Consider the following 70,052-nt stretch of genomic DNA (forward strand, 5'->3'; position numbering starts at 1 on the left):
CAAAGTACTTTGATGGAAGAATCGAGTATTTCGATCCCCTTTTAATTTCCAATTGAGACAGGCCTTTTGTTGCCATTTGTCTACTTGTTGACGAAGGACCAGCTTTAATTTTGCTATCATAAAGCTTTCTTCAGAAAACCACTCTTCTGATCTTAGCACCGGGGGTAGGGTTTCATGCTGGAATAACTCCTGCCGTAGCTTAGCCTCTTTTTCCTCTAGATTTTTTTTCCAAGTCTTGAGTTTCTTGGAAAAGACTTCCAATTTCTTTGCTAAACTGAAAGATGGTGAGCCCTTGATTGAAGATAGCCAGGAATGATGAAGTAGTTGACCATACGAACTCTCTTGAATCCAAAAGCTCTCACAACGAAATGGACGATTAATAATAGAATGCCAACGATCCAAACTTAACAGAAGAGCTTTATGATCCGAGTGTACCATTGTGAGATGTGTAACATTAGCTTCTAGAAATTGATGAAACCCTTCCATATTGCAAAAAAAATGTGTCCAGTACTCCTTCAATTCTGTGAATACCTTTCTATTTATTGGTCTAGGTGAATTTGGGACCAATAATAGGAGGACTTATAAAATTATTCATCGTTGTGAATTGTTGCATAGGAGTAAGTAGAGCATTAGGAATAGGTCTTCCACCCGATCTGTCAGTAGATGAGAGGTAAGAACTCCAATCGCCCCCAATGATCCAGGGTTTATCAACAAAGGAAGCTAAATTTTCTAAAGTGAGCCATTGATATTTCTGAATAGAAGGATTAGAGCTGAGGTACACTCCAGTAAAGTACTAAATATTAGAAACATCTTCACACATGATATGAACACACCAAGAAGAAGACCAAATAACATCTACTTTGAGGGAATCACACCAACAAAAGATCAAACCTCCCGCTCTTCCCTCTGATGGGACAAACACATACTGGCTACAACCCCATACAAAACACAATCTACGAATATCAACAAAGACTGATTTCACTTCGGAAAGAAAAACAAAGTTGGGTCTATGCTTGTTGAATAAGAGTTTCAGTTCTTTTTGTATAGAGGATCGACCCAATCCTCTACAATTGAGAAAGATAGCCTTCATTTCTCCCTTGATGGTTCTTTAAGGCTGACCATCAAAACCTCAGAACATAACAGATTTGTTCCATATTGATCAAGTTTTAGTTTCTTTTGTTGATCCAGTTTAGATACTGCCGAGATGTCCTCGTTGACTTCTTGAATCACTAGCTTTCTTTTGCACAGAAGGATGTTAGAATTCTCATTGACAGGCTTCTTTCCTTTGTTGTTGGCATATGATAGTTGCTGGAGATTGGCTGTCCAGAATGCAATAAGATCAAGATCAACATTTATTGAACCCGAAGGGATACTTGAGCTGACCGGTGTGTTTGGAGGAGCTGTTGGAGGAGAGTATGCAGAAATGATATCCAGAGAGGAGTTCGGTGAGGTGTTGTGTACATGTTCCAAGAGGGTGTTGGGTTGGTTCAAATGATGAATAACAAAATGCATTTCTTCATCACAAACTCCTGAAGGTACAGTTGTAGAAGAAGATTGATGAGAGGCATATGCTACCTGCTGACTGGGATGTTGCTGCATGAGAGGTGGGCTGACATCATAGATGATTGCTAGTTTTGAGAAACTATGTTTGATTGCCTCCTCAAATGCTTGCGGAACAGGGCTTTCATAAATAGACATGTCATTTGAATTAATGGTGGGAAAAGCTGCATCATAAAGCTCAATGATTCGATTCAAGTGGTTGTTTCTCTTTGCTGGTATTGTTGCAAGTGGAAGACGATGTTGTACTTTTGCCACCGATTTTGTAATGTTTGCTGTAGATGAACTCTGATGTCGATACCTACAATCAATGTTCTTATGTCCTATCCTAAGACAATAAGAACACATAAGATTAGGTCGCATTTCGTAAGCAAATTTGACTACGATTTCTTCATTTTCAGCCACTTGAACAAGAACTGACAGAACCAAGTCTTGGCAAAGAGGAATTACAACTCTAGCAACAGGAACGTAAGGGTGAGATCCATCACCTTTCGGGACTTCGATGTCCAACACATAACCTACTTTGCTGAAAATCATATTGAGGATATCATGATCGTAGTATCTCCAGTGAAGCTTGATAATTTCCACTCCCATGATTGCATATCGCATAGGTAAGATAGTGGCGGGGATATAGTGATCCCATGGCTGAAATATGAGGAGATGATTCTTGTACGCCCAAGGTTGAGCGAATAGAATCAGATTCCTTGTTAGCTCGTTGCGACACTTGAGGGTGAATCGATCTGGGCCCCATCTACTAAGTGCTTGCCATCTATCTCAAAGATATTAGGGTTCAACGCCTTGGTGGTGAAGTTAAGGAGATCATACATTGTAACTACAATGCCATCTGCTACCCAGCCAAGAAGGGTGTATTTGCTATTTTCATGGATATCTTGCAGCTTACGAGTGGGAAGTGATACTTTCTCCATAGGACGAACAAGTAATTCTAACTTCGCAAACTCAGAAGCCAAACGATCTGATGAGAGGGGGGTGGAAGATGAAGAAGGACAGCATGAAGAGTACATCGCCTGAGTTGAATCACAAAACTTGGTGAGAATCTTCAGTTTTAGGTGAGGTACTGAAATACAGAACTCACGAACTTTGGAGTCACTTATAGTAAGTGAAACAGTGGCTTGTACCTGAAGGTAAAAGAGAAGATAGATAGACGAGTCTCATAGAAAGCCCAGCTGACGGTATTTGCAATTGCATGCAGGATGTCATGCGTCTGTGCTATAGAGAAGCCACGTATGAACGACGGAGAAGCAGTTGCCGTGTGATGTAAGTGTATGAAAAATTGAAAAACTCTTGGGCGCACAGGAAGAGTAATAATGCCATGGGTAAGTCCGTTTGTTGTGTTCGGCCAATCTGTGCACGAGGTGGGTAGACAAAGAGATAGTGCTGGAGATAGCCTGAGTTGATTGAGAGATTTGAAAAGCCATATCTGTTGCTTCTGATGTGAATACCTCAAGCACTTCATGTGGCAGATAAGGATTATAACAAGAAAATGAAGTCTGATGAGATGCTTTCCATCATAAACATAGAGTAAGAGATGTTAATGAGCGACGATCCGATACTGATATGAAGATAAACAGTAGGTTTGACCGACAGATGTGAGGAGAATAAGCGATTGAGACCACTTTGCATCCATGCAGCGATTAAAATGGAAGCAGGATGAGATCTGTTAAGAGATCGTTTCTCTTAGCACATGATTTCATGACATGCAGAAGGATTGTAGCACCATCCACGCTGAGAGGCCTTACTGATGTGATGCGAACTCAGATTAACTTGATGTTGAAAGACCGAACTCAGATATGTGTTCGCCACTTACTGCATGAGTACTGCATGGGTCTGATCTGACTTATATTAAAAAACGGATAGCATCACTGAAAATAATGATGAGTACCAGCATGCAATAGAAGAAAGAAGAGGAAATTGATCGGTTATGCAGTACGATATCGGTTATGCAGTACGATAGCCCAGCTTGAGAGTTATGGAGAAATAAAGATAGTTTGCATGGTGAGCATGTCCCGATGAACCTGTGAAGATAGAGAGTCCAGAAGAAACATATGAAAGTTAGCAGTAGATCTACTGATGAAAACACTAAGCCTCACCGCAAATAGGGATCTATAACTGCGAAAATGGACTGATTGTAAGATGAAACCTATCTGAGAAAGAACGTGCAGAATAGGCTAACAGATAGATGAACCAGAAGCACCGGAGTTAAGCTATTGTCGCTGGAGCTCCGTTCTCATTCAAATCTTTCTCACTTTCAAATTCTTACTCACTTCTCTAAAGCTTAATTGGCGTTCTATGTATTCTCTATATATTGGAGTTACATCTCTTCCACTATTCAATAATTCGATCAACAAAAATAACTTTAGAGAAAGCTCACTCTATATAGGAATACTTCACGTTTCAAAATGTCTTTAGTCACCTCTAACAACTTGCAACAAAGGTCACTCTATAGACTATAGGAATACTTCACGTTACATAATGTCTGTAATCACTTCTAACACCTTGCAACATCATACCTTGTGAAAGACCTCTCCCATACAATTTATGGAAATATAGTCGAAACTCCACTTTCTTAGAGGCTCTATTACTAGACTTTCCCTTTTTCACCTTCCTATCTAGACAGACCATTGAACCAAACTTCAACCAACTCCTACACCCCCGCCCCCCCTTCCAAAAAAAAAAAAAAAGAACCCAATACAACAAGTTGAACGTCTACTCCTAAAAAATCCTTGATTCATTGGACCATAGATGAGAAAGTTCTCCGAAACTCTCTGTTATTGCAAGTGAGTTTTACAAGAGTAGATTTAGATGTGTTAGACGGGTGTTAATTCAATATGAGGATCGATATTTGGTACAATATTATTATAGTCCTAAATGAATTCACCTCATACCATTATCATACCAGTTACAAACGGAAACCATTAACGTACCATATTTATTTAGTACAAAACGGTTTTAATATTTGATGTGGTACAAGTGTAGTATGTTCATGTATATCATGTTGTCAGTATAACATTTATCAGACGATACAAGCTACAATGCACGGTATGAATTGACACCCTTGATTAGGAGGAGGATTTGCATTAGAAATAAAAAAAACTGCAACAAGCGGTGGAGCATTTGGTTTAATTCCATGCAAAGTAAAGAACCTTACCAAGGCTTGACATGCCACAAGTCGTCTTGAAAGGGAGGAGTGCCTTCATGAAAGCACACACAAGGGGCACATGGCTGTCGTCAGCTCCTGTTGTAAGGTGTTGGGTAAAGTCTCGCAACGAGCACAATCCCTCGTGTACAAAATTGGAGATTTATCTATCCTATTTCCAGTATCAAAACCCAAACTTTAAGTTCCACTAAATTTCTGTTTGAAGCCTTATCTACCTGTCTTGTAGCTTTCTTTACAAAAATCTGTAACTCATAATTAGAGCTCTACTTTGTTTATTGTGATGAAAGCCAAAGCCAATTACTTATTCTAAAACTTGGGGGTTGTTTGGAATCCATCCCAAAGGGGAGATTTTGCGCTTATTTCCGTTTTGGGCACAGTAATGGGTGAAATCTCTTTTGATAATCCGGATCAAAAAAAGGTGTGTTGCCTTACCAAAAGAACCAGGTGTTTTGGAACACATTTGCGCGAATGGAAGCTTCTTAGGCATGGGCACAATTCTAAGAAAAATTTCAGGGGAAGCTGGCACAGGCAATGAAGGGTTGGGGGGCCTGCAATCGGGTCATTTGACTCGAAAATTTAACATTGCCTTCTTTTAACCCTAAAACCTTCATCACTGTTTGAACGAACGAGAAAGCAAGAAGAAGACTTCAACGCAGGTAGGATCTCCAATCTGCGCGAAGTTAATCTTGAGAACGAAGAAAAAGAAGGCAATCTGTCTCTATAAAAAACGAAGAAGACAAACCTTGCTCTGGTTAATCTCTCTGTCGCGCGACGAAACAGAGAAGACAAACTTGATCTGGTTAATCACCGCTGATGGGTACGTTTCCTTTGCAGATGATGCAAACTTGCTCAAAGGCACTTGTGGCAAATCTCTTATCTTTCCCTCAGGGTAATGGAATTCATTAATTTCACTGATCCTTCTTTTATCACTGCTTCCCTTACTGGAAACTACAGTCCTTACCAACTTTACTCTGTTTTTACTCTGTTTTTTATCATTACAAGTTGCTATTTCTCCACCGCAACTAGTGGACTGAGAAGCTACGAGCACCCTAAGAACAAGCTCAACTGCAGTTCCCGCAGCCAACGAGGAGATTTGGGGAGCCAAATACATGGTATCTAACAGTTTAAATTCTGGGGGAAAATACGTTCACTTATTGAAGGCTTTTTGGCGATCGGCCTGTTTTGTATATCATGTATATCTCAGGTGGAAGGTCCAACACCTATTGCGGGCGGCCATGAATAGAGTCATTTTCTCTTAAGCTTGTGATTCAAGCAGTAGAGGTGTTAGATTATAAATATGAAGTGATAGTTACCTGCTGATGCACTGCAACTGCTCTGTTTCTACAATGAACTGGGTATATCATGTGTAGATGGTCAGCCGTTGCTTGTTCTTATCTTAGGGCCCTCTTCATGTAAATTTCTTGCTTTGAAATAACCTTTGTCAATAAAATATTAATAAAGTCCTTACTCTTCCTCCAATGGAATCTACAAATTACACTTCACCATTAATTAAAGAAACTTTAGCTTCACATTACAATTACTGAGGCAAGACTCAAGAGATTGGAGTTTTATTAAAAAAATAATAAAATGTGCCTATTTTATGTAATACCATACAAGATTTTGTGCCCATTCTGCCACAAGGTACGGTGTTTGCATTCTATTATAATCATACAAGATTTCAAAAGCTAGAAATGAGAAATAGGCACAGGCACAAAAAAATAGTGATTCTCGCTCATTTTACCCGTCTGGGCACAGAATGGATTCCAAACAACCCCTTATCCTGCAAAACAAGAATGAAATGCCAACCCTATAGAATCCTGAGCCCTCTTGAGCCTCACTGCACAAACTCCCCTTCAGAAAATAATTTATTTTTCTTCTCCTATTTAACCCAGTATACCATGTGACTCATCCTAGAACTGATTTCAGCAACAAGGAAAACTGCTCAGGTTCCCGACAATCTTTTCTATGACTACATTCTTCAATATTCCAGATCCCAGAAGCTCTGTTACATTTTCAACATTTAGCAAAGTAATTGCCTGGTACAAATCAAAACAATCAACAGCACAATTGTTGCTGCTGCAATGGCTAGAGAACATCAGCTAAGAGAATGGCAACTATTGGTGGTGGTGGCATGTTGTAGAGGTGATTGAGTTGTGCAGGCCAGAAGAAGATGAAAGAACATGAGGAAAGGGCATCTGTAGCATTCTGGGAATGATCATAAAAGTACAAAGGTTTGCAGCTAATCTACCTTTCACTATTACTCTAGCGGTCCAGATAAAAAATAAATGAATAAATAAAAACTTGATTGAGTTGGGAAGCCTATTGAGATCTTGTTGCAAGTCAACAACCGACTCCTAGTTTGGTTGGAGATTGATTAGTCCAAACGAGTTCAGAATAGAGAACAAGCAAAATCTGAATAGAAAAGTTATAATCATCCTAATTAAGCTAAAGTGCAAAAATAATTACATAATTATCTACTAGCAAATCTCACAAAACTCCATGTATAATATATATATATATATATATATATACAAGACTAATCCACATTCCAAAAATCACAATATGAAACTTTATGTAAAACACTATGCCAACCCCTTGTTTCCATTTTCATGAACTTCACAAACCATTTAAAATAATGTTGGATCACGATTTTGATTTAATTTGGCTATCCTGGTTGATGCCTTCTGCTCTGGGTAATGGATACTACAGCAATCAATACACTAACTCACATATAGGTTCGCTTGAACTTCAATTATAAAACCAAAAAAAAAAGTTCGTACTTCATAGTGATCATTAATGTCTTCTCAAGAATGGGGTCAAGGCAACATCAATCTATCATATACAATTGCCAATAACATGTGTAAAAATAGACTCAGAAAAAACTAACACAATTTATATTCATATTGGAATGTTAATCCCAGAAAAAATATTGGGGAAAGCAATGAGAATCCTAAACCCAAACAAGAAGTACAAAATTCCCCATTCTTTTCATGCCTAAAAATTTACAGAAAAGGTTAATGGTTTCAGGTGCTGGCTTTTGTGGTCCCTCCCTTTGGCATGCTATGAAACAATTTCCTACGGAAAGAATCTCTTTTTTTTTTTTAAATGGAAAGATATCATAATGAATTCAACAGCCGGCAAAAAGAAGAAAAAAATCCTCACTTGAATTAGACTTCAGCAATCATTCGCAGAATGCTACAGAAGTACCTGCAAAAAGTACACAATTCTCAGTGGGACGGTTTTAAGAACTTCAAGTGCAGGAAGTACTGGAATATCAGTTCAAGTTCCAATGCAAAAGCTAAATTTGGCCACCAATTGAACTAGTAACCCCGAAGTGCTGACTGACATGGAACAATATAACTAAGATGGAGTTGAAGAATCACAGCTAGGAATCCATTGAACATATTAAAAGCATGATTAATCACAAACTAAAATCTTTCAGAGTAGAGACTAAATGGATTTCCAACCCATGCAATGCTCGTCTGATGGTACTTTGAACACAATAAATAGGGAACATAAGGATTGTAATTGATTTAGCATCAAAGATATACCTGTACATATATCCAGCAGAAAGATTGATATCCATCAACCGCCCTGAGGAACCTTTGGAGAAGGATGAGAAGGATCCAGTGGCCCGCTGTTATAACTAGAATGTACAAGAGAAAGCTCGTGCCTTCCCGTCCACTCTTGCCCAGGTTTCAGGGTGATGGGCCTCTCCACGACTGCAGCCCCCAAACATAGCAGACGCTTGTAATCATCATTCCGAAGATCAGGGATGGCCTTACACTTCCTATCCCAAGGATTCCACACTACTGAAGGATGAGGGGGTTAGTCTCAACCTCTGCTATTAATGACCAAACCAAGGAGATCTCTGTAAAGTTTAACACTATGCTAGCAGTGACATCATTACTGAAGCAGGGAACAATCATACATCAATCAGAAAACTGGCAAAGACCTTAAGGAAAAAAGATGTGGAAGAAATGGAAAAAGAAAAAAAGTTGTTCCTTGTTACCAACTTCCATCTCTACATTTTGCCATGTATTACCTTTCTGTATTCATTATATGCAAGAAAGTGTAATTTCCCTTGGTCTTCTATGAGTTTCTAATCTGTTAAGCTCGGTCTTTGGGCACAAGGTTACAGAAATATAAACCTTTTGCATGCACTGCATACAATAGGTGGTTATAGGTTACCAGATGAACCTGTCTACGCCAAAACGCTGCTTGCTATTATCATCATATGAATGGAAAGCCATTCACAAAAGACAACTAACACTTCACAAAAACAGATCACGTGGTTGAACTAACCAGCATCTGGAAGACCCTCTTTCTGCAGAACATAAGTTCTCCTCCTTTCATGGTCCAGAATTGCAATCTTTGTTGGTGTACTGACATAAATTTTGTCCACCTTTCCCACAAGAAAACATGAATCACGATGTAGCCAACTGAAACAAGCTATCAAAGTGACAACCATAACATCCAAAAACACAGATGCTCACTTCTTCTTCAAATGTTAGAGCATCTCCTTGTTCAGTGAATCGCTCCCTCTCTCGCAGGTTATCCAGATAATCATATGTCTCCAACCCTTCTACCCGAATTTCACTGAATATAAACAATTCAAAGTTAATGTCCAGAAGAGTCCAAATGTCATTTTGTGAAATCAACAGGTCAGTTTCTTTGTCCATTAGCTACTGTAATAACAACCATGAAATAAAACCTATCAAATAGATAGACGGGGGGAAGAAAACAAACAAACCATTACATCACAATAATGGAGTAGGCCTAAGCTTCATATGGAAAGATGAAAAAATAAAGCATAAAGCCAACGATTAAAGCATTGATCCATCCCAATCCTCCTTATTCGTGCACAAAGTTAGAAAAAGCAAAGAATTTCCTTTTGCATGCCTGTGGCACATGAGCTACTTGTCCATTAAAAGAACTCATTATACAGGGTGATTATCCAATGCTGGCCCTGCATATGCAGACTTTGGGAGAAGTGAATTGGAGGTGATCCCAAGACTTGAGCTGATTATTGACCATGGAAGCTCAAAATTTTGACCTCAAAGAGAATGTATGATAAATTAGGCTCTTTGTTAGAAACCAATTTTCCTGGCATCTCTGAACTACGTTCAACAGAATGATTCCACAAATTCAGAAATTCCATATAATATACACCAAGTTATTTGTTTGATGATGAACTTTTGGTTTATCCAAACCATCAAATGAATTTTGATTTCTCTGCCAAGCCAAGTTTACTTATCCCAAAGGTTAATATTCTAAAAGTCAAATTCCTAGACCCTGAAAACCCAGTATTTAACCTTTAGCTTTCCATTGAGCAAAGTACATGGCTTCCAAGCATAGTTCAGATCTTGAAGAATAGTAGAAATCTCAAAAAATTTGGACGACTAGCTTTAAAATTATAAAAAAAATAAAAAAAAAAAAAAATAAAAAAAAATCAGTCTAAAATTGTTGTTTTGTCAAAATTTCAGTTATTTAGGTTTTTATTATTATTGGTTAGGGTTTTTTTTTTACTGTTTTTGTTCAAAAAATTTCAGTTATTTAGGTCATTTTGGCATTTTGTGCCCAAAATATCCAAGCAAAACTTATAGAAAAGAAAAAGTAAACCGTCTGGCCAAATAGCCTTACATAACACTAATACTTCACCTGCAAGGCAAGTTTTGTTTGGTCAAGGATAATGGTTCAACTGTTTCATGTTGCTCCATGCTCAATTCCATCAGTTATCCTCTTCTTTTATCTTTTTTAATGAATATACAGAACCCCTTAATCTCCAAATAACAACTAATGGCACCTCACTACCTTAAATTTCTAAGTGGGTGGAAAAACCATCTATTTCAAATTTCTGAAAAATGTGAAAGTAATCCAATAAAGCAAAAAACGTAATGCTCTCAAAGCCATCAGAATGAAAAAAACTATAGAAGTTGAACTAATATCCCAATTACTAATGGCACCTCACGACAACCATTGCACCCTGATGCTTGACCAAATCCGCAAGAAGCTCTAACTCTAGAAAGGCAAGCTTCTCTCCTTTGTGAGTAGGGCAGTGCTAATCCAATACAATCCAACCATCAATCCTTCTATCTCTATCGGTGTTGCATTTTCTCTATCCCCAAAGCTTTGTGCCTGCCTCCGGAAAGGACAAGAATCCTCCCATTTCCTCCACCACACTAGTTGGGCCTTTTTTGGCCTTCCCAAATCTGAAGGTGGCATTGGTTTTTGCAGGAGATGAAGCTACAACATCGCTAAAACTCATTTGGAAAATGCCCAACAACCATGACTCCATTTGGGTCAAGTGGGTGCACTTTTACCTACTGAGATCTAATTTCATTTGGATTGTGTTGCCTCTCCCTAACCCATCCTGGGTTTGGAGGAAACTTATCCTAATGCCTCTGACCTCTTTGCCATTACCACCTAGGTTGCGATGGCACCTCCATATCATTCTGGCTTGAGCCATGGCACCCATCAAGTATCCTCTTCAACCTCCTTGGTCAGTGCCAAGTTTATGCGACTCGCCAAATCCACTATGCTTTGATTTCATCTCTGGGAAATCTTGGAACCCCCTCCTCCCCCTTCAGCCAACCTTTCCCTCCCCACTCTACCCCTCTTCTCAAGACAGAACCATCTGGCTCCCCTCCCCTACTGGTTCCTTCTGCACATCCTTTACCTAGAACCTACCCGTTCTCCTAGTCCTCAGGTCATCTGGTACTGTCTGGTTTGGTTCAAGGGCCACATTCCCTGGCATTCCTTCACTATCTGGAGAACCTTCAACCATTGCCTTCCAGCCAAATCTTTCTCATCAACAAACACCTTCCAATTAACCCCAACTGCATCCTTTAGTGGAATGGCCCCCGAAGACGTTAACCATCTCTTCTTTTCTTTCCTCTTCTCTTGTCCCATCTGGCTGGCCCCACTCTCGGTGTTCCTTTGGGTTTCATAAGGATTAGTCTCGGTTTTTGAGATGCTTCTCTAGCTCATCTACCTGTGACTCACTGACTTGGTAAGTTGATGTTTCGTGCTACGATTTCCCCCTTGTGATGGGAATGAATCCTTAGGAGATGGACATCCACTCTAGATCCCTAGACTCAATTTGGAAGCCATCTCTCTGATGCCTCTGCTAGACTCCAGATGCTCCCCCACCCCCTAGTTTTGGAGATGCCAAGGAACATATAGATTGCTGTTACTTGAGGTCTTGGTTAGCTTTATTGCTAACGAGTCAGTTGTGGCTTTCGCCTCCCCAATTGTATAGCTGTTTTGGTCGTAATAGGATTTGGCTGTTTTTTCCCTAGGGCCTAGGCGCTCTCTCTGTACATTCTGCCTCCACTTTGGGAGTTTTTTGATAATGATATTCTTTTTCATCCAGAAAAAACAAGAAGCACGATAGAACATAATTAACTTAAAAAATGCTTCAGTACACAATATTTAAGGTTTCATAGAACATATGAGAACCTCAAATTCACTCCTTCAATTTTCACCCTCAAATTGTTACAAGTCTAGAATCAAAATACCCTTGATGGTTTAATTTTACATGGCATGCCATCAACCTATTCACTTACCTGTCCTAGAGTTGAGTATTTTGCTGTGTCACCTGCAATGAGTTACTGCTCTCCACCGAAATAATCATCTCTTAATCTTATGGATGGCTATTGGAGAATAATTTATCTTATTGCCACCAGTTATTTCAAAGGAAACGTCTGAACAATACAACGTGGAGGTATCTGCTTCTCTTATATGTGGGTACCTATACAAATGAAACAGCTGCCAGATATCATTTACCTTCAACACTAGAACTCTCGTGGAGTTGGTCATTATGCTTTTATTGGCTGATTGATGTAAATTGGTGCAGCATCTATTTTTAACAGAGATGGAACAACTCATATCCAGAAAGCAGGATTCTGACATCACCATATTTAGGTGAAGCTGTGTGAAGCTTCTGTTCTTTTATTATTATAACCTGGACTCACTGAATCCAAAATACTAGACTTCCTACTGAGTACCCAGATAGATAAGCAAAATCTCCCTTTATCCTTCTTTTTATTTCAGCACTCTACAGACTTTGAGATTCTCATTTCAGCCAGTAACAATGAGGAGACTAGCAAAGATGGGTGGGTTTTATGATAGGACCCTGCAAATGCCAAGTTAAGACCCTACAGATGCTGGCGCCTTCTACTGCAACTATCTGATTTCCAGACCCCTCATTCGATGTTAACTAAAGGAATTAACATGGAAGATGAGTTAAAATTAAAAAGGGTAATGGGAAACTGAGGTTGCAACATAAATGATTCAGAATTAATATATGGAAACTTTCTCATTACCTGGCAAACTCCATTACTGATTTACAAAGTGATTACAAAGACTGCAAGTGTGCTTATACCTAAACTAGTGAACTCATCCCAGTTCACTCACCTGAGAGTCATAAAAGAAAAAGAAAATAAATAAAAATAAACAATGTTCAATCTCCCTTCTCTCTACAACCCCCCCCCCCCAAAAAAATATAACCCAAGGCAAATCCTAACAAATTAAAAATAAAAAATAAAAAATAAAAAATAAAAATAAAAAAACCCTGCTTTCCATGTAGGACAGCATGGTGGATTTGATCATCTACTACCCCTCTACCTTACACCTCTATATTGGTGTCCTAACAATACTTCCCCCCTTCAGTTTCACCTAGCCCTCAAGGTGAAATCGTCCTCAAGGTAAGCCATAACAACTAAGACGGTCACCCAAAATTGGCAACACCACCAAAACCAGTCGTCTGTTTCTCAGCTATGAGATGTTCATGGTGACTTGGCAAGCCTGGATATGGACACATGCTACCTTGGGCTGTGCCACTAAAATCTCAGCCATCCTTGGTGTTGTCGAATTTTGTTGCTAATGTGCATCCTGATTGTAACAGAGATTGCCTCCTTCGTATGCCAAACTAACCCAATATTCTCCTATTGATAGTTCTATGTATTCCTTCTATCCACCTGTGAAGCTTCTTACAAAGTCAAGATGCTGCCCATCAAAACCAGCCTCATTGTGAAGCCAGTTTAACCACTCCTTGATCTCTCTGCCCACAAAATCCGGGGAATTATCAACGTTTGGTGCCACATGAAGGATATCATCACCCTTTGAATTTTGGATCATCATAGACAATTGCTTCAAGGTCCCACATGCAAGCTCTCCACCAAAAACATTCCCAACTCCATTCTGATTCTGTGCACATCCATGATTCAATAAAACGTGTTCTACGGACTTGGGGAAGTCGCTATCGCCAACAAAACCTCCGGGGTTGTTTCCAACAACGAGATGCAGCGCCACTGCCTTCAACACCATCACAACCTACCTTGACCATTAAGAATAGCTCCTAGTGGTACTGGTTCACAGGTTGAAGGAAGAAGATAAGAAACAGGGGATTTACAAACATACCCCTGTTCATAATGTTTAAAAAATGGGCCGTATTGATGTTAAGAACAATTTCTGGGCCAAAGCTTGCGTGGGAGCTAAACTGAATGCTGGGCTAGGCCTGGCCTTCTACTTCAGAGCCAGTTACAATACTTTATTGAGTGGGCCAAGTCCTTCACTTGATGGGCCTTTGAAATAACCCACCCGCAACAACCCACTTGGTCACACCAGTACCTAGGCTTTGAGTCCAAAGCGAGGTGGGTCTGATTTGGGCCCATACAACTTAGTCTCTGGCCTCTAGGGTTTGAACCAAACCCAATAAATAACCTTAAGTGGAGGATGCGAACACTTGAGCCCCTTTTTGCTTTCTTCTCAAGGTATGGCAAGAGGCGAACCTCACAGCAGGTTGATCTCTTCTGGAAACCAATCCATGCCTTCTTCCATGCAGCAGCACAGCTTGACCTTGCAATTCCTTCTCACTAACATTGGTCACAGTTCTAATACTGTAACTATACAAACTAAAATTCAGTTCCGTCTCCTTTCCATCACCTAATATGATTTGGCATCTCCATCCAGCTGTTGGTGAGCCACTCCCAACCAATGTTCGTGCTCAATCTGGTGTTCCCTACAGGAAAGCAAGACCTCTATCTGCCATCCCTGTGCAATCCCTTACCAGAAAACAGAGAATCTGGTAGCCATATCATGACCCTTGGACCATCATGGCTCTAGTACCAGTTGATAGGACACTATAATGCCGATGTTAAGACCCTATAGATGCGAGATGCCTTCTACTGCAACTACCTCACCTCCAGGCCAAATTCAATCTTAACGAAAGGAATTAACGTGGAAGATGAGTGAAATAATAAAGGGCAATGGGAAGCTGAGATTGCAACACAAATGATTCAGAATTAATGTATGAAAACTTGTTCATTAACTTGACTCTATTACTGATTTCTGAGTGATTGCAAAGGACTGCAAGTGCTAATACCTAAACCAGTGAACTCACCCCAGTTCACTCACCCAACAGTCCTCTCACCACAAGCAAGCTTGCCCCCCTCCCCCCCTCCCAAAAAAAAAAAGACACTGTTCAATCCCCCCCTTCTCTGTACCCCCTTTCCCCCTAATATAGCCCAAGGCAAATCCTACCAAACTAACAAAAGCCCCCTTTCCACATAGGACAGGATGGTGGATTTGATCCCCTGCAACCTCTCTAGTCTACTCCTACAGTGTACTCATCAATATTGGTGACTTGACACTTTACTGCAAACTAACTTCCTCAAAAATGAATCCTAGCATTGCAGGGAATCAACAGGAAACAGAGATCAGAGGCATCAAGGAAAGAATTGATGAAGCATTTGCCTGGAATACCAAGCAGAAAGTATCTGGACCAACTCACATCAAATCGTTTGTTGGCTCAATGATGCTGATACTTTCCCCAGCCTTCAGCCCTTTTGCATTTGCTTTTCAATGTTAAATTTACTCAATCTTTTTGCAGCTTATATGATCTTAGAACAGCCTAGACCCTTGGTTCAGCCGGCCCCGTAAACTGGCCAAGCATGAAAGATTTTTTTATTCTTGTTATGTACATAAACTGGCCAATTTTTTTCTTCTAAATTAATATTAATTTCCTTCATTAACAAGTATAAAATAAAAAAATAAGGAAAAAGAATCAGTTAGGCCATTGTTGTGGATCTTAATTATGTACAGAACAGAAAGGGTTTTTGTGGATCAAGCAGACCTGGTAACTATCAACATCTGCCAGACTCAAAAGTAACAAGAATCACAGATCAAGTTTCAGATTATACCTTATATCAGAAATAGAGAAATAGTTGTGAAATGCAAATGCGAATGAAAATGGTTTTCCATCAGTATTAATGTTTCTGATACGGGATGTCAACAGCAGTTCTCCTGCAGGTCCCAAGGCAACTCTTAGACGGAATTCATATCTGCACACAAAAACAACACATTTGAATTCAGCCAAATAATGTAGTAAAAAAGAATTACAAAAAACATCTACTAACATAGTAACATGTAACTTTTACAGCTTAAAAACAGTAGAAGACTACTGATTTGGTGGTTCCCTTACCTGTGAGGCCAAAACCTAAAATCCTCATCGGTTACTGGCTTAAGGATCAAATCAATAAAAGCTCTACTGGAGCTAGCAGTGGAAAGTGGAGGTGGATCGGTGTCAATGCTCCACAACCTTTTTCTAGCAAATCCAAGTTGCTCAAAATTTCCATGATTCCCAAACTGTGAATGTAGAGATCCCTTCATTTACAACGTAATAAAACAAAACTTTAAGGCATAAGATATAAATAACAGAGAGGCACACCTGAGGAAAGCATATCAGAATACCTCCACGTATTGTGCTTGAAGGCTTGAAAATAGCCTGCATAAAATTTGAACTATTTCATTTGGGAAGGGAAAAAGGTACAGAATAATCAGATAAAGAACAGAAGACGCTGCAACACCTCTTCTTTGTTAAGCAACAGCTCAAAAACCATTAAGCTCTCTTCTATGTTTTCTTTTCTTTCCTTTTTCTTTCTTCTTTGCTTCTGATGTTGAGTACGAATTCACATCCAGGTTAGACAGGGTTACTGAGATGACATAGTCCTAGATTGATGGGAGTTCAACTTGGAGGCAATAACTGAGATCATAGATAGACTAGTAAAATTGTGTAGCTCAAAACTAGGGTGTTTCCAGTTGAGGGTCAAGGTTAAGCCAAGTTAAAATTTAATTGTTAAATTTAGTCAAGTTGTTGTAGTGCTTTGGAAGTTACAACCAAATCAGGTTGTTACAGCTGGATCAATGGACTCCTAGTAGAAGTATGACTGAAGAGTGTGACACGTAATTTCAGGCAATTGGCTAAGTGCATGGGAATCAAATTTGAATCGAGTCTCCATTAACTTCATAGAAGATTCAAAAAAAAATTCAACAGCTTTAGTGGTTAAATGTGGCTGGGCAAAATTCTCATGCAAAACATCTGGTATGCGACCTTCTAAAAGCAAAAAGGAAGATCTGCAAGTCTTTTACAGAAGCAGCCTAATTTGTATGTGAAACTTAAGGATGCATAAGGAGGTCAGGCTTTTTTTTTCTTCTTTTTAATGTTTGGATGGGGCAACCAAGGCAATCTAGTGCAGGGTTGTTTGGGGAGGCCGTGGAATGAATCTAATGCTTTCTAATGATGAAACAAAAAGGCTGTGGAGGGCTTTTACCGGGCAGAGTTTGTAGAAAACAAAAATTCAAAAAGGAGTTAGGGTTTGGAAATTAGAAGACTCAGGAAATCAGAAGTGGTATTGGGATGATTCAAACTTAATGCTGACGAAGGTTTTCTTGACCAGCAGCTTGAATTATTGAAGATCTTGGGAGGAAGAAGAGAACAGATTAGGAAAAAAAATGTAATGCTTGGGATATCAATTCCGTGTGCATCGTTCAAAAACTCTTGTAAGACGGTCATATTATTTATTCAAATCATCTCTAAATGATGGGGGGGGGGGTATTACATATATATGTATAGACCCTCTTAAATTCCTAATGGGGGATGTATTATATATATAGACCCTTTTAAATTCCTAATTTGACTGATAGAAGTATCCCTAGTCAGTCTACAAGACCCAAAACAGAACTAGATTTCAAACAAAATTAGGTTCACAAACTAGTGGCTCATGTTATCCTCACTTTATCGGCTTATAGGTAGCCCTAATACATTAATAAACCGACAAATAAGAAGCCTAAGGTCTATAGAACCCACCAATGGGACAAAATAGAGTGAAACTAGTAAAGGTTGCCCGTATCAGGCTTTCCAGGGGATGCTGACACGGTTGTTAATTCATAAAGGATTTTTCTGATAAATATCTAGCTAGAAGCCCACTGATGAGAAACTCATTCACTAAAATGCCAACACAACCCGTGTCCTAGCCTACAGTAAAAAATGCTAGATTACAACAATAACCCAATAAAGTTTGTACAGGCTGCTGATGTGATCAACATGCCCAAGGAAAAGGAGGGAAAGAAAATGCTACTGGGTACCTTACTACTCAGGAAAAGCAATTCTTCTCCACGGTTACTCTTCCAAGATGTCACATGACCTCCATACAAATACACCTGTACAAATAGGAGGAGAAAGTCGTGCCAATTTTATTAATATCAAAGAAATGAACGAAACCAGAAAGAAATATAGGAAGAAAAATGTCAATATGATAATCTCTAGCCCAAAGAATGCTCCGTAATGTACTAACCAACTCTTTTTGTTGTCAAAAGCACATCTTAACCCAAAGTAATTGGCACTTGCTGCACTATTTTTCATAGAAAATTAAAAGAAAAAAAAAGGGTAGGCAGAGAGTGTGTGGAAGAAGAGAAGGGAGCGGAGAATGTAAAAATCAATAAAGTAAAGATTATTCGGAGATACTGTAGAATTCGTCTTGAAAGTTAAATGAAGAGAATATTTCTTGCATTGATCAACTGAGTACTGAGTTGAAGAGAATATTTCATACTGTATAGTGCAACTTGTTAAAACTAACAATCACAAAATGAAACTCGCATCTTAAAAAGGAGACTTGCATCCCGGTAAACCAATTTGTGTTATGTCAAGTGAATCCAAATGGTCTTTCACTGACTCAGGAAAAGGCTATAACTAAATCCTGGAGATAATCCAAAATGTTCGAGTGAATAGAGGTGTATAGAGTAAATATGTGGATGCAAAGATATGTGAAATGGTATGATGACTGGTGTGACATTTGTCAAAGTCAGCAAAAAGGATTCTGAAATATGACAAGGCTACAGTGTAGATCAGCATTAAGCCTTTAGACGTGCACTTATCATGGATGACCTAGCAAGAGCATTCAGAGCAAAAATCTCATGGTTATCCTCTTTGGTAGTGATTTTTTTTTTTTTATAAAAAAAAAAAAAAAAAAAAAACCACAAACAGGCGATAAAAAACAACACCAAAACAAAAAAAAATAAAAAAAAAAAAAACACCAACAACAAATTTTTTTTTTCACAAAACAAAACACAAAAAAAAAAACAAACAAAAGCTCAAAAAAAAAATAATATTTATAAAGAGAGGGCCTTAAATTCCCACAACCAAAGCCAAGTAAAAAAAAAAGGGGGGGCCTAGAGTATAATGGTACATAGCTGTTGGATTCTATTAGGAGTCTAATAAGAGTTTGTATAGGAGTTAAGTTAGAGTTTGTATTCATATAGAATTCTATTCCTTGTAATATTCTACTTTCCACTTAATTATAAATAAAGGGCTTGAGATCATGGATCAATAAGCCATTCTACTACAATCGTTTCTTTCAACATGGCATCAGAGCCTAAGTTCGATTAGTATGTTCTTCTATTTTTTTCTGTGTCTTCAAACCTATAAACCCACAGCAGATTTTTTTCTCCAAAACCCTTCGCAGTTTTTTCTTGGTCTTCAACAACCTAATTCTGCAACCATCGTTTGGCAGAAATTTTTTCCCTTTTCAAACCCATCGCACCGCACCGCTGCACTATTTTTCAGTTCCACCTAGAAGACCAGAGAAGAAAAAAAGGGAAAGAAGAAGAGAAGAAGAACCACAACCTGCTGCTGCTTCTTGCGATTAGAAAAACAGAATCGCAGGCCACAACCTGCTGCTGCTTCTTGCGATTAGGTAAACTGAATCACAGTGGGCTAGGCCAAGAAGAAAAGGAAAGAAGAAGAGAAGCCACCATCGCCATCGCCTTCACCTGACTACTGCTGCTGCATCATCTTCCCAATCGTGCGCAACATAAATCTTTGATTTTTCAGGTGTGTGGAAGAAGATATCGATTGTTATTTGGTTGGTTTTTTGGGTTCAACTTCTGATTTGGTTCTTTAGTTCATTGTTTGGTTCAATTCTTGGTTCATTGTCCAAAATAGACTAGACCAGAACCATATTTTTCGTTTTTTTTTTCTCTGGTTCTATTAGACCAGACCAGAATTTTTCTTTGGTTCAAAAAAAAAAAAAAGAAGAAGAGGGAAAAGGGAGATTTGATCATATCATTGTTTGGCTATTGCATTGTGCGACGTTTTAGTTTTTTTCACAAGGTGACTGAAGAACTGCAGACAATTTTTTCAACATGGCAACTATCGATGGTACTACTGCTCCCACCGGACCTGAACATTACCCAAATTTTCATCCTCTTTCGGTAAGATTTGATGGGACAAATTATTTGATTTGGTCACGATCTGCTTACTTAACTATTGCTGGAAGAGGACTTGTTGGATACATTACGGGCACCACTATCAAACCTTCTACCACAAGCGTTTCCCAGGAAAAATGGATCTCGAATGACTCTCTTATTATGTCATTTCTCTTGAATTCCATGATTCCAAATATTGCCCGTGGATATCTATTACTTGATACTGCTGCCCAAATCTGGAAGGCTACTACTGAAACATATGGACAGTTGGGAAATGATGCACAGGTTTATGAGCTACGAAAGAAGCTTCATGAGACTACCCAAAAGGAACTGACTGTGGCCCACTATTATGCTGAGTTGCGATCTCTTTGGCAAGAGTTGGATCATTATGGGGATTATCACCCCACTAATCCAGATGATGTGGCGACTTATAAGAAGCACATTGATAAGATTCGAGTATATGACTTCTTGGCAGGTTTGAACGTGGAGTACGATCAGATCAGAGTACAAGTCTTAAGCCGTTCTCCCTTTCCTACACTAGAACAGTCTTATGCTCTTGTTCAGTGTGAGGAAAGTCGTCGATTAGCCATGCTTCATACTCCTATTTTGGAGAAATCAGCTTTACAGTCTGTTCGCACTAAATCTAATCCGGCTAAGGAGATTGTCAAGTGTGAGCACTGTCACAAACCCTATCATACTAAGGAAAATTGTTGGAAACTCCATGGGAAGCCTGCTGATTTTGAGAAAAAAAGAGCACAAAAAAAAGGAAAATCGAAAGCTCATATCTCTGAGACAGTTTCCACAGCACCCTCTCTGCAGATGTTGGTCTCTCACAGGAGGAGTTAACTTCTTTGCGACGTATTCTGCAATCTTCTACTGCCGGTACAGCCTCTACCACTGCTTCCTCTACTAATCAAACCAACTCCTACCTTGCTACTTCAGGTAAAACTTTTACAAGCTTCCAAGTTTCTTCAGTTTCTACTCCTTGGATTATTGATACCGGAGCCACAGATCATATGACAGGTTTATCCTCTTTTTTCTTACAATATTCTCCAACTTCTGGAAAGGATAAAGTTCGAATTGCTGATGGCTCCTATTCTTCCATTGCTGGAAAAGGGACCATTCAACATTCTCCATCCCTGTCTTTGTCTAAAGTTTTACATGTTCCCTCTTTCTCTACTAACTTGCTCTCTATCAGCAGTCTTACACATGACTTAAATTGTAAAGCGACATTTTTCCCATCTTATTGTGTCTTTCAGGATCTGGTAACGGGGAAGGAGATTGGACGTGGTAAACTAGACAATGGACTTTATTTGCTCGAGCCGATTGAAGGATCTACTTCTACTCTGACTACATCTTCTAATCAGGTCCATTCGGTAATATCAGACCTTCATCAGTGGCACCGTAGGCTAGGTCACCCCCCTCTAGGAACTCTTAAGAAAATATTTCCTGATTTAGTTTCTTCTTGTAATGAGGATGATTTTTTTTGTGAAGCCTGCATTTTTGCGAAGCAAACTCGTTCTACTTATTTACCTTCTCTTCATAATAGAAAAAATATTCCTTTTATGTTAATTCATACTGATGTGTGGGGTCCCTGCCGACGTGTGTCTATCACTGGCCATAGGTACTTTGTTACTTTTATTGATTGTCACTCTCGTTCTACATGGATTTATCTTTTAAAACAAAAAAATGAAGTTTTCCGATGTTTTCGTGATTTTCATAATATGATTAAAACTCAGTTCAATGCCACCTCGTGAAGATCCTTCGCAGTGACAATGGCACAGAGTATATTGATGGTGAATTTCAAAGATATCTCTCTGACTCTGGCATAATACATCAGACTAGTTGCGTTGATACGGCTGCCCAAAATGGGGTGGCCGAAAGGAAGAATCGGCATCTCTTAGAGATAGCTCGTTCTATTATGATTGCTATGAATGTGCACGACCAAGATCTTGGAGTGATGCTATTCTCACTTGCTTCTTACCTTATGAATAGGATGCCCGTAGGATAATTGGTTTTAAATGTCCTAATGAGATTCTTCAAGGAGCCTCTTCTTTTGTTATTTCCCCAAAGGTTTTTGGATGCGTGTGTTATGCCAGAATCACAGCCCACCAGAGTAAGTTGGCTCCCCGCAGCCTACGCTGCATATTTTTGGGGTATTCTGCTACTCAGAAAGGGTACAAATGTTATCATCCTCCCTCCAAGAAAACCATTGTATCCATGGATGTACTTTTTCATGAGTTTTGCCCTTACTATACACCTCTCCAGGGGGAGAGTCCTAGAGGAGAGGTGTTCTTTCCGACTCTAGATCTTCCTTTCACACACCAACACAACTTAAGAGTCCCAGAAGAGTTTCCCGACCGGGGGAGACTTCGACGGTATACTCGAGGACTCTAATCCTCCCCCTTCAATTTCTGAACCATGTGAAGAACCTAGCCAAGGGGAGACCACTCCTTTGAGACACACTGTTGGGGTCTTTCAAAACCAGATTGACCAAAATAAAGAGGTGCAGACTTATCAGAGGAAGAAATACAACCGGCTAAAGCAGGTGGAGAAAGGGGATACGTTACCACTTCAGTCTCCTGCTCCAGAATCAGATTCTACTGAGGTATCTTCTTCTGATCTTCCTATTGCTGTTAGAAAAGGGGTCAGATCTTGTACTCAACATCCCATAGCTAAATATGTTTCTTATAACTCTTTGTCTGACTCCTACCGTGCTTTTATATCCTCTCTATCATCCGTATCTGTTCCTAAAAGTTGGCGGGAAGCCTATCTTGATAAGAGATGGAAGGAAGCTATGGTAGAGGAAATGCGAGCAATGAAGAAAAATGACACTTGGGAGCTGGTTACACTTCCTCCGGAAAAAAAAACCAGTGGGCTGCAAATGGGTATTTGTGGTTAAACAAAATATGGATGGATCAGTCAACAAGTTGAAAGCTAGACTAGTTGCAAAGGGGTTTACCCAGACCTATGGGATTGATTATCAGGAGACCTTTGCCCCAGTTGCGAAACTAAATACTGTCAGAGTTCTGTTGTCTGTAGCTGTGAACAAACACTGGAACTTGCACCAACTAGACGTAAAGAATGCCTTCTTACATGGGGAGTTAGCAGAAGAGGTCTATATGGAAATCCCACATGGTTTTTCCGATGACAATACTGCAGGGAAAGTCCGTCGGTTGAAGAGGTCAATATATGGGTTAAAACAGTCTCCTAGATGCTGGTTTGGACGCCTTCAGAAGGCAATGACTTCTATTGGGTACAAGCAAAGCAATGCTGATCATACACTATTTGTCAAGAAGTCAAGTACTAACATCACACTTCTCATTGTCTATGTAGACGATATTGTCATCACAGGGAATGATGGTGAAGAAATTCAAAAGTTGAAGGACTATCTTGGCAAAGAGTTTGAAATTAAAGATCTAGGGAAGTTACAGTATTTCTTAGGGATTGAGGTGGCTCGATCAAATAAAGGTATATTCCTATCCCAAAGAAAGTATGTCCTAGATCTATTATCAGAAGTGGGAATGTTGGGGTGTAAAGTAGTTGATACCCCTATTGAAGCTGGAGCTAAACTTAAAGAAAAAGAGGGAGAACCAGGTGGACAAAGGAAGATACCAAAGGCTGGTAGGGAAGCTTATCTACTTGTCTCACACCAGGCCAGACATTGCTTATGCTGTAGGTATAGTGAGTCAATTCATGCATGACCCATATTTAGCTCATATGAAGGCTGTTATCAGAATACTACAGTATTTGAAGGGAACTCCTGGAAAAGGAATACTTTTGTCACCCACTGATAATCTAAAAGTAGAAGCATACACTGATGCAGACTGGGCTGGATCTCCAGACAGGAAGTCAATTTCAGGTTACTGTACCTTTATTGGAGGTAATCTAGTTACTTGGAGAAGTAAGAAACAGAATGTGGTAGCTTTATCTAGTACTGAAGCTGAATATAGGGCTATGGTTCGTGGAGTTTGTGAGCTACTATGGTTGAAAGGCTTGCTGCAAGATATTGGAGTCCAAGTTCCAAACCCCATGATGTTATATTGTGACAACAAGGCTGCTATTAGTATTGCTAATAATCCAGTGCAACATGATCGAACTAAGCACATTGAAATTGACAGGTTTTTTGTCAAAGGAAAGTTGGAACAAGGGCTTATCTGCATGCCTTTTGTAAGATCTGAAGACCAATTAGCAGATGTTTTCACTAAGGGATTGAAAGAAAGAGATTTCCTTCCTATTGTAGGCAAGTTAGGCATGAGTAATATCTATGCCTCAACTTGAGGGGGAGTGTTGGATTCTATTAGGAGTCTAATAAGAGTTTGTATAGGAGTTAAGTTAGAGTTTGTATTCATATAGAATTCTATTCCTTGTAATATTCTACTTTCCACTTAATTATAAATAAAGGGCTTGAGATCATGGATCAATAAGCCATTCTACTACAATCGTTTCTTAAAAATTTAACTATTTTATTCACCTGGACCAGGGGCGCCCCTCCTGTTTCTTGTTCCCCCTCCTTTCCCTTTCTCCATTATACCATGCACAAAATTTTAAAAAAAAAAAATTTTACTCCTTTGGCGGTCACGGGTGCGACAGGGGGACGTTAATTTGGAGATACAAAAAAAAAAAAAAAAAAAAAAAAAAAATATTTTTTTTTTATCCAACCCACCCCCCCCCAAAAAAACCCAACCAAAAAAATTTTTTTTGGGGTTTTTTTTTTTCCCCTTGCCCCTACCACCCCCCCCCGGAGGAGTGTCACAATCTAGTAACAACCTTGGTGGAGATAGACATAAAATCTGCCATTACAGGCATTGATAGAAATCACCTTTCACATTTGCATAAACAACTACTTAGATACAACTCATACTTCCACAACGGAAAACTTAACACTACAAGTGGGACAAGACTACGATGTTTCATATATAACTAATGGCAACAGAGTATTACCAACCTTTGTAAATTTAAGCTTTATTGCAACATGTTCTATGTCATATCATAACTCTTCTCACAAACATTTCCATCAAACCTGTTCCCTAGGTTGTTATACCATCTACATTCACAACCCAAAGGGTCTGGAACTGTAAATACCTCTCTTTTGAACTCATCATCGGAGAAGAATGTTTATCGCAGGGCTAAGCGAGTGAGGACAACATATTATCAAGGAATTATTGTTTCTACTTAATCAATATTGTGAATAGATGTTGCCTGGCTCATATCATATATTCGTCGTCCCAATACCACAATCTGGGGACTTTTCTTGGATAGACCACATTGACTGTGAGGAGATGCTCTTATCATTAATTTTTCAAACTAGACCACATGTCTGTGAGGAACATGCTCTAGAATTATTTGGTCTGTACAAGACCACATGTTCAAAAGGGTCATGACTCATGAGTTGGAATTAGTACCACAAAATAATATGTGCTAGACCAAATGTTCCAAGATAAACATGCTGAGGCATTATCATTGTATAGTGGTCTACACAAGACCACATGTCCATCAGGAATACACTCTTGAGTTGCCACTGAATAACACCTCACCAACCGTAACCCTTATCTGAAAGTAATGGTAGACAAAGCTTACTATTAATGCATTAATTTTCTTTTCATACATTTCATTTTCTCTTTCAATTTCTTTAGACGTCATCATCATCATCTCTTTCATGTTATAAATCATCATCATGTCATTACATACATATACATTGTTATCATCTCTTCATTCCATACAATGCATAACATGTCATTTTCATATTAGAAAGTCAACATCTGGCATTATCTACAAGTTCATGAATCCGTTACATACAAGGAACATATGATACACATCATAACAACACTCACATGTATCATCAACAACTAAGATACACAAATACTTTACATAAGCATTACTAGAGAGTACATCAATCACCTCTCTACAACATCAATGAAGTGAGTGCCTGAACAGTTCTTGGTACGTAGTACAATAATGAATTTGAAAAATAAAGTCATAAAGAACTCACCATAACAACAATAACCACAACTTAATCCTAAATCAATGGGGTTGACTATATGGATCAAGAAGAGGCTTAGATGAATATAGAAACGAGAGATATACCAAAGCAGCAAAAAAGAAATCAAAGAAACAGTCAAAGGAGTATCGCAGGTACATCCCTCTACAAGGTGTCAGCATCACAGGTGTTTGTCCTCCAAACAACTCGATTTGCACTTGCACAAGGAACCCTACAACATTCATACACTTTCTTACTACTTATCCCAGTAGTCATTTTAGGTCTGCCTCTACCTTTTTTATTAATAGAGCAAATTGCACTGGCATCCCAAAATGGAGGGCTTTAAAACACTGACACCCCACTTTATGTTTGAAAAACACAAACACCCCAATTCATTGAACACATTAGTCCATTCTGTTAGTGAAACCATTAACCCATTGTTTATTTTTCTTTAATTCCAAAAGTACCCTTACCAAAATCTGAGGAGAAAAAAAAAGTCAAATCATTGTTTAAATTATTTTAATTCCAAAATTACCGATAATTGTATAAGAGATTATATTATTTTCCCTACCCTACCTGCGATGTCTTTCTACCTCTCTGTTCATCTTCTAAAAATCTGAACTGCAATTGAAAATCAAAACCATAGCTCTTTGAAAATCCAAACCAGGTTGTAAGAAAAAAAATATTGTATTACAAATCCATTTGATACGACTGAATAAGACCAAATTTGTTGAACTTCTGATTCTGATCATTCGCACTTTCCTGTTTCTTCTTCTTCTTCCTCCTCCTTTAGTTTAGGAACTTCTTTTGTGCGATGGAAAGATTGTTAGTTACAGCTTCTTCTCTGTGTGCATGAAAGGGAGAGATGCTCTTGTCACTTTTTTTCTTTTCTTTCTTTGGTTTCAGGTTTATTTTTGTGCACGAAGGAAAAAGATGCCCTCTTCTATTTCTTCTTTTTTTGTTTTTCTCCCCTCTAGTTTCAGTTCTTTGTTGGTGCATGAAGGGGAGTGAGAGAGGAGAAAAAGGATTTCCGTCAACGCAGAGAAGATCGTTAATGTGGTGGAAAGCGGCGGTAGTGGTGGTGCTGTTGGCTGTTGCTGAATGCAACGGGTATTTTGCAGTACTCTTATGACTGAATTTTATTTGTACAAAGTCACTATTGGTTGGAACCACTTTCCGTCTAAATCTGAATTAGTTTGGAGTTGACCTTGCATATGAAATTTTTGACATTGTAGTACTTAGAGTGTGGTGTGTGGAATGCATAAATGTGGCATGCTTCCTACAATCTGAGACAAAAGGGGTGCTGCTGCCCCCGCTGCTGACCCTGCAGTTGAGAACCCGAGAAAGAGATCGATGAGTAATGGGATTCAGCTTGTTTGACAAGGAGCTCTTTAGTTGTGCCGTCGGTTTTTTTTTTTTTTTAAGGATGGTATAACATGTTTAACAGAAATCTTTCCCAGCTTCGAATAGAAGAGAGGACGATTTCAGACTATAATCTGATGAGTTTAATTGCAGTCTTCTTAGCATGGAAGAAAATTCGATCGAAATGGTCGAAATTTCGACCGAAATGCCTGCAAAAATCCAAATCGAAACGAAATGTAGTAGTAGGCACGAAATGTATCCATATCGTTTCGTATCGACCGAAATTTCGACCATTTCGACCAAAATTTCGACATATCAGCATTCCAACTTGTTTTTCCTTAGCTTTTGTTGATTTCCATCCCATTTTCACCTAATTTTCACTACTCCTTTGCCTTCAAACACCACTTTTGCTCATTTTTTGCCTCCAAACACCTCCTAAGCCACAACAGCTACAAAGGAAACTCCAGCAACAATAGAATATGAAGCATGAGCCACACCCAACAGTTCCAAACTTCCCCTTTTTTTATTTTTGTTTTGTTCATGCCTTAAATGATTTTGTATTGCCTTGAAATTAATATATGTTTAGCCTAGGACTATGATCTATAATTGTGTTTTGTTAAACTTACCTTTTTATTATTTGCTACCATTTTTTCATTTTTTTATTTTAATAATTATTTTCTAAAATTATGTATTTTTATTTTATGTATATATGATATATAGGCTTTAGCTTAATATATTTGAGACACCATCACTTGATCTAGTCGGTCATTTTATTTTGTTGACTTGTTGTATATGTAACCATTCTACCAAACAATCCATGTATGTTGTTGATTTTATGCATGTATGCAATACAGTTTGCACTTGTCGGAACCAGTCATTTGTTAGTACACTTGAATGATAAATTTTCAATAGTTTTGGTTTTTACAAAATACTAGTTCCATTGTGTTTATTATGCTTAAAATAGGTAGTATACAAGAATCCAAATCATTTTGAGTCCATATGAGGCCCGAAATTGAAGTACCAATTTTCAGAAAAAGTGTCCAGTTTCGATCGAAATTTCGACCCAAATGTCAAAATTTCGGCCTTTTGCAAGGTCGAAATTCCTGTTTCGGCCTTTTGCAAGGTCGAAATTCCTGTTTCGGTCGAATTTTCTTCCTTGCTTCTTAGGAGGGAAGATATGAGTGGGTATAACGGACTTTTTCATTTAGTTGTGAAAGGGTATAATGGTACTTTCGTTTCTAACACTAACTATTTTAACAGAAAAGGGGATAGATGCTTTTCAAACTTAAAATGGGGTGCCAGTTCATTAGATTCTCTATTTTGGGGTGTTAATGCAATTTGCTCTTATTATTATTATTCTTTTTTCTTTTTTTTTTGGGTTTGGGCGAAGGCCTTGACCTCTTTTAGTTCTACTAAAGTGAATCCAGTCACTCTTCCTTACAGGTGAACCCATAGTTCTTCATTAAATATGCCCGTACCACCTCAAGCAGCTCTCAAGGAACATGTCCTGAATTACTGCAACTTTCAGTTCAGTTCTAATAAAACCATTCCTTACTCTATCTCTCCTTGTCTTCTTGCACATCCTCCTCAACATCCTTGTCTACGCTATGCTCATCTTAGTTGCCCAACATTCCAATATATATGTCATAGCCGGTCTTATTAAATACTATACTAATTCCTCACTTTCCCTTCAAATTTCAATCACAGACTTTCAACTACAAAATTCTCGGTCCCATTGAATTTGAACTCCTACAGTCCTGGCTGATTCAATCTAGTGTTATCTCTGTCCTCTTGTCTTCTTTTCCTCCGTTCTTGCAATCCCTCCTTTCAGATCAAAACTCCAGCAACATAAAACCCGTTTCTCTTTCCAGTTCAAGAGTCAGCAAGACAGACCCTTTAGAGTCCGTATTCTAGCTGCTCAGTTCAGCTTGTTATCTTGGTATTTCTCTTTCCTTCTTTCTTTCCCTTGCTCTTTCTTTTGCTTCCTTATGTAGTACTAATGAGGGACAGGAATAGAGAAGAAAGAAGGATAAAAAAGATAGGGGGAAGAAGGCGATATTGGAGAAAAATTATACTTGAATAAGGGGAAGAAGGAGAACACTCATAAGAAGAAGAAGAGAAAGGAGAATGGGGAGGAGGGCTGCAAATGCACAAAGCTAACGCTTCAATTCATTTTTCTATTCTCCAAAAGTACTTTTTTTATTGCAATGTGAGGGCCTATTTATAGCTTGGCTAAAGCTTTACAAAAAATAAAAACATAGTAGACTGAAATACAAACTAATACCTCGGAACTAGTGACAATAGAATCTTATGGAAGTAAAAACTAATTAAATTAAAAACTACTAGGCAGTATATTTCAGCCACATAGAAAAAATAAAAAATAATAATAATAATAATAGTAATAACTAAATTAAGCTTCTAAATCTCCCAAGAATAAAATCTTCATGTAATCTGATCTTGGGCCCTACAAATCCTCTATGTAACATTCCTGATAGCCAAATAATGGGCCGTGACACTATTCAAATGAACAGTGGTTTGGCCTCTTTTGGCCTTCTAAAAGACCATCTGAACTGAAAGGGCAGGCCTGGTCCATTGCTGGTTCACTTGGTCTTGGTGATGTGAACACTAGCCCCCCCCCCGGCCAAACCCCAACGGGTGCCCCAAGACCCCCCTAAACATGCTGTCGAACCCCACTCCAGGGGTATTTTGGTCATTTTCCAACCCTTTTAGCACTCAAGAAGGGTCTGGTTGGAACTCCCTCAATCCAAGGGTTATGGATCTCTCTTTTTTTTTTTTAATTATTTGGGTTAGCATTTTGTGAGTTATGAAAGAGTCCAAGTCCGTTTTAAATTCTTTCCAATAGTTAAGTTGGTCTAAGTCTTAGTTGAGTTTGAGTCAAGTTCTTCTTTCTTTGTAAAGGTTATAAATAAGCCTTCATTGCTCATTGTAATTGGTAAGTTGGATTGAATAAAATTAAGAGTTTTGTGAGACACAGGGTCATGGTTCTCTTCAGGAGGGTCATGGCAGATTTTGAAGAGTTCTACTACTACAATCAGCAATTCACCTGCTTCAACAACAGCCACTAACCTACACAGCAAGTTCTAAGTTTCAGCCAATCCCCCTGCTCCCCTAGACCAGCACACCCCCTCCCCATCTTCCTTGCGCAAACCCTAGAAACCCTTCACACCCCATCGCAGCCCCTCCCTGCTCATTCCCCACCCTCAAGAGTCCCTTAGTTCCCCTACCCTACCCCCTACAACCGCCCCAGCCCTTCCCCCATCTCTCCCTTAGCCCCATGACTCCCCTGCCCCCATTTTCTCCCCTGTGGCAACATCAAATCCCACCCTCTGTAGTTCCCTATCCCCGGCCCACAGCCCCCATCACATCTGCTCTTCTTCCCCTAGGATCACACCCCCCCTTCTGGGTTATTGAGCTACTGCCAGTTTTCCCAAATAACCCTATCGTCTTAAATCTGAAAACTTTACTGCACTTCATCTTCTTCAACAGAAATTCCTGTATATTTTGAACTTCTGAAATCTGAATCTATTTAAACTTCTGACCATCACCTACATTCCAGAACAGTGAAAAACAAGTTCTGAAATTACAGAACAGCGAGTGCAGGTCCTCTCCCACCCTTGCAAACCCCCCACCCCCAAAACCCTAGATTTCTGATTTTGTTAAAATTTCAGTTCTGAGTTCACATCATAGCAGGGATTAGAATCATAAAATACCCTAGAAACCCTAGCATAACCATTCTCTTTTTCCGGAAATCCCTGGGCAGCCCTTAGTAAGGAAAATTTCAATACTGTCCTTAACACTAAATTTGGGTTTACGTCACCTGGATCCATGCTGGTTGTCTTGCATCGATTGCTCCCTCTCTTAAAAAACCTTATCCTTGAGTTCAAGTGAAATAAGAACTAATATTATATCAATGATGGTTTTTTTTCAGGTGTGCAGAATGAAAAGAGGCAAGTTTTGCAATGTTAATTTAAATCACTGTGATAGTGAATTGGTGGAAAACAGAATGCGGAGGAAGATCACAGAAAGAAAAAGAAATTGAGAAGACAAATCAGAGAGAGAAGAACAATCAGTAGGGAACACAAATCACAAGGAAATTAAAAAGGAAGAAAAATCAAGAGCAAGCTCGATAGAGTGAAACATCCAATAGACTGAGAGCATGGAATGAATTTCGACCGAAACCGTTGAAATTTCAGTCAAAATGCCTGCATTTTCAGAAAACAAGATGAAATTGCATTTATTTCATCGAAGAACAAAGTTTCGACCGATACAAGACGAAATTTTGGTACTGAGCAAAACGCCACATTCACAGTTATAAAAGTGGTTCTTTTCAAGCGGAACGTGCAAAATTTCGCAAGTTCCACTCGTTCCGCTCTTTTTGTTTTGAGCCCTTCCCACCTTTTTCTCTAGTTTCTTTTGGATGCTACCCTCATTTGAGCTGATTTTAACAACTCTTTTGCATTTCATCTCCACTATTGCTCCTCCAATATTGGGTTTTTGAGAATCAAACAAGGTGAGTTAACAAAGTTCCTCTTTTTTTTTTGTTTATGCCTCAAATCAACTTAGATAGCTTTTAAATTAAAGTATGTTTAGTCTAGAGTGTTGATCTATGATAATGTGAAGTTAAAATTAATTTTTGGATATTGCTACAATTTTTTTATTTTTCTGTTTTTAAAAATTATTTTTTAAAATAAGTATATTTCTTAATACACATGTATACACTTATTTATGAGCTTCAAATTGATGAATGTGAGACACCATCCCTTGATCTATGCTGTGATGGTGTTGAACAGATTTTTTGTTATTAATTATTAATTATTAATTTTAATTGTTTGAAAAATATTAAAATATTTTCAAAATTTATTTAAATATCAAAAAATACTAATTAATTTTTGTTATATATTTAAAAAAGGAGATTATTTACAGAAGCATGTATGTAATTTTTTGAGCTTATTGTAATGGTTTTTAAGATACTTAGTGTGTATTTCTTATATCAAGCACTCTCTTTGAAAGATATCAGACAAAGCTTAACAATGCAAGGGGGCCACTGACACCGATAAGAAGAAGAATGAGTGCAATTATTACAAGAAACAGATTGAAGGAAGTGGGCCACTAGATTGAAGATGCATCTAGCTGGAGGAAGTAGGGATGTAACAGGATGTGAAAAGATGCCCTCATTCCCCTCAAAGATCAAGAAGGCAATGGCCTCATACTTGGTTGGGGGAAAGCAAAATAGGAAAGAGAAGAGAACACAAAGGGAGGGTTTGAGGATGTATGTCTCTATAACCTTCTAGAGCTAGGAGAGAATGATTTTGATCCAGAGCCAAGAAAGTATGGATGTGAGCCTAACTCAGATTCCGCACAGATGAGGAAGGCGATGATGATGAGTAGGGAGTAGGCGAGGATTGATGAGATGAGGAGGCAGTAGAGGGCTATGGGTTGTGGGTCCTCTAGAGAGCCAATAGGTAAGGGAGGCACAGGCAGCTCCCAAGTCCATATAAGGAGTCAAAGTGTAAAGGAGATTCCTATCCCACAAGCCTTAACACAGGGCCGAGCTTCATTAGTACATGCTACAGAATCGTATCTTAAGATTCTTTCTAATGATTTGACCCTATTTGGGAGGCCAAAGCAAAAGTAAAGGAAGTTGAAGCACTTATGGAAGAGTGTAAAGGAGAAAATGGGGATGGTTTTCTCCAAATGGGATATGTACTATAGTATTCTAGCACATACAATCCAAGGGCCATACTAGAGGGATATAATTGAGGAGATAGCCAGGGCTAAGAGTGGTGTACAAGGGTCCACCCAATATGAGATATATAATGTGTATTTGCCTAATCATCAACAAGACTTAAATGAGTACATAAATGGATTGAAGCCCATATGGGCTCATTATGGAGTGACTGTGATGGCTGATGGTTGGATTAATCCCATTAGATAGTCCATCATCAATTTCATGTTGAATTGTGATGGGAGGACAATGTTCCTCAATAGATGCATTCAGTGAAAAGAAGGACCTAAAATACATCTATAAATTGTTGAAGCAAGTGGAGAAGGAGGTTGGAGTGGAGAATGTGGTCCAAATTGTGATTGATAATGGCTCTTGGCTCCAACTACAAGAAAGTTGGGTTGAAAATGATGGAGAACCCCAGGTATCAAAACATGCTTCTACTTCTAATACTAATTATAATTTTTAAATAACCAGCTCTAGTTGCATCACAAATCTCCAAGCCCATTTGACTCCGGAATGATTATCCCTACCCGATGGGGCGGAGCCAACGAGTTCAGTCGAACAGTGTAACGAGCCCCCTTCTCTCGATCTTAGGTGCTTAGCTCGTGAGTTCTCCTGGAATTGCTATCGATTGGAATGGGAAGGCCCATACTACATATACACTTTATAACTTTACGTTGATGACTTGACGATTCAGCAAATCCTAACTAATTTGGACATTTTTAGCTGGACAAATATAGGCTCTTATGGACTCCATGTGCTGCTCACTGCATTGACCTAATGCTAAAGGACATGGGGAAAGTCAAGATTGTGAAGAAGACCGTGAAGCAAGCCCGACAAGTTAGCACATTCATCAATAACCACATCTATGAACAAAAAATGATGAGAGACAGGTGTCAAGGTGACTTTGTGAGACTAGGCATAACCAGATTTGCTACAAATTGGATTGCACTACAAAGCTTTGAGAGTAGGAAGACTAGCCTTGGGACCATGTTTGCATCAAAGCAGTGGTTTAACTGTGAGGTTTCTTCATCCGTAGGAGAAAGGAGAGCATAGATGACCGTACTCAATGAGACCTTTTGGAATAATGTGAGGATAGTGGTGAAGATGCTTGAACCTGTGGTGCATGTGTTGAGGATGATAGATCAGCAAATAAGACCTACTCTACTGCACATATGGGTTGCAGTAGATAGGATGAAGCAACGAGTTGCTCAGGTCTACCCACAGAGCAACAAGAAAATCCTCGACATCATCTAAAATAGATGAGAGAAGAAGTTGCAGCATCCACTACATAAGGTTTGTGAGTTGTTAAGTCTAGTAATCAAATTAAGTAATTATCACATTATTGACTATTCCGTTTTATTTTTGCTTTTTATTATACAGCATACCATCTAAATCCCAAGTATCATTACAAAGACATGCTTGGAATAAGGCAAGATTTGATAAATGTCATCCAAACTGTAGTGGAGATAGGGGTGCAAGTGAAGGTTACCCTAGGCCCGAATAGGACTTGGCTCAAGATTTTAGCCTTGAGGGCAAGTCAAGGCCAAGGGCAGGCTTGGGATTACTCTTTGGCTTGCCAATCCCGACCCATCCCTGATTTTTTGCCCTAATTTTGGCCCTAATCCTAACCCTGATTTTGGCCCTAATATTTAGGCTAATTTTGTCCTTAATCTTGACCTTGATCATGTCCTTGATTTTTACTCTAATCTTCATATTAACGTTGATATGAGCCTTGATTTTGACCTTGAGTCATTATGATCATATTAGACTATGAATTCACTTTTTAACCCCTTGTGGTTCAACTTAAGTCATTTTTAGTACCCAAAAATTTGACATCTTTCATTTGCTTCCAATATGGTATCTCAAAAGAACTTATCAAGGACAAATAGTCATGTTTGTAACTAAAATACCATTGTTTTGTAGAAGACTTTACAAGGTTTTGAATAGGGATTTTTTTGTTGAATAGGGATATTAGTTTATTGAACAATTGTGAATGAAAACATACTTTGTCAAGGATAGGACCAATCAGGGCTAGGGACAGTGCCAATCAGGGCTACGGCCAAGGCCAACCCATCTTAACCCTGCCCAATCAAGGCGGGAATAGGCTTGGATTAGCCCTGTAGGGTTTAGGGTCAAGGACAATAATCCTTAGCCCTAAATTCAGGTTAAGGCGGGAATGGGCTTAGATTAGAATATATAGGGATTGCAAAAGCCCGGCCCTGTTGCAACCCTAAGTGGAAAGGTTGGAACCGGATCCATCTAAACAAGCAATCATCCTTATGAAGGTGAGATTGTGATTTGATATTCATAATTCATAGTCATATACTAAGTTATTCAGTATTAACCTAGTTATTGTTTTTTACTTTATATATTAGATGAGGGCGTTTAGGGATGCCATTGGGAGTTTCCGTCGTTCCATGGCCATATCGGGACAGGAATCTGCCCCTGGGTGTAAGTTAATTCATTATACATTTAATTAATTACATTTTATCTTTCAGTTATTAGTTAGTTAGTTAGTTACTTAAGTATTGAAATGACTTGGAGTCAATGTTTGTTGCAGCTAAATGGTGGTTGAGTAGATCATATCAGACAGGGGAGGACAGAGAAAGTAACACAATCAAGCTGGGTGACATTTGAGATGGATGATGATGATAACCCAATAGTTGAGTAGATCAGGAACATGGAGAGCCTTTGTTGGATGAGGAGGGAGGTCGTCATAGTAGACATATTGCAAAGCAGATGGGGACTGATGTGGATGACTTCTTGGCCCAAGAGGGGGGATGCACATGCAACGCCACCTATCCCTTCGTGCCACACCATAATGCATCCACCCGAAGTGAGGATTTGATTATCTGGTCCAACATTGAGGATGATGCAACTCAGGCATCCCCCAACGACGACAACGATGATGATGGAGGGGATGATGAGGATGTTGGAAGTCAAGATTAGGATTCAATTGATCCTAGGGAGAGACCACCACCACTAACACCAGCAGTAAGTGAGAGTGAGGGATAAGGAGGTTGACCACTAAGATACACGGCTGAGAGTTAATTCACCAATGCGACATAGGATTGAGACCATGGTGGAGATGCATCTCGAGGCCGCAATGTTTTGTCGACATATTCGAGGAAGGGGAAGGGGAAACAACACAAATATAGCACTGAGGACACGCCATTTTATGGGTCTAACCGTCCAGCTAATGTGAAGAGTTTGGTGGGCTCTATAAGATTGATGAGCATAGTTGATTCTAGAGGCTCCACCTCTAAAGGATCCGGATGACATAGGCCCATAAAGTCCCAATCATATGATACTACTATGGAGAGTGTTGGTTCTACTTCTAGGTTAACTTATGGACCTTATGGTTATGGATCTTATGGTGTCCCTCCCGATTATCAGACTCGAGTCAGCCACCAAGTGGAACCTTATAGTCATGGAGCTTATCGTGTCCCTCCCACTCTCAGCTATTGGAGTCAGCCACTAGGACCTTATTATGTTCATGGAGCTTATGTTGTCCCTACAGACAACAAGGGTGCTTCTTTTGTTGAGCAGATCTTCCACACTATATATATATATATATATATATATATATATATATATACCATAGCCACCACCATCGCTTCCATCAGCAGTTGAATCAATTGATTATCCGAAGATTCTGAACTTCCCACCATCAGGACATCTTAAGCATGTGGATGAGGCCACATATAAAGCTGCAGTTTTCGACTACTATATGGACCATGCATCATGGGACATGCATTGTGCTTGGTATTGGGTGCCGAAAGAAAAGGGAGACATGTATTAGACTTACCACATGCTGGTTTGAAACTATATAAGTTGTTTGTAATGTAATACAGTTGCCTACTTGTACTTGGTAATATTCTTGGTTCTTCCATATAGTAGTATATACTTGAATGTTAACTTTTCAATGGTTTCTTTGGTAAACTAGTAATTCCATTGTGTTTATTATGCTTGAAATAGGTAGGAGACAAGAATCTAGATCATTTTGAGGCCATATAAGGCGAAACTGAAGTTCAAAACTTCAGGGAAAAAGTCATATGTTTCGACCAAAACTTTGGTCGAAACCTGAAAGTTTCGGCCTTAGCTTAGGTGAAAATTCAGATTACGATAAAAATTTGTTCCTTGACTGAGAGAGTTACCTGGGTTTGGGCTGTGATACCAATTAATGAGGCAGAGGAATAGAGAGTCCTAGTTCCATGTTGGCTGTCATGCATAAAGTACCTAAGTACAGTTGAGGGTTACGTAACACCCAGCCATTAGTTCACATACTTGCAAGTTTCTCACTAATTTTTGCACCTTCAAGTGCCACCTATTCTTTTCTCAGCCATGTGGCTGGCTGAGCATTGTTACCACCACCACCACTTCTCCCATGCAAATGGTGGCTGTTTAGCTTTGTCAAACAAAGTAGCCAACCTTGATAACACCTCCTAATGTAGAACCTGGGAAGTTTGGAACCAGCTAGGACCAATTCAAACCAACATCAGAACCTAGCTTGAACCAGCCAACTGGCCTAATAGTCCCCTAGCCCCACAATTTTGACCAGTCAACTTGGACTACTGCAATAGGACAAAACATGAGGAAAAGAAGCAAAACACTGTTCACATTACTGTTCACATGAAGCGTCATAGCCCCATATTTGACATAGATGATTTATCAAGATCAGATAGCTAAAAGACTTAAATGACTAGGAGCTTTGAAAGCCTAGTTTAGCTTTTATCAGGTAGTAACCATAGATATTAGCTTCTAATCCCCATTAGTTTCTGATTTTGCAGCCCAGTTTCTGGTTTCAATTTAGCTTCAACATTAGAAGCATGGTTCACATATTCACTCTTGCCAGGCTGCCAGCCATATTACTGAGCCAGAAAACCAAGATCTCATGAGGTCTTGGCAAGATCTTGCCTAGTTGGGGGAATTCTTTCCTCCCAACTTGATGACTTATAAGGGTCTGGTGGGGCTAGGACTTGCTGTCCAGCCTATTTTTTGCCTTCTAGAATCAATGGTGGCCTTAGATTGATAAAATTTGAGTTCCCTTTTGACCCCAAGTCTGAAACCCCCACATTGAAGAAGCACACTTACAAAACCTATTCTACACGTTATATAATTAATATTTACGAATACATTAATGTTCAAAACTCAAAAAACTATAATATATAATACATTACGCATGTTTACAATGAATGTTCAAAATTACAAAGATCAGATGACATGATGGGCATAAATTACAAGAGACTTCCGAGATAAACCAAGATCTCACCGAGATATCTGAGATATTGGCTCTAAGATATCATCGATTTATCCAAGAGATGACAGAAATCTACAAGATATGACCGACATATACAAGATATGAGCGAGATTTGGTAAATTTTTATCTCATCTGCCTTGGCTGAAAAAGCTAGATACCTCGCAAGATCTCAGCTAGATCTCCCAAGTTCTCAAACCATGCTCAGAAAGTTTCTATTTTAGTTCCTATGCAATTGTTTCTATCATTGGTTCATACTAAGACCGTCATTCCATCATGCCTTCTTCATTAGGTCCACCAATTCACTTCCTTCACCAGATATATTTCCTTTAACCACTTTTTTTTTTCTGTCTACCTTCACTTTCTAAATCTTGTAGCAAATCTGACATCAGATAGAGCCTATTAAAGGCAAGGATCCATGTAGCATACCCCATTTTAGCTGAGATCCCAACTTGTGGAGCTGCGCCTCTTTCCTCTTACACTCATCACTTCATCTTTCATTCTCATTGTCAATTTTTTATCTCCCCTCTCAGTTTGGATCTCTCTTTTCCCCATCTCTTCACTTCCATTTACTGCTTGTTTGGTCCTCAGTTTTCCCACTTTATTTTGTTCTATATCGAGATTGACATCAACGTAATACTACCAATCTGCTAGAATGTTTGACAAGGAGAGACCACAATCAAGAGACACACTGCAAACAATTTAAAGAACGCTCCATACATGATGTGGCAAGTGAGATTGAGTTACCAGTTAACAGTAAGATATTGTTGTTCCTTCTCAAAATATTGGCAAAACCTCTTCATCATTCTTTTTATCCACAACATATACTCTAATAGTTTTGGGAAAAACTGAAGCTCATGCACAATAATAGATATTCTGTTTGGTTTTTGTAAAGCCTTTGGGGGTTCATAAGTTCCAACAGCTGACCTAGGTTGAGAAGATCTCACTTTTTGTGCATAAAACCAAGTTCAACCCTGCTTGTTCAAAAAAGAAGAGGAACAGGTTTGGTAGGAAGGTCAAATTTCAGAAATCTTGAAAACTAATTCATATTTTACAGATCCTTCAATGAGTTTGATTGAACCTTATGCATATCTGAAGGATCATGACATAATTATAAATGTATGCCCCCTCTAAAATTCCAAAATTGACTCATCAAATGACTCCTAATACTCTGTGATAGGACCCTCTCAAGCTTGCCCTGAGTCCACAAAACCTTAATGAAAGCAATGGATATAATCTTTCATCGCAACAGATTCAATAAAGACAGCAACCAAATATAACTCTGTTCATTCAATAACTCTGATAAACTTCATCGACAGATACAATCAGATGTCTATAGATGATATTCAGTTCTTGGAATTAAAAGAACAATAACTAAACTATAGAATCAGCACCCATTACATGTTACCAGCCTCAATACATACTCAGTCCCATCCCAGAGAGGTTGCCCTCTCCTAGCAAGCTCTACTGGCTGCTCTGCTCTTCCTCCCCCCTGCTGTCTCCTTGCCTGCCTTCTCTTATTCCTCACTCCCCTAACAAACTTCCACTGCTCACCAATCCTTCACTGCCACGTGGGAGCTCCTCTGCATGCTCTTGTTTCGGTTATGGGTGCTGCCCAATAATAATATGCCACTTGTCCCCCTGCTGATTGGTCTGTCTCCTTGCTCGCTGCAGCTGTTGATCCCCTGCTTCTCTTCTTATTCTTCCTTTGGTAGACATGAGTTATACAGGGCTTATCACTCTGATACACCCAATAAAGTAAATAAACGTAAAAAAGAACTCTATAGCCTAATCTTACCCAAACACTCACTTAACTACTAATCATTGTGTTTTTACTTTATCCCCAGTTTATGGGCTTAGAAGCCATACATAAATAAATCCAAATGAAAGAAGCTGAAGGTCCATGGAACCCAATCTTGGACAAAATTAAGATCTTTTGATGCCTGATTTACAATGATGGACAATTTTAACTACATTCAATCCTGCTGAGCCATTTCAGGTAATAAGTGAAAACTGTACAAGTTTCAGTAAATTTGGCTTGTTTCCAGAAAATCAAACCCTGAACATGCATATGTTTTTCACCTCTATTTAATAATAACTAACAAAAGGCATCAAGTAATCTTCCATTTCCCACCTTTCCACCCTTGCCCCTCTAATAAGTAATAAATAAATAAATAAACCCACCTTAATTGAAATTCAGCATCAGGTATTTTAAGTTAATAAAGCAACCTCACTTACATTGGTTCGGCTTGATATTTTTCGTTGATGTGAAACTTTGAAAGGCCTTAGTAGAACATGACCATGCACCTCAAATGGATCTCTCATAGCTTTTCATAAATAGGGGCTACTCCCAACCCCGCTCAAATTTCTAATAAAAAACAGTTCTACTAAATAGTCTGATATTATTGCTATAATAGGAAAGAGTTAGGATCCTATTTGGCTATCTGTCTTTGATTTTCAATTAAATATATTTACCAATCCATACATCAAAAGTGAAATAACTCTTATTTTTCTTGAGACAAGAATTAATTATGGAGCCACCACTTAATAAAATCACATAATAGTCCTCAAAGTCACGGTAATAATTCGCGCTGCTGCTTTGACCATTAAAATAAAATTATGTCAAAAGAACAATGCGACATACAATTATTACAGGGCTGTACACAAGAGGATGAAGGATTTTTTCCCAGAGGAAGACAAGAGCAAGATAACATGCTCGTGACTTTCCGACAGCATGCACATCCTGTTCTCTTAACATTTTCATGTGAACTATTGTAAACTATTAACAAATATGACAACCCAGACTTTGTCCAATGATGTACAAGTAGCACTCTCTCTGACATTTTCCATTATAAAGAGTGGATTTCATCCCTTCTGTCCATTTTCAAACACGATAAATCTGACAGAGTATATAGACATTAAATGCGAAACAGCAATTATAAGGAACTCTCGGACAATCAAAAGCTATTGATAAAGATCTTGTTCCTTAGCAACAGATACCACATTAAAGATTCTAGTGTGATCCATTTCAATGCAAACAAATCTGTACAATCACACTAACGCTTTGACAACACAGCATGACAATCGCGCAAATATCACGTCCCATTCTGTCCCTAATTGTGAACGACTTTTAGGTTACTGAGGACTACGACCACCCATAAAATCATGCAAATTAATTAACCTTAAACCACATTAATATGGATTTGAAAGACAGATTTCCATGTCTTTGTCTGCAAATATTCAAAAGAATAATAATGGACAGAGAAATGAAAGATAAAAAATAAAAATAGTAGATAGAGTTGCCATTGAGAAGAAGTAAGGTAATGTAAGACATTTCTTCGGATCTTTAGATTTCATTCACAACATTCAAACATAGAAAAGAAGTATAAATTATCCAGCAAAGCAAGAAGAATCGAATAATACATAGGCAGATGTTAGTATTAGCAAAAACAAGCAGATATATATTCGTTAAATATACTAATACTCTCAATTTGCAATTCCTCCTTGAGATCCAGGGTAATTACCTCACATGCAACAGTTCCACATTACAGCATATCGTTTAACCACTACAATTCAGATTAAAGCGGAAGAAGATTTTAAGGAAGCCTACGTTAAAAAGGAAATCATTGGATTTCAAGATATCAGTTCCGATAAAAAAGGAAATCACTAACAACAATCATCAATCAAATCCATTAACTGGTCAAAGAACTAGAAACACCTGACCATTGATGATGTTTCTTGAATTCATGAAACAAGGCTAACCGTCCTACCTCAGCAGAACTCCCTCGAACCTCTCTAAGAATAACCTTGTCCCAGCCATTAATGCCTTTACAGAGCTCTACAGAAGGTTTATTTTCGCTGGTCGACATATAGATCAAAACCTAGAACCAGAAGGAATACCTTTTGGAATATCTTTTTCTTCGCTTCCAGTCTATCTAAGCAAAATGCAAAACTGAGCACAAAAAAGGAAGTTTCAGTCGAGAGAGAAAAAACCAAAACCTCCGCCCTCCTTGTTCACCAAAACTAACAAATAAGCCTAGAGCGAAAGAGAGAAAAAGAGCAAGAAGATTTCAAGAAGTCAGTTCCGATTAAAACGGAATCATTTTATTTCAGGTAACCAGGTTCCGTTAAAAAGGAAATCATTGGATTTCAAGAAATCAGTTCCGATTAAAAAGGAAACCATTCACAATATCATCGGATCCATTAACTGGATAAAGAACTAGAAACAAGTAGCCATTAATGCATCCTACCTCAGCAGAACTCCTGCGAAACTCTCTAAGAACAATCTTGTCCCAGTCATTGATATCGAACTCAACAGAAGATCTCATTCTGGTTCTAGGTTTTGAGCGATATGCGAAATGCAAAACTGAGCACAAAAAAGGAGGTTTCAGTCGAGAGAAAAACCCAAAACCCCTGCGCTTCTTGTTCATCCAAATCCAAAAAATTAATAAATAAATCATCCTCCTCTTCTCTTTTATAGATGCATTGAGCGTGAGATAGAGAGGTGTGTAATGCGCTACACACAAGAGAGCGGGTAGTCTTCGCCACCCACTTCCACCCTTCCCCTTCCCCTTCCCCCACCCCCACCCCAGAAAAGCTCCGTCTCCCGCTCACTCTGTTTTTCCCCTTCTGCTGGTGCGCGCAGTAACAACCTACCCGAAAATCACCACCCCAATCTCTCCCCTTCAAGCTCAGCTCCCTCTCCCGCTTGCGCTGTTCTTATTTCAGTGGATTTTCCCTTCGTTGCTGCGCGCGCATTTTTGATTCAACGTGAGCGACTTAACGAAAATGTTTACGCTTTCTCAACTAATTTACGAAAATGCCACTTGTTTCACTCGTTTGTGGCTGCACGGCTCACGTGGTTCTATGCTTCATTTGTAAGGTACACGTGGGATGCGGTTTATAGCCTAATCACGTATGAGCCAAACTAAGAGCACGTTCGATAACGGACTAGCAAATTGGATCATTCTATCGTCTTAAAGAAAATAAATTGATCTAATTTCCGTGCTTCAGAAGAATTTTTTATGAAACAATTTTGAAATGATCCCTCATTCTCATTCTCAATTCAACTTAAATTTCCTTCACACACCCCACACACACACACGGTTCAACTTCTTCCTACTTTCAAAAAATTATATATTGAATATTCTAAACAATACGTTATTATTGATGCTCACAAACTTATAACTTAATTATTACCTTATCCACTTTTAGTTTTTCAAATTACTAAACCTAAAAGGCACCTATTTTCTTTTGAAATTACTAAACAAAGCCAACATGAAATTACTACAATTTAAGAAAGCATCTTAAATGTTAAAGTATGATTTAGCCTCTTTTTGGTATCAATTATAATTCTCAATTATGAGGTTTTTTCATTATTTTAAGTTATTTGACATTTATTGTCAATTTATTTTTATTTAAAATAATAGAAAAACTTCCAAAATCAATAATGAATTTTTTTGTCTATTATGGATTATGGTGAAAATTTCATTCTCTTCGTTTATACATTAGTTTACTTAAAATTTCATGGTTAAGATGAAAATAAAATAGTCAATACACATTTTTTTTTATAAAAACCATACTTTTTCTCTCTTTTATCACTTGCTCACTATTATTTTCTAACATTTTTTATTATGACACCAAACTTATTTTTCATTCCATAATTTATTTTCGACAAAATTCACCAAACCATTTTTCATTATTGACCAATAATGAATTCTTCGACTTATTTCTTTTAAATAGGCATAATTGAGAATGAGAATTGATTCGAAAAGAGCCTTAGTATGTTAGACTTCAAATTTTTTTTATTTTTTTTAGTTTATTTCATTTCTACATCAATGGCATCATTTATCATAAAAATCAGTTTTAAGAATATAAGTGGTGGGAAATGTCATGTGAGTATTACCACATTAGCTTCCATTAGTTTTGATGATAACAAATATGAATTATTAATGATTATGTTGAGTTGTGTATATCAAATTCAATAGGAAGAACAAGTGGATCAAATCCAACCAATCACCAAATGCCCAAGTCAAGGACAAGACCAAGCCAAGATGAACATAAAATCTAAGTCAATATGAGTATGAAGGATGGAGTACAAGAAGATTCAAGGACATTAACTAAAGCACAAGCAATAAGACTTAGCAAATTAGTGTGTATGACACATTCCTACCCATATAAATGTAATTGCACTCATTTCCATCAAAACCATGTGCATCATGTCATTAGATTGACTTAATACATGTTATGAAAATGTGTGTGGACATATGGTTGGTTAGAAAAAACTAAAATCCCTTTGAAATCCCATTATGGGCTGTAGATGAAGCTCTGTCTAGCCCCAAACGGACATTAGTCTGGTCACTGAAACTCTAACGAATGATTGGTCACAGAAACTCAAATGGATTTTTTGTCTAAGCAGACAAAGATCAGTCTGGTCCAATGGCTATTAATAGCTATATTTTAATTTGACGGCTATCCATCGGGGCTAAATTTAAACCTTTTCTATCGGTTTAGGATTAGGCTAAGGCACTTGAAGGCCATCTATATAAGCCCGAGTTACCCCCATTTGAGAGCAAAAACCTTGCCAATTGATCAGCTACTATAAATATTCTTAAGCTCTCAAACTTCAATAATTTGATTGTATTTGTCTCTCACCCCTACTCCACCCTTGAAGAACATACCAAGGCGTTTAAGCAAGCTTGTGGAAGCTAAGCATAAGATGATAGAAAGCTATTGAAAGGTCATTGGCGGTGCATATCATTTCTATTTAGACGTACAACTTTCATTGCATCAACTTCTAATCTATGCTATATCTATTCCCAGGTTGTTTTTTTTTATCATGATCTGTTGTTTTCTTATCTGTAGAGTGAATCCCCACTCACTCTAGTCTATCCGTGAAAATCTGCGGATTAGGCCTATTATGTGATTGTTAGATCTTCGCTCCGATGACCATGTTAGATGCTTAGATCATGATAGATAGTCTCCATATACTATTTCAAGAAATTTCTATTAATTTTGGAGTGTTTGGAACTCAAACGAGGTTTTCTATCCATACACAAAGACTTGGTCGACTACCTTGGTCGCCCCAAGCAACCAAGGAGGTGTCTGTGATAGCAACTTCTCTATTTGACTCCATTTTGATTCTGATCCTTTAGGGTTTGTTCATTATGTTCAATACTTGTTTGTTTAGGTTTTATTTGGTGACTTTGGACTTACCCTTGATCTCTTTGCTTCCGAGTTTACAAATAGAATGTAAGGTGAGTACGTTCACTTATAATTGACATGATTACATTCACCATATTGATAGAACTTGTATGCATATGTTGGCTACTATCATAGGACATATTTATATTTGTATACTTTTGTCATTTTATCATATGTTTCATTATGCTAACTTGCATACTTGTATGTTTGTGAATGATTCTACTGTGATTGGACTTTGATATGATATATTATGCAATCATATTGTGATGTCTTTGCCTAAGTTGTAATTATGGAATGGGAAATGCCCTCTTGGCATTTCTGTCTTGGAACATCAGTGGAGGTGGTATGGGACGTTTTTCATGATTATTGAATGATATAATTAGGATTTGTCTAGATGAGTTTGGCTAGGAAACCCCGTCATATCTCACCCCATTGGCGAGGGTATTGATGCCTAGTGACCCGTGGCAGCAATTGGGATTATGGGCACTCAAGACCGGCATCCGATCCATGAGAGAACATAATCATATTGTGGGGGCCATTTATTGGTAGGGTTGCACATAATAAACCTGAGATCATGGGCACTCAAGACCGGTAAGTTACCCGTGAGAGGACATGAGAGCTTCTCGTTTATTATATGTGAATAACCAATAGGGTTGAGAGTCCGTAGTTTGATTGGTTGGGTGCCATAGGATACGAGGACTCTAGGGAGGGAGATACTGGAATGGATTATTGTTGTAATGTGAGGAATTGCTCCTCTAAAAGTTAAGTATTCACAAGACCCCAATAGGGTATTTATAGTTACAACTTAATTAAGTCATATACTAAGTAGGAAAAGGAAATATAGAAATAAAACTCTAGACTTATAAGGAAACATAATCCTATTCTAATTAAGAAACCTCAGTCCATATTTTCAACACTCCCCCTCAAGTTTGAGCATAGATATTTATCATGCCTAACTTGCTCATAATGTAATTGAATATCTTTGTGCTCAAGCTCTTTGTGAGCACATCAGCCCGTTCTCGTTTGAAGTAACAAAGGTGATATGGATCAGCCCAGCCTCAAGCTTCTTTTTGATGAACTGTCTGTCAATCTCCACATGCTTAGTCCTATCATGTTGTACTGGGTTGTGAGCTATGTTGATTGCTGACTTACTATCTGAGAATAACTGTATAGGAACCTCCAAAACTGTCCCAACCTCTTGAAGCAGCCCTTTAAGCCATAGTACCTCACAAATGCCTTGAGCAATCGCCCTAAACTCGGCCTCGGCACTGGACAGCGCAACTACAGCCTGTTTCTTGCTTCTCCAAGTCACAAGGTTACCTCCCATATATACACAATACCCAGAGGTAGACCTCCTGCCCAATCTGCATCTGTATATGCCTCAATCTTCAAATGTCCATGAGCTGAAATTAAAATTCCTTTTCCGGGAGTAGTCTTCAAGTATCTCAAGATTCGATATACTGCATCCAAATGTGAGGAATAGGGAGCATGCATATACTGGCTAACAAGACTAACTGCAAATGTGATGTCAAGTCTAGTGTGACATAGATAGATCAACTTTCCCACTAATTTTTTATACCTTATCTTGTCAACTGGTTCTGCTTCCTTTGCCTTCAAGTGTAGGTTAGGCTCAATAGGAGTCTCAGCAGGCTTACATCCTAACATTCCAGTTTCCTCAAGAAGATCCAATGTATACTTCCTTTGGGATAGAGATACACTGCTAGTAGAATATGCCAACTCTAAACCTAGGAAATATCTTAGTTTTCCCATATCTTTGATCTCAAATTCAGTTCCCAAAAAGTCTTTAATGCTGAAATCTCATCCTCACTATTGCCTGTGATCACAATATCATCCACATTTACTAAAAGTATAGTAGTGTGGCAACCATCTCTTTTAATAAACAAAGTGTGGTTTGTATTGCTTTGCTTATAGCCATTAGATATCATTGTCTTATGGAACCTTCCAAACCACGCTCTTGGAGATTGCTTCAGCCCATATAAAACACTCTTTAACTTGCACACTTTCCTATAAGTCTCTATAGTAGAATACCCGGGTGGTAAATCCATATATACCTCTTATTGGAGTTTTCCATGCAAAAAGGCATTCTTCACATCTAATTGTTGTAAACTCCACCCTTTATTAATTGCACATGAAATAATTGTCACACCCCACCCAGCCGGATCCGGTAATACCCGAATGAATACCCGTGGGGGTGATAAATCGCAAGATCTAGGTTCAGTGACAAATCCATACAAAACATGATATAGCATAATTAAATGGACAAGAATAAATCAAGTTCAAGTAATAAATTACCAAATCTTAAATAATGATTACAATCATCCATTACTTCAAATCAAAACTAAACATCAGAGTCCTAGAAGAGAAAGAATATTTAAAGTTGCAGCGGAAAATCATTTAAGGAAGCTCTAAGGAAAAGAAACTCCATAAGAGCAATCTTGGCATGAACATGAAGCGTCATGAGCTTCCACTTCTTCTTCGACAATGCCCTCTTGGTAGCCATTTATCAAAGGATCCTCAGCGTAGGAGGGATTCTCATAACCTGTAGACCAGTCTAAAGAAACAAACAAAATAAAGGAATGAGTTCATAGAACTCAGTGAGGTAACTAACTTCATGTCAATACATTCATCCATACTCCATATCATAATTCATAAAACAATCATATATTTAATAATATAAACAATAAATGCATGGTGATGATATGAGGTTCCTAACTCTATAATGTAGTCTCTAAAGTAGACACGCATTAAGTCATACACCAGTCTTCTTTGGGTGGTCTCATTACTCTTCCCTCACGGCACTCAAGCACGTCTGTTGGGTTCTCCGCGGCAATTGGGTCAAGTCACATCAATCCGTGGCTAGGGTATAAGTCACCACTCTCTCACATCACCATTGGTATAAGATCTGGCGCGTGTCAAGGATTACTCTAAGCCCAATGCAAAGTCATACGGTCTCGTACTACATATGGTCCGGATACTTCCCCTATGGCACCAACCAACTCGGTTCAGTATCTTTTCCCACCTAGAGTCAGCATATCCTATGGCACCAACCAACTCGGACTACGTTGACCCCTAACCCTAGGATCATCCACATATAATGGACAGGATGCTCTCCATGTCCTCTCACGGGTCATTTCACCAGTCTTGAGTGCCCATGAGCCCTTGTCTATTATATGCAACCCTACCATCTCATGATGACAGTGGGCCTGCTTGATGCTCACAGGACCCAGCCACTGACATCATGGGTTAACCGGTTTCAATACCTCTACCGGAAGGGTAATAGTACTCATGAGGTCACCTAGACCAAATACTTCTAGACATGCCCTACATATGTCAATCAGTAATTAGGGAAAGCGCCAAGGGCACTATAGGAATGCGTCCCATACCACCTCCTTTGATATCCTATGGCAGAAATGCCAAAAGGGCATTCCCCATTCCCCAATGTTACCTAGACAATCACATAAGATCATTAGGGCAATGGGCGAACCCATGACCCTAGTAGAAAATACAAGGTAGAGGGAATAATAATATTCCTCCTCTTTCATCTCATACAATATCATACCACATTCATATTAATAACATAGGATTCAATAGCAAAGAGAAATACTTAAGCAATAAATCTTACATTCCATTCGTGCAAGTCATACACATGCATATCATGGTAAATATAAATTTACAACAATTTATATCAATAAAAGAAATTAAAATAACAATAATTAATTATGTATAACAAGGTTAGTTATTCCTCACCTTTTTACTTTGCTCATTTCTCCAAAGTCCGAGAATTCACTCCCACAAGTTTGGTGACTAAAGATACATAAATGCCTATTCATGCAAGAAATTAATAATCACAAATTAGAATCAATTTGGGTTTCAAAGGATATCCCAAAATCTTTGCACGAGAATCCAAATCCTTACCCCTACTTTACAAAAGGGTAGTTCCCAACCTTACTAGTGAATTTGCCACAAAATCGAAGTCTAAACGAAATGGAATTTTGGGGAAAGCTAATTGACAACAAAATGATCCTACGGGTACCTTCAATTTAATTAAATTTGACCCATCTCAAAAAGGCCCAAATTTGGCTCTCATAAATCACCCGTGGTTGACCCAGAGAGTCAAAATACATAAACCTTAGTATGGGATCTTACCATTACTCCCACAAAACTAGGAAGGTACATTAATATAAGAAAAGATAAGCATCTAGGATACCTAACATTATTCCCTTTCACAGATCTCCACGAAAGAAGAGAAGATAAACTCTCACCAACTATGATTAAAGAGAAGGGTTAAAGAAAACTAACATTTCCTAATAATTTTGTGAAGATTCGGATCATAAAAACCTTCGGAAGGATGGAAATCGCTCCTCTTTCTCGTTTCTCCTTTTCTCCAAAGGCCTCTTTCTAGCCTCCAGAATGTGTTTACGGATGAGATAAAACATAAATAGGGTTTAAAAATCCGAATTTCCATTTTTGCCCCTAAACAGAAAATTGGGTGGGGGTTGGTTCACCAAAATGGCCCAAACTTCTGGTCCATGGTTGGACTCTCAAACAAACTCCGATTTTAGTGACTTTTGGCTCGTTGGAAAGGTCTTTGAACGATCTTCGATTTAATACCTTATTCGTGTCAATCGGATTCTCCATCGTTGACCTATGGACATTCTAAGATCACCCTTTTTACATTATCGAGACTAATCTTCTCTCTTCACTTAAACTCTAAGAGAGTTTTGAGTCATTACAAGGGTCATCCATCAACATTGGTTCAATTTCCAATCCTTCGGGATCGAATTGAATGGCCCCCAGTTGTCGCCAACTCGAGGCCCGGGTTCTCTGTCTTGAAACCACGGGTAAAAGGGGTAGAAATCTGGGGGATTTCACAATAATAGTATGAACTGTGTTCATCTTGGCAACAGGGGAAAATGTCTCCTGGTAGTCAACGCCATAAGTCTGAGTGAAACCTTTGGCCACCAATCTTGCCTTGTACCTTTCAACAGTCACATCTACCTTGTACTTGATCACAAACTCCCATTTGCACCTAACAATCTGCTTTCCTATGGGCAAAGTCACCAAGTCCCACGTTGTTTTTTTTCCAGAGCTTGCATTTCCTCATCCATAGCTTCTTTCCAGTTTGAGTGAGATAATGCCTCTTGCCAAGTGTTAGGAATAGAAGTAGAGGACAAAGAGGAAATAAAACTTTGAAATTCTGGAGATAGAGACTGATAAACATAATTGGAAATAGGATGTTTGGTGCAAGTTCGAGGCTACTTTCTTAATGCAATTGGTAAGTCTAAAGTAGGATTAGAAAAAGGGTCAAAGACAGACTCACCTAGAGGAACGGATTGTTCAGGGCCAGGAACCAAAGCTTTTGACTGGCTTGGTTCAGAAGGGGTCACTTGTTGCTTTTTTTTTTATAGGTCTTCAGAGGTCTAGTCTCCCCCTGTATATCATCCACCAGCTGTTCCTGTCCGGTCGTTCTATCTTCCAAAGGAGGATCATTTGTAGGAATCTCAAGAGGAATCAACATTGAAACCTCTTCACTAAAACTCTCCCCCTGAAGAGGTGTAGGGGAAAAAAAAAAGGAATTTGTTCCTGGAACACAACATCCATAGAGACGAAAAAATGATGAGAACTAGGATGATAACACTTATACCCCTTTTGTGTAGGAGGATAACCCAAGAAAATGCACTTTAACCCACGAGGATCTAACTTTCCATGAACATGGTGGTTCCGGACAAAGGGTAACGCATCCAAAAACCTTAGGTGAGACTGTAAAGACTGTTGTACCTACAAAAACCTCAAGGGGACAGCGTTGGTCTAAGACTCGGGAAGGCATTCGATTAATTAGATATGCCACAGTAAGAACAGCTTCACCCCAAAACCGAAGAGGCACATGCATAGAAAACATGAGGGAATGTGCTACCTTAAGTAGATGTCTATTCTTGCGTTCGACATCCCCATTTTGAGGTGGAGTGTCAACGCAACTAGTTTGGTGTATGATGCCATGGTTTGCTAAGTAGGAAGGGAATGCGCCACCCAAGTACTCAATTCCGTTATCCATACGAAGGATTTTGACTGTCGCCCCAAACTGAGTCCTAATCATATTATGAAAATTTTGAAAGCACAAGAAAACGTCATTTTTTTTGGTGCAGTAAGTAAACCCATGTGGTCCTAGTACAACAGTCAATAAAGGTAACAAACCATCTATAACCAGATATAGACACGGTCCGAGAAAGACCCCACACATCAGAGTGAATGACTGAAAAAGGAATTTTACTATGATTATCTGAAATAAGGTAAATATGCCTGGTCTGTTTGGCCAAAATACATGCCTCACAATAAAAATCATTTAAATTGCACCTTTTAATCAGATCAAGATATAATTTGGAAAAAATAGGTAAAGGAACGTGGCCAAGACGATTATGCCACTATAATAAGGTAAAAAGTGCAGGGGAGGTGGAACTAGAGACCATAGAAAGAGCTGATGGGGACCCATCCATTAAGTAGAGCCCCCCTTTCTGTCTACCACTGCCAATCGTAAGCCTTGTTTCCAGGTCCTGAAACACACAATGAGAAGGAAAGAAAGTTATTTTGCAGTTCATATCACGAGTAAGGCTACTAATAGATAACAGATTAGCCGAAAACTTAGGAACATGCATGACATTAGATAAGGTAAGAGAAGGCAAACAGATAATAGATCCTTTCCCAGAGATAGGTGAGAGAGACCCATCAGCCATTCGAACATCCTGAGCAATAGGGACAGATGAATAAGTATGAAACAAAGTAGATGAGCCTGTCATATGGTCGGTTGCCCCAGAGTCAATTACCCAAGAAGGAAAAGTCAAATTGACATTGTGACAACCAAAATACTTGTGGGGATTTGTGGATCAACAGAGAGATCAATGATAGAGGCTATACTTGTATTGGAAGTCGGTACTGGAGAAGATGAGTCAAGTCTGGACATCAATTGGCAAAGGTGTTGGAGCTCATCTGAGGAAAGAGGTGTTGGAGTACTCAGGGTGTCAGAACTAGCTTGATTTGCAGATGTTTGATTATTGCCCTTGATTCCATTTCTACCTCCTCCATGAGAATTTGTTAGACGTCCATGCAACTTCCAACACTTGTCCTTTGTATGACGCTCTTTTCCACAATACTCGCACTTTACTGGAGGGTGAAAATTACTAGAACTATATTTATTATTGCCATAACTAGCCACCAATGCAGATCTATCAGATGTTTGAGTGTGTATCATAGCTGTCCTTCGACTGTCCTCAGTATCTACCATGGCATAAGCTTGAGCTAGAGAAGGGAAAGGCTCTTTAGAAAGGATCTGTGCGCGAATTTGATCAAATTCTATATTCAATCCTGCCAAAAAATTATAAACTCTCTGTTTATTTTCCCATTGTTGATAGGCACTAGCATCTTCAGCATTCTTCGGTGTGAACTTCCCATAGAAATCTAAAGTCTGGTAGTATCCTCGAAGAGTGTTATAGTACTGAGAAAGAGGAAGGTCCTTCTGCTGTAACTTATTGATTTTCTGTCTAATTTCAAAGCATTGTGCATCATTGCCAACTCTGGAATATGTATCTTTAGTAACTTTCCAAATAGTTGCTGCATCAGGAAGGAGGAGATAACTCTTTGCTATGCTAGATTCAATGGAGTTGATAAGAAAACCCATGACCAAGCATTCATCTTTATACCACTTGGAAAGTTTCAGACCAGGTGTGGAAGGTTTGGTAGAAGTTCCATCAAGATGGCCAGTAAGACCACGAGCACCAATAGCGAGGGAAACTAAACGAGACCATCTAAGATAATTTATCTCATTAAGTTTCACAGTGGATATCTGAAGCAGAGAAAACTCACGATCCTTAATGAATGGAAGACATGGGAGACTCTTCAAATGTACTAGATAAAGGAGATATGGGATCATCCATCATCGCAAGGAGAAATTATTCAAAGAGTCCCTGAACTTTTTCAAAATTTATGAAAAAATCCTTGAAATATTTTCAAAATTACTCCCACTAATTCACGTGAAAAGTATCTCCTCAGGTTTCCTCCAATTGATATATTGTTGAATCAAAGTACACCAGGAAAGACTGGAGGGACACAACCAGTCCCCTTAAATACCAGACTCCTTAGACAAAATTTTCCTAGACATGCACTTAATCACCCAATATACATTTTTAGGATACCCGAAAAGAAAACAAACATGTGAATAGCGACTTCAAAAAAGAAATTCTACAGCACCTCTGTAGGATGCAAACAAAACCTTGCTCTAATACCATGTTGTAATGTGAGGAATTGTTCCTCTAAAAGTTAAGTATTCACAAGACTCCAATATGATATTTATAGTTATAACCTAGTTAAGTCTTATACTAAGTAGGAAAAGGAAATATAAAAAATAAATTCTAGACTTATGAGGAAACATAATCCTATTCTAATTAGGAAACCTCAGTCCATGTTTTCAACTACATAGACACAAAAGGGAGGTAATGAGACCATAATGGATTGTCTAGTGCACGGAAGGGAAGTATCCGACTCAGAGATTGATATGACTTAGTAGACAACTTGCATTAGGCTATGTGTAACCCTGACACGCGTCAATACTCATACCAATGGTGACCTAAACCCCAACCATGGAATGTCGGAGGGATGCCTTGACCCAATTATTGCGGAGAACTCAAAAGTGCTTAAGAGCCTTGAGGGAGAGTGACTGAGACTGCCCAGAGGAGTATGATGTTCTATCTTAATGCGTGTCCGCCACTAGAGACTAGAATATGTAGAGTTAGAAGCATACTTGCATTTCAGTCTCATATCATATTGCATCATGCTTGGTCTGAATTGTTTGTGGTTGTTATTTGTGATTGAACTACTTGTTGAGTTCTTTTGAGCTCACCCTTCGGGGACAAATGTTTGTTATAACTTGTTGCAGGTACCAATAACTTCAAGAGTCAGGACTACGAGGATATGGCGAGTGACCTGTATTGCATGCAAGGTACTAGCTGTTACAAACATAACAATGAAGATTTCCAGTGTGACGATGGTGCATACTAGGATTAGTCCCATTTTGGAGTTGGAGAGCCCGTATTTGGATACAGAAGTCTTTGAGTTTGGACATACTTTATTTGAGTTTGAAGAGATCTACGATTAGACTTAGATTGATTCTTAAACTTTTTCATATATTTAGTTTATTTGGTTGTAATACATTAGATTGATTTACCTTCCCACTTTGACTATAGAGCTATTTCCACTATACTCTATACTTTGATCCATTGATTGGTATCTTTTATTCCGCACTCTGAGAATTCTTTGTAATCTTTCTGAGATTAAATCTTGGTTATTTTTCTTAATAATAGTTAAATAGTGATTGTTCTTTGCTTTTGAGTATATTATTGCACTATGTGCGTATATGATTGCCTTGAACTTGTCTTTGGGACTATGGATCACACCTCCAGGTATCGTGGTTAGGGTACTGGTTAGGGGGACGTGACATCAGCATGACAAACTTCATGATGAGGGTCGGTCACGAACAAAAGGTTTTCCTTAAGGATGGACCTCCATACTTTGTTTTGCTCGTCCCTATAAGTCATGGCTTTATATTTACCATTAAATTGCAAAAAAGCTTGAGTCATGCGCATGACCATCAAGCCGAAATTTCGATCAAAATTCCGATCCTATTGCCAAAATTGTATGGCTTGATGGTCCTGCGCATTTAATGCGCAGGACCCAAGCACGACCCATTAAATTGCCAAACGGCTTTGAATTAAGGTATTTCTGAATGCAGCTCTTCCAGATGTTCGATGATAAATGTTGAGGCTTAGAATAGATCCTCATGTCTTGAAGAGCATCCCTCTCCTTGACTAAGTCATCGATCTTGGTGTCCGCCTCCGAAAGAGCCCCCTGCAAACGGGTAACTTCATCCTCCAACTTCCCGATCCTGGAGGAAGATGCTGCAACTTCCATCGTCGCCTTCTTAAGTTTTGAATTATCATCCCGAATATGGTAGATCTCCTTCTCTTTGGCAGCCACCTCCTCCTCACAAAGCTTGGATCGAACACTAAGGCATCCGATCCTGTGCAACGCCTCCATCTACCTATGGAAGACATCTGCAATCACCCTACATATCATAAGCATATCAGAAGGGTAAAAAACCCATAATTAAGTTCAGAAAAGAAAGAGAATTTGTTACACTTACTTGACTGAAGAGTCAGTGAACTCTTCGTCGGGGGGCAGCATCAAGGGTCTTGCGCTCTGCTGGCATCCGAGCGTTAATGGCCCAATCCATGGCCTTGTTCGGGTTAGAAGATACTTGGTCGTATACCGAAAGCTTCTAGGAGGGTACATAGACGTCTTCTGTCACATCCCCCAGCTAGTACCCTAACTGCGATACCCGGAGGTGTGATCCACAACTTCCATGGTCATGTTTAGGGCAATCATATACCTACATTGCACAATAACATAATCACGAATAAAGAATAATCAATTTACAAATATATTAAGAACAAATTGAAGAAAGATCTCAAAATAAATCTCAAAGTATAATCAAAGTGCGGAATAAAATGATACCAATCAGAGAACAACTATAAAGTATGGTGGAAAATAACTCTATAGATCAAAAGCAAAAGAGTAGATCAAAATTCTAAAGTAATTCTAAAGTATTACAACTGGATAAAAGGTATAAAAGAATAAAGACCAAGTCTATTCATACAACTCCGTAAATTCAAATAATGTATGTCTAAACTTGAAGACTTCCGTATCCAAATACGGGCGCACTCTTTCCAATATAGGACTAATCCTGATACGCTCCATTGTCACATTGGAAATCTTCACCGTTCTATTCATCACAGCCAAGATCTTGCATGTAATACGAGTCACTTGTCGTGGCCTCGTAGTCCTAGCTCTCGCAGTCATAAGTACTTGCAACAAAATCTAAAAACATATCCCTCGAAGGGTGAGCTCAACATAACTCAGCAAGTAGTTGAATCACAATCAACAACTACAAGCAGTTCAGAACAACATGATGCAAATAATATGAAACAATGAATGCAAGTATCCAACTAACTCTATATATGCTAGTCTCTAGTGGTAAACACACATTAAGATATAATACCATACTCCTTTGGGTAGTCTCAGTCACTCTTCCCTCATAGCTCAGAAGCACGTCATTTGGGTTCTCCACAGTAATTGGGTCAAGGCATCCCTCTCGGACATTCCATGGCTGGGGTTTAGGTCACCACTATCGCTCACCACCATTAATATGTGTGAAATCCCACAAAATCCTAATCTGAAAATCCATAGTGCATATCCAAATACCCGAAGTGAAGGTAGAAGACAACTGTGGACTATCCCTTTTGAACCCATTAGGTCTGACCTAGAAGCAGTGGAGGTTGATAATGAAGATCTTAGTATGGAAATCCCGAGTGAGTTTGGAAGAAGAGGTGACTTGAATGAAGTTTGACTGGAAAGGTGGACTTTGATTACAGTGTTGACACCCTTAGAAGATCCTATAGAGCCATATAAGACCCTTCCTTAAGTTGGTAAAGAACCTAGGTGAAGCTTGTGGCCCTCATAGACCAAAAAGTCAAAAACCATGTTTTTCAAGGGGAGGCAATGCTTGGTTGATCCCTTTGGTCAATCAATCAACCAAGGTTACTAACCAAAGCATCCCTCAGGGCAGAATGGTCTATTTTGGGGAATTTTAGGTTTTGGGAGCCCTATATATTCAAACCTCAATCTAATTCGTACCACTTTGTCTCTAAGCCTCTGGAGAACGTGGGAAGAACCTTAGAGCTCTCTCTTCAAAGCCAAGGTTGATTCCAGGCATCCAAACGAAGTTCCTCCATTGATCTTCTTCTACACGGTTAGTATTTGATTATATTCTTTATTGATCTATTCTCTCTCTGTTTCCTATTCTTTATTTTGATTGTGAGGAAGGTTTTACACTACTGTAATGGCCTAATCTCAGATCCTCATAGTCTTAGAGTGAATCCCCATTCCTCTACTCTTTCCGTAGACAATACGGTGTGATTTCAATGTTTTGATATAGCATGAGACCATGATCTATTCTTATTGTATTTATTTGATTATAATCTATATTAGATATACTCCTATGTTGTTTTCTATGCATGATCTACTATTTTCTTATCTTTAGAATGAATCCCCATTCAGTCTAGTCTTTCTATGAGAATCCGCGGATCAAGCTTATTAGGTGATTTATTAGATTTCTATTCCAATGACCTTGTTTGATGTTTAGATCATCATAGGTAGTTTCTATATATTGTTTTAGAATTTTCTTATTAATTTCGGAGTGTTCCGATGTCGTTCGAAGAGTTTCTGACCAAAGTTGGAAGTTTTTATCCGTACAACATACCTTTGGTCGATCCAATCAACCAAAGGGGTCTGTGACAACAACTTTTCTCCGTTTTAACTCCGTTTTGTCTCTGATCATTAGGGTTTGTTCCTTATGTTCAATACATGTTTGTTTAGGGTGATTTTGGTGATTTTGGACTTGTCCTTTGATCTCTTGGAGTTTACAAAGTTAACTATAAGGTGAGTACGTTCGCTTACAATTGACATAATTGCATTCTATATGTTGTTAGATCTTGTTTGCATATGATAGCTACTGTCTTAGATTCTTTTCTATATTGTTTTACTTCTATAATTACAGTATGCTATTCATGATGTGAATTACATATTTATTATGAATGGGAATGATGGATTTTAAGAATGGATCTTGTTATGATATTTATGAAATAATGATGTGATGTGATTGCCTAAGTTGTGATTGGGGAATGGGGAATGCCCTTTTGGCATTTCTATCATTAGACACCAGTGGAGGTGGTATGGGACGCATTCCTATGGTGCCCCTTAGCGCTTTCCCTAATTACTGGTTGACATACCTAGGTTTGGTCTAGAAGTGTTTGGCTAGGGAAACCCTATCATATTTGACCCTATCGGAAGGGGTATTGAGGCCGAGTGACCTGTGGCAGCAATGGGGATTTGTGGGCACTCAAGACCGGTAACCAACCCTTGAGAGGATACAAATCACATTGTGGGGGGCCAGTCATTGGTAGGGTCGCACATAATAAGCTTGGGCTCGTGGGCACCCAAGAAGGCGAGAAGCATGAGGGGACATGAGAGCTTCCCGTATATTATATAGCTGATAAGGAGACGGTGACTCTAGGGGGACAGGTACCGAAAAGGATCGCGAGAAGCGAGGAATGGAAGTATTCGACCCTAAATTAGATGTGCCTCAGTAGATGACTTGCATTGGGCTAAGTTTAACCTTGACACGCGCCAATACTCATAACAATAGTGGTGAGCGATAATGTTGACTTAAACCCCAACCATGGAAAGTCCAAGAATGATGCCTTGACCCAATTACCGTGGAGAACCCAAGAGACCGAGAAGGTTGAGGGAGAGTGATTTGAGACCTACTCAGAGGAGTATAGTGTTTTATCTTAATGCATGTCTGCCAATAAAGACCTGCATACTTAGAGTTAGAAGCATACTTGCATACTGTTTTACGTCATTTGCATTTATGCCTTGTTCTTGTTCTTGAGATTGAGATTGTGATTGTGATTGTGATTGTTTATAATTGTTAATTATGTTTGAACTATTTGTTGAGTTCTTTTGAGCTCACCTTTCGTGGGACATGTTTTCTTTAGATTGTATTGCAAGTACTGATGATTGCGAAATCCCGAACTACGAAGCCACGGCGTGTGACTCGTATGGTTTCCAAGATTTTGGCGACTACGAGCAATACAGTGAAGCGTACCCATATGACGACGGAGCGTACTAAAATTAACCAGATCTTGAGGTTTGAGTGTCTCATGATGGAGACAGAGACATTTGATTCTATACATTGTTTGATGGACATAGATACTCTTTATGTTTAGTTCTAGATTGATTCTTAGTTTCTTTTATTTCTTTCAGTTGCATTACCTTAGATTCGATCTACCTTCCGCTTTTGTTTTAGAGTTTATTTCCACTATTCTCTATACTCTGATTATATATTCGTATCATATTTTTCCTCACTCTGGTATTCTTTTGTGATCCTTCTAAGATTCATACTTGATTGTTTATTAATTTACTTTAATACAATAATTTGTTATTACTCTTGATTATATTATTGTGCTATGTGGGTGTATGATCGCCCTAAACTTGATCATGGGGGCTGTGGATCACACCTCCGGGTATTCCAGATAGGGTACCTACTGGGGGGATGTGATAGTATGAGTATTGAGTACTGGCGCGTGCCAGGGTTATACCTTGCCCAATGCAAGTAATCTACTGAGTCATATATACTCATAGTCAGATACCTCCCTTCCGTGCATTAGATAGTCCGTTCCTGTAACAACCTCCGTATTTCTAACCCCGAATCCGTATTGCAGGTCCGATAACCTGAAGGTCAAGCCTGAATAAGTTGTGGAGTATCCGAATTGAAGTCCATGATCCATATCCTGAATCCATGGATCTGGATTCTCTTGATGAAGAACCTGCTTTGCTGGGGAAAGTCAATTTTCAGTCAGAGTCAAGAGGTGTTTGAAGATGTCCGAATTGAAGGTAAGACCTCCCCCACATGTTGTTTAGGGTTATGTTTGAGTTAGGGATCAACCCCTTGAGCAACGCACCCAAGTACTGAAAAGTACTAGGGGGCTGTTGCTTAAGGCGGTTGATTGGCCAATCAACCGCCCCAAGCGACCGCCATGGTCTGCTTGCTGGATTTTGCCCTAATTTCCCCCCCGTCCTCTATAAATAGCAAACCCCAACCTTTTTACTCATTATTATATTCGGGATTGCTGTTGTGGATGATTAGGAGGCAGAAGACACGTGTTGGAAGGTGAGAGAAGCGTGGATTGCGAAGTGGAACCTTTTCCCTATCTGTTTTGCGAATCTTGAAGAGGTAAGTGATCTCCATTCACTCCATTCTCTTCCCTCAACTTTTGGAATGGTGTAGATCCATCTCCTTTCTGTTGGTAGTAACTAAATTGTGTTGGTTCTATTCTTTATCAATGATTTTGAAAAGATCCTATCCGAAAACGAATCCCTACATTTGAATAAATGATGGATCTAATCAAGGGAGATGAATTGAAGTATGAATCTTTATAATTTTAGGTTGCTGATACGCACCTTTGTTATAAATTTTTTAAGAATGAAATTCAGATTTAAATCATCTCGAAATCGGATTGAAAGTGGATGGTTGAAAGTCAAAATTTTGGACTTACAAACTATTTGTAACAGGGGCCGTCACTTATGGCGATCGCTTGACCCAAGTGACCAGCTGGGTCACCGTAGCCATGTGAGGTTTGTCTTTGCTCTGATTTGACTCATGTATTCAATGTATTCTTGTAACTCTATGTTTAGGTATTCTCTGAGTTTGCTGGAAGTCTTGTGGGTGAAGTTTTTTTACACTTCAGGAGGCTTTTTACATAATTACAGGTAAGGACATATTTTCCTATTTATATGTAATGACATGCTATATGACGAATGGTATATTTCTTACATTCTCTATTGATCATATGACTTGCTATAGTTGTATAAGTCATTGTTTTACTGTTGAAAGTATGTTGTATATGATGTTTATATATACTTTATCACTTTATGATATTGAATGAATGGTTATGATATAATATTGGATGATGTGATGTAATTGTGATGAAAGGGTATCCAATTGGGTATCCGTTGCTTGAGATATCAAAGGGTTGTGGTATGGGACACGTGCTCATTGATGCCTCCAGCACTATCATGACTACTAGATGACAAATTTAGGAAGTCTATAATGCATGGCTAGAAAGTAGAAACCCTTACATGCTACTTCCCTTTCGGTAGGGGAATTGAAGCCGAATGACCCGTGGTGATGGTGACGTGACTCTGTTTCATCCTACAACGGTAACTAGTCCGTGCGGAGACTCAGTGGTCCACTATTGATCATGCAATGGTAGGTTGCATATGTTAGGGTTTGGGCTCATGGACATCCAAGGAGCGGCTAGGGAGACGTGAGGGGTCATGAGAGCATCCGTGTAATATCCATCCCTATTCTAACCCTGACCCTAACCTGGATCCACTGTTGTATTCAGGTCCGAAGACCCGAAGCGGTGGTAGAAGAGACCTATGGATCATTCTGATTGATGATCATGATTCGGAGACTGAGCCTATGGACATTGATGATGATACCTCATGCTTAAATGCATTGTCAGTGTTTAAGAAAAGTCTGCGCATCGGAGAAGATTAATCTAGTTGATGTACCTAATGAGCTCCCGTGCACAATCCGAAGGTATTCCCCGCTAGACTTCTTGATTGAACTGTGGAAGAAAACCTCACTCGAATTGACCTTGTATAGCCTTTCAAATCCCTACTTGAAGTTGCTGAACTAAACCTGTTTTTCTGCTGAGAAACATTTTGGTCGATGCCATCAACCAAAACCATCGACCAAAGTTTCCCAGTCTGCCAAGTTAATGATTCCATGGAATATTCCCATTCTATTTATTATAACCTCGAGCCTTGAGCCCTATTGCAATCATTTTCTCACCTGAAATTGTGGGGAGAGCTTCCCAAGGCATCTCCTTGGCTAATGTGAAGGGCACCTCATCAAAAAAACTCATTGTTTACTATTGATTCTTATCTACATCTTCCACACCAAGGTATGATTCACCATTCCACTCTCTATCCTACCATTTTCTATTCTTTTCTATGCCTATCTTGCTGGTGAGACATTGGAAATGGTGCTGCAACCTTGCAACCACCACTCCAAGTGTCTACACATGATTAACCTATGATCTTCTTAGCCATCAATTGATGCTATGCCTCCACCTCATGCCTAGCATATGTATTCCTTAATTTTTCTATTAACATCATGTCATTTTGTACCAAACTGAGTTGTAGGGTATGCTATGTTCATGTTTATCACTTCTATATGATTCCAATCGAAATTCTATTAGTTCCCCTAGCTATTACATGCCATTTCCATGACAATGCAATCAATCTCAACTCATGCCATGATGTTTGTCACTTGAACTTGTTAGCTCAATTTGGGGCTTTTTGTTTGGACCATTGGATTGGGTAAATTTCTTGATTTATAGTGTCCTACTACTGTTGTTAAGTATTCCTCCAAGTTTCAGATTGATCCGAACACCGGAAAACCAATTTCGGATGAAAACCCCCAAAATCCATCATTCTGTCCCGAAGGAAATTTTGGTCGATCCTTTTGGTCGATACCATTGACCAAAAACCATCGACCAAAGTTGTTGCTGACAGCAACCTTGGCCAGTTTTGATCCAATTAATATCCAATCTTCCTAATTTCTTCTCTAACTTATTATTGATGTTTGTTTAGGGCCTTAACAATTATTTTGGACTATTTCTTGCTATTCTCAATTCATCATCAATTCAACCCAAGGTAAGGATGGTTATCTCCATAAACATATAGATCACCAACTTATGATTTATGTTCATGTTTATGAATAGAATCTCTTGATTTCTTTTAAATCTTTATAAGACTGTTATATATGTGTTAGAACAGTAGTATTGACATCTTTATACTCTTGTCATGTTACATTACTATTCTTGTTTACTTATGTCTATGATGATTCATTTCAATATCATGATTTAACTTTTATGATAAGATGTATTGGATGCATGAAAGATGATGAACTTGAACATGTGATTGTTTACGTACGACTTGGGATTGGGGAGTGTTCTATTGACACTTCTTGTGAAACCCAGCCCTGACCCTAATCCGAAAACTTTGTTATTTGTAGGTCCAGTGACCCGAAGTAAGGCAAGAAGTCATCTTTGGGCCATTTCTGTTGAAGACTTGATGGCTAGATTAGAATCCATGAGTGTTGATGCCAGTGTCCCAATGGTGGAAACTGCACCCGGATGAAGATTGGATTAGTTGATGGTCTTGGAGTGGTCTCTGTATTGATTCAAAGGCATTTCTAACTCCTAGGTATGTCACTCTAGGTGTGTGCAAAACCCCTTGATGTTTGGACTTGATCTGAGCCTTCAATTCCCTGTTTTGAAGTTGTTGTCTTGATTGGTCGACTCATTGGTCGATTGGACCAATCGACCAATTGATTCTGTTTTTGAAATTTGAATCCTGTCTCTTCTATTTAAGTCTAATCTCGGGAATACTCCGCCTCCTCTGCCTCCTAAGCCTTTGGAACGAGTTAGAACCCTAATCTAACCCATTCCCTTGCATTCTTTGGTGATCTCTCGCAAAGACTTGAAGAATTCTTTATCCTCCTACAGCAAAGGTATGGTTTCACTCACTCTCTCTTCTACCTCTGATTTTCTTTCTTTAATTCTGTTCTTCGTTGAGATCAGGAAGAAGATGATGCACTCTTGCAACCATCTATTCCATGATCATGATCTTTAAGATCCATGATCATCATCATGATCTTAACCTCAGCCAGTGGAATCTTCGAAACCCTAACCCTAATCCTTTGAAACCCTAACCTGTGAGATCGTTTGGAGAGCTTTTGGTAACCTCCCTTGTGAAGGAAAATCTTCTTGGGTAATATTGTGTTAACCTAAACTTCATCATTGAATGACCCTTCTTGTTATTTTTGGCTAACAATTTATCTCCCTTCATCCAAAGCTCTCAATTATTTTCCGAGGGAACCAAAAAGGGTAAAACCCTAATTCTTGGGTAAGATCAAGAACCTCTAGTTTGATTATGGTAACCCAATCAATGTGTTTTCTTTACTATATCTGTAATCCTCATATCCTAATTCTTGAATCTTTGATTATAATATTTTTCTCTCATAATCTATGTTTAACCTAGTAGGTTAACCTTTGTGTTCCTAGGTTATAATTTGGGAACTTGATTTGATTTATGATTTGATATCCTCTATACCCTAGAATACTACCATGATAATTCCCCTCTAATTTGTACCCTTTCGAACCATCGAATTCGGTTCTGGATTCTCAAAATTCGGATTCTTGCAGGCCACTGTCTGCATTGGTCGACTCATTGGTCGACTGGTCCAGCAGACCAATCAATCGACCAATGAGTACAGCAACCTCAATCTTGGTCTGTTTCGATTGATTTATGATCTTTTCCTTTATGCATCTTTCCTAACATGTTGTGTGCACTTGTTTAGGACTGTCTTCTCAGGTTTAGTCAAGATCATACTTGATTCTTTAAGATCCCATCCAAGTTAAAAGGTAAGGACAGTTAATTCCTTAACTACATAGATTGCTTGTTCTCTGGTTTCTACTTTATGAAACTATAAGATTACCTACTGTTGACGTATTTAATGCTGATCTCCTACTGTGGGAACGGTAGCACTTGTTTATATTGTCTTTTTATTATTCATGATATATGAGTTACTTATTATTGCCTAATCTGATTTTTGCTTTTACATTCTCTTGTATATGATAAACTGTTGGTTGTGTATGTCATGACTGTTCTGAGAATGTGTTTGCTTAAGTTTGGTTTGGGATTGGGGAGTATCCTTTTGATGCTTCTGTCCTTGGACATCGGAGGGAATAGTATGGGATGTTCTCCGAAGATGCCCATCGACGCTTTCCCGAATCAATGGTTGTCATACCTAGGGATGTCTAGCAGTGTTTGGCTAGGATATACTCTGTTATATCAGACCCGATTCGGAAGGGTATTGAGACCAAACGACCCGTGGTAGCAATGGGGATTCACAAGAGCTCAAGACCGGTAACCAACTCGTGAGAGGACGGGAATCACATTGCGGGGGCCATTTATTGGAGGGTTGCATATGGCTAGACTTGGGCTCATGGGCGCTCAAGACCGGTGAAATGATCCGTGAGGGGACATGAGAGCTTCCCGTTTACCATATGTGGATAACCAATAGGGTTGATGAGTCCGTAGTCCGGTACTATTAGGACTCTAGTGGAAAGGATACCGGAAAGGATCGCCCGGGGCGAGGAATGGAAGTATCTGGACCTGACTTGATGTAACTGACTAGATGACTTGCATTGGGCTAGGCTTTTCCCTGACATGCGCCGATACTTATGCCAAATGGTTGTGAGAGAGTGTGTTGACTTAACCCCCTACCATGGTTTGTCCGAGAGGGATGCAGGACCCATTACCAACCGGCTGCCCAAGATACCTTAAATGGTTGAGGGAACCCAAGATATCTTATATGGTTGAGGGTGTGAGTGGACTTTCCCTAAGAAGTACGGTGCTATGACTTAAAGCATGTCTACCATAGAGACCAGCATACATAGAGTTTAGATGCATTCATACTTTATCTGTTTCATACTGCATTGCATCATGTTATGTTTTGCCACATGTTATCTATGATGTTATGGATTAACTACCTTACTGAGTTTCGAAGTTTCTTCGAAACTCATTCCTTTTTGTATATTCTTTGTTTAGATTATCCTGCAGGTACAGATTATTATGACGAGCAATACAGTGAAGCGCAAGCCAATGAAGCGTATTACACGCAAGGTACTGGCGATGATCAATATTACTCTGATGATCCCCCGGCGGATCAAGCTGCGTACTACTTTTGAAAACAGCATAGAGTTAGAACGGATTCATTGGATTGACGAAGTCCGTACTTATGAAGACGTTATCTATAAACTAGAAGACGCTTGGTCTTAGTTTATTTCTTAGTACATTTGTTTCAGTTGTAATTCCTTTTGACTTTCATACTATGTTCCGCTATTTTGGTGAAGTGAGTTTCCGCCTCACTTTACTCCTTTTTGATATTATTGGATATCCGGTATCTTTTCCGCACTCTGATTATTCATTTTGTTTTGAACCTTGTTTATAATATTAAACCTTGATTAATTCCTGTTTATGATTATGTTATTGTATATGTGGGAGGATGATTTCCTCGATACTTGATCTTCGGGGTTGTGGATCACACTCTCGGGTATGTTGGTTAGGGTACCGGCTGGGAGGATGTGACACTTCTGTCCTTAGGAATCGGAGGGAATAGTATGGGATGTTCTCCGATGGTGCCTATCGACACTTTCCCGGGTTATTGGATGACATACATAGGACTGTCTAGTTGGTTGGCTAGGTTTCTCCTTGTCGTGTCAGACCCGAATCGGAAGGGCATTGAGACCGAACAACCCGTGGTAGTGTATGGTTGGATGGGCGCTCTAGGCCGGTAACCAATCCGGTAGGGGACATAAACCATACTACGGATACCCGAAAGGGGCCATTTATTGGTAGGGTTGCAAATGGCTAGACTTGGGCTCACGGGCGCTCAAGACTGGTAACCAATCCGTGAGAGGACGTGAGAGCTTCCCCTTTACTATTTGTGGATGACCAATAGGGTTGATGAGTCCGAAATCAGGGATTTCGCTGACTCTAGTGTGAAGGATACCGGAAAGGATCGTCGGGGGCGAGGAATGGACGTATCTGGATCTGACTTGACCGACTGAGTAGAATACTTGCATTGGGCTAGGCTTTACTGTGACATGCGCCAGTACTTATACCAAACAGTGATGTGAGAGAGCGGTGACCTATTCCCTTACCATGGTTTTTGAGATGACTTTATCGAACTTCCCTGGCAGACCCAAGATATCTTGTATGATTGAGGGGGAGTGACTGACCACCCAAAGAAGTATGGTGCTATGACTTAAAACATGTCTACCCTAGAGACTAGCATTCATAGAGTTAGAATCATACTGCATCATATGTTCCATATCACATTGCATTATGTATGTTCTATATGTGTATGATTTCTAATTATGGAATAACTACCTTGCTGAGTTCTTCGAACTCATTCCTTTTGTACAAATGTTTTTAGATTATCCTACAGGTACCGAAGACTATGATGGCACCCCCTTCGAGACGGACTATGATTCCGCATACTACCCTTCGGGTAGTGGCATCTGTGAAGATCCGAGTGTTGGTGCCGAGGAGGATTACTATCCGCACCAGGGTTAGCCCCACGGTTGTGAGGGAGCGGCAAAGCTGGGTTTACTTCATCCGTACCATTGAGGAGACTGTTATTAGAGTAGAGGAAACCCTAGCTTAGTGCCCCATTCCCCTGGTGTATTTTTGGAGTATTTGGGCCTGTAATTAACTTGTTGGATTTATCTTTCAGATACTTGGACATGTAACTAACTTTATCACACTTCTTTTCCGCTTCTCTGAGAGAGTGGTTATCATACCTTCTCTCACCTTTATGATTATGTTCACACTTTAATATTATCTGTCTTCTGGCACTCGATTTATTTAATCTTACCTTATTCATGATACTTAGTATTAATTGTTTTTACTTTGATTATCTTTGTTCATGATTATGTCATTGTGTATGAGGGAGGCATGGACCTACGAATCTTGATCCTTGGACTGTGGATCACATTCCCGGGTATTCCAAATGGGGTATTGGCTGGGTGGATGTGACAATCCGCCCCAACAATATGTGGATGACCATAGGGTTAGGGAATGGAGTCCAACAGCGGTAGCTAGTCCATGAGGGTTCTCATTCCTGGGTTGAGAAGGATACAGAACCGAGTTGGTTGGTGCCATAGGGAAGTATTTGGAGTTAATGCAGTATGTTACTGTATGACCTTGCATTGGATTAGAAACCCCGACATGCGTTAATAGTCATGCCAATAGTTGTGGTAAGAGAGTGTTGACTTAAACCCCAACCATGGTTGACTGATGAGGACTGAACCCCTTTACCCGAGATCCCAAACAGAGGTAACCAATCCGTGAGGGATCATAGTGACTAGACCTACCCAGAGGAGGGTTGGTGTTATATATTAAAGCATGTCAACTGTCTAGAGACTTGCATAGTTAGATCTTAGTAGCATTCATGTTATTGCATATCATTCATTTCATATATGCATTGATGGATATGTTGACATATGTATGAGAAATGTGTTATCCTTACTAAGTCCGTTAGAACTCATTCCTTTCTTTTTATGTTATATTATATTGTACAGATGGTAGCACGTCGGAAACCGGAGATGTACCGCGTGAGTGTAACTTCATATATGAAGAGGATGTGGCACCGTTAGTGGGAGACAAAGATGTGGTCCACGAAGCCTCCTGCGGATGGTTGGAGTGCGCTTATTGCACCCATTGATGGCTGAAGAAGGCAAATTGTCAGACATTTTGAGAAGTCCCTGGAGAAGAATTGGAGAACTCCCTATATTGTTATTCTAGAAGAGAATACTATAGCTTTAGAAAAGTTTACCGAAAAGAAACTGATTTAGTTTATTTTATTGCTTCCGCTGAACTCGATAACTTTTGATACTAGATTACTTTGATTTGATTCTTTTCTTTGATTCATTCTTTGGAGTATTTGGACTCCTGTAATCCTTTTGATTAATTATTTGAACTTGCTCTTGCTCTTGATTATCTGTTTTTTGCATTTATTATTATTGATGGGTAAGACTGTGGATCTTGTGACGGATCACCGAATCGCACCCACGGGTTGTCGAGTGTAACCGAAACCAGTGGGTGGGGTGTGACAGTTTCAGTATGATAGCCTCCCTTCCGTGCCTAGGCAGTCCGTTTCAGTATCTCCCTCCCTACAGTCACCCCTCCTTCTCAGCTACATAGAATCTTAATCCTATTGGTCATCCACATATGATAAATGGGAAGCTCTCATGTCCTCTCATGGGTTGGTTACCGGTCTAGAGCACCCATGAGCTCAGGCTTATTATGTGCAACCCTACCAATGAATGACCCCCACAATATGATTGTGTCCTCTCACGGGTTGGTTAATGGTCTTGAGCGCCCACCAATCCCCATTGCTGCCATGGGTCACTCGGCTTCAATACCCCTTCCGATAGGGTCATATATGACAGGGTTTCCCTAGCCAAACTCATCTAAACCCAACCTAGGTATGTCATCCGATAGTTGCAGAAAGCTCCAAAGGGCACTATAGAAAAAGCATCCCATACCATCTCCACTAGTGTCCAATGACAGAAACGCCAAAAGGGCATTCCCCAATCCACAACAACACTTGGGCAATCACAACACATCATGACTCCGTAAATATCACAATAAAGTCCAACTTACAATTGAATCAATCATAATCATACGAGTATGCAATTCACATGATGAAACATATTATGAAATTATAGAAGTATAACATTATAGAAAAAGTATAACTACTGATAAGGGAGAAATAAACAAGCCTGAACCAGTTCGGTAAAACTCGAACCAGTTCGGATTGAACCTAGTCCGACCAGTTCGGATTAAAGTTAAACCGACCAAGTCAAGGTCGGACGAACAAGTACAAAGGTGGAAC

The 70,052-nt window shown here is 39.1% G+C and overlaps 1 protein-coding gene across 1 annotated transcript; it reads right to left on the minus strand.

Moving 5' to 3' along the window:
• Window positions 1–7,737: 7,737 nt before the first annotated feature.
• On the minus strand, window positions 7,738–42,503 carry LOC149018735 (putative glucose-6-phosphate 1-epimerase). The gene is made up of 9 exons (XM_089154422.1): window positions 42,397–42,503; window positions 18,161–18,235; window positions 16,464–16,520; window positions 16,218–16,381; window positions 15,937–16,077; window positions 9,229–9,331; window positions 9,038–9,137; window positions 8,284–8,544; window positions 7,738–7,939 (listed from the first exon to the last, which is right to left on the minus strand). The coding sequence occupies exons 1-8, from the start codon at window positions 42,493–42,495 to the stop codon at window positions 8,318–8,320; spliced, it is 966 nt and encodes a 321-aa protein (XP_089010548.1). The 5' UTR covers window positions 42,496–42,503; the 3' UTR covers window positions 7,738–7,939; window positions 8,284–8,317.
• Window positions 42,504–70,052: the final 27,549 nt, after the last annotated feature.

This window comes from Hakea prostrata, chromosome 4 (genome assembly GCF_041222555.1).
Source record: "Hakea prostrata isolate BN-2017 chromosome 4, UWA_Hpros_2, whole genome shotgun sequence".
NCBI classification, from domain to species: Eukaryota; Viridiplantae; Streptophyta; class Magnoliopsida; order Proteales; family Proteaceae; genus Hakea; species Hakea prostrata.

Bases quoted from the DNA above. Each gene is read 5' to 3' on its own strand.
- LOC149018735 (XM_089154422.1), bottom strand. From the start codon at position 42,495: ATGTCGACCAGCGAAAATAAACCTTCTGTAGAGCTCTGTAAAGGCATT. The intron at 9,332-15,936 runs GTATAATCTGAA...GTTTATATTCAG, and splicing joins TTCTCTATTTCTGATATAAG to TGAAATTCGGGTAGAAGGGT. The intron at 9,138-9,228 runs GTGAGCATCTGT...CTTGTGGGAAAG, and splicing joins CTCTAACATTTGAAGAAGAA to GTGGACAAAATTTATGTCAG.